Below are 70,382 nucleotides of genomic sequence, written 5' to 3' on the forward strand. Positions count from 1 at the left end.
AGACTTTGCTGGTGTCCAGCCTCACACGTTTTTAAAAAAGAACTGTACATCTTCTGGTCTACACTGAAATCTTCCAACGGGCCTAGGGATTTTCTTATTTGTATTCAACTGACTCTAGTGCTCACCGAAGAGTTTTTGCACAAAATCATATTTTGGTGAACAGTCTCAATCAGAATCATATTTTTGTCAGGAATTGAACTAGAAAAAAAAGAAAAAGAAAAAGAAAAGAATTGATTTTTTAGTAATGATGGATTAAGTGCATTTGAATACAAATATAGTCCAAAATCCTTATGATAATTCAAAATACATATTTTGTCTTTGTTCCTAACACTGCTAAAACCTTAGAATTTCCTGAATATTGGGGGTGTCTTTTGTTGTTCAAAACAAACCCTTTCAACCATCCTGAGTTTATGCCAGTGAGGTGACTTTGGGTGGGCCATCCAAAGGGTAATAAAGCAATTAAGGGGGCAGGAAAACTGAGGTGAGAACAGTGGGACTCAATTTCCTTAACAGCTGCAACTCCATGGGCACCACACCATCCTCTCTTGGAGGTGGTCCATGCAGTTGCTGTGCTGTACGTTACCCTCACTTCTAGCTCTCCCTGTTAAACTTTTGCTAGCTACTCAGAGTTTTGCTTGAATTCTTCCTGGGAGAATCACAAGGACTGGTACCTACAGACCTCTGTGGCTGCCCTGGCTGTTCAATGGACCCTCGACCAGTAACATTTTCAACAAAGGGTGCTGGGACAACTCAATAGTCACATGTGAAAGAATGAGGTTGGCTCCTTTCCTTATGTCATATGAAAAAATTAACTCAAAGTGGGTCACAGACCTAGATATGAGAGCTAAAGTTATAAATCCCTTAGGAGAAAATATAGAAGTAAATCTTCAAGACTGAGGTCTTGAGTATACTTTTTTAAGTTATAGAAGCTTTATTACTTTACATTTTTACATTTGGACCCTATAATATACTTCTAATAAATTTATATCTGCTTACTGAGGTCGTTTCATTTCTGTTTCCTGTGAATTAATATCCAAATGATCCAGTAAAAAGTAAGCAGTGTAATTTTTGTCATAGAATAAATAAAGTGGATACTTATGTCTTTTTCTCAGTTTTCCACTTAGTTCCATTGGTCTATCTGACCATCCTTGAGCTAGTCCCTCAGTGTTTTAGTCACCATAGCTAGTATCAGAAATCTTAACATTCAGTTCTGTGAATCCTCTAGTCTCTTGTTTTTCAGGATTGTCTTGGCTCTTCCTAACTCCTGCATTCCCATATACTTTTTAAAATTGGCTTTTAATTTCTACAAAAATCCAAGCTAGGATTTTGGGTTTGGAATGACACTGAATCTGTAGAGTACTTTTAGGAGAATTTGCAGTTCTCCATTAGCAGAGCCTTCCAGTTCATGAAATGGCATCTCTCTTATTGAAAATTGTTTAGTGACTTTCCATCCCACTCAGAATAAATTCCAAATTTGCAAAGTGCTCAGATCTCTCAGACCTCACCTCCTGTCTCTCTGCTCTTCATATATGTCCTTCCAGCCCTTCTTTCTATCTTTTGAACACATCAGTGTGACTCCAACTGAATGCCTTTGTTCCCATTCTTTCTCTAGCTGCAGGGCTCTTCCCCTGGCCTTCCCATAGCTGCATCCTCCATTATTCAGAGGCAACATAAAGTAGTGGTTAAGAGCAGGCACCTCTGCGTTTACTAGCTGTGTCACTTAGAGCATGTTGCTTTACTTAAAGTAAACAAAGTGACATGCTCAGAGCATGTCACTCCTTGGTTCCTTGTCAGCAATTGTTAGGAAGATGAAATGAATGGACGGATGTAAAGGCCACAGCAGTGCTCAGTGGGCTGAAGGGTATAGCTCCGTGGGTGAGCACTTGCCTGGCATGTGTGGGGCCCGGAGATCTATCACCAGCACCAGACATGAAAGCAAAACAAAAAAGAGAACAACAACAACAACAAAACAGTGCTTAGCACAGGAGAACTCAGTACTCTGCTGTGTTCTCAGTCTCCAGGAGCCTCCCCAACTCTCTCTCATCCCAAACATTTTCCCTGAGGATTCTAAAGCATCTAGTAGCCTTCTGCCTTCTTCAAGCAAAGACCCATCCCTCAACCAGTTTAGATAGTTTTGAGGCCATTGAGTAGAATATCAGTTTGCTCTATCTCCACAAATAAACTAGGCCTGTAAAGTAGAAAGTAGACATACACTGATGAGAATTGGTAAAAATCCCAAATAAGCCTCAATATTTCACAGTGTAACTTGACTCATCTTGGGTGCAAAGATAACCAGGTTTCTTTAGTTTTCAAAGTACCTGCTTGATCCTTCTACCTGATGCTACCCTCTTAACCACAACTCTTATTATCTTCTTGAGGTCTTTACCTATCCTGGACTTGTCTGAAACCCCGGGGGGCTTCAGGGCCATCTAGGTGGATCTCTTTTCTCCAGCTAACCAGAAAGCCTATCTCCTTGGCTGCTGGGCTTCTGGACAGCACAAAGTGTTGCTTCCAGTGACTGGCCTCCATAATCAGCAAGATGGGAAGACTGTGAGGCTGGTATGTCAAAAACTTATCCTGGCCACAGGGGTGGATGTGGGGTGAGAGTATGGGGGAAGTGGGGGACACATGGTTGACACCAAGCTTGTGGTTCATTCATAAGCACACTACCTTGAAGTTTTGTCTGGATGTCTCACTCCACCTTCAGACTGTGGACTTCTGGAAGGCAGAATATTATTCAAATCATTTCTGATCCTCTTTCTCCCCAGTGCCCAGCCCAGGTATAACTAGAACCTTATCACATGGCAAAATTCTGAAGAAATATCACTGTGAAGGAAGAGCTGATATTAAAATGTATAAACTAAAGGTAACCCAAGTGTCTGACCAATAATGGATTAATAAGACATTTTGATATATGCAAATGATCACTATATGGTCATTAAAAATCAGGCTAGCTTTGGTTAAGCATGTGAGAAGATGGCTACAACAACATGAAGAGGGTAGTTAGAGAAGTGCTGTGGAAGGAATTATCCCTGTGAATTGGCAGGCTACGTGAGGATATTTTGTCTCAGACTGAACAAAAAGCAGGGTGGAACTGTTGATGGGATTGTAAATTAGTGAAAATTAATATGGAGGTTCCTCAAAAAACTAGACATGAAACCACCATATGACCCAGGTCTACCACTCCTTGGTATTTATCCCAAAGAATTAAAGCCATCATAATACAGCAATACATGCATATCTATGTTTATAGCAGCACAATTCACAATAGCCAAACCATGGAACCAGCCTAGGTATCTGTCAGCAAGTGAGTGGATAAAGAAAACGTGGTACATACACACAGTGGAGATTTATTTAACCATAAGGAAGAATGAAGTCGTGTCATTTGCAGGAAAATGGATGGAACTTGAGAGCATTATGTTAAGTGAAATAAGCCTGACTCCAAGTCAAAGGTCATATGTTTTCTCTCATATGTGTAAGCAAGAGAGAAAAGGGGGGAGGGAAGTGAGGAGGATCTCAGGAAAATAGAAGGGAGACTGGAAGAGTAGAGGAAGGGAATGGGGGAGGGAGGAGGGGAGGGAAAAGGAAGGTACTGGGGATGAAATTGACCCAATTATATTATGTTCATGCACGAATATGTCACAATGAAGCCCACTATTATATACAATTATAACACACCAATAAGAAGAGAATGATCTTAAAAAAAAAAAAAAAAAGCAGGCAGGGTAAGAGGAGTACAATCTGACTCCCCAGAGAGTCATAGGTTAGAAATGGAATTTCTTTTGAGAGACAAATTATTATCCAGCAATTGTCCAAGGATGAATCATAATGGTATACTAAAGCTGTTAATTACCTGATGGCAAGGTTTTAATGTTATTTTTGTTTCTTGATTACAGACACTGCAGTAGTGAACATTTTCCTTGATTACTGCTTTTAACACCTGTTTAATGAAGTCCTTGGGATAAATTCCCAGGGAAGAGATGGCTGAATCAAAGGTATTCAATAAAATTCTTTGTGCTCTAGCTTAATATTGCCAGATTGTTTTACTTTTTAGAAATTTGAGTCATATTTTTAGTTTAGAAATACAAAAGCGTAAACCAGTTATGGTGTCATATGCCTGTAATCCCAGCTACTTGAGAGGTTGAGGTATACATCAAAAGTTTGAGGCCAGCCTGGGCAACTTAGTGAGACCCTGACTCAAAAATAAATAAATAAATAAATAAATAAATAAATAAATAAATAAATAAATAAGAATTAAAAGGGTCAGGGATGTCTCTCAGTGGCAGAGTACCTCTGGGTTCAATTCCCAGTACAGAAAAAAAGAATTTTGTGTGTGTGTGTGTGTGTGTGTGTGTGTGTGTATGGATGAACCACTTGTTTGTTGAGGGAATTGTTATATTGGTAGATGAAGTCAAAGTTGAAAAGGCATTGGCTTAAGTATCTGCCTATAACGATGATGACAGTTTTGGTGCTGGGGATTGAACCCAAGGTGCATGCAGGACTGCTGTGACTGAGCTCCAGCATCTGTGATTTGCCGTCAAACCTTCAGGGATGCCTGGGCTCAGTCCCTGGTTCAGTTACTTATCCTTTGGTGCCCTCTTCTGGGGAATTCACTCATCAGCCTGTGTGGTGTCTCCCAGGGTTGCTGTGTTTAGAGGGGGGGAAAGGGGCCACTGAGCGAAGGCTTGTGTGGGGTGAGATGAGAGGAGTTCACCTGTCACTCAAAGGACCAGGTGGCATCTGGGTGGAGGCCAAGCTTATGGGACTGGCCCCCTTCAGAGCAGAAGCACTTCCACACTGCAGTCGGTTATTTCCTAACGAACAAAATTGGTTTTACCACTTCGTCTCTCACCCATCATCCACAACTCATTAAAAACCCTCTCTCCATAAAGAAGAATGAAATTATGGCACTCTTGGTAAGTGGATGGAACTGGAGACTACCATGCTAAGTGAATAAACCAATTCCCCAAACCCAAATATTCTCTCTGATACATGGATGCTAACACATGCTTCTTTCCAAGCACAGGTTAAAGTTGCAGCTCTGGCTTGGTGTCCAGGCCCCTTCACCTTTTCTCTCCACCTGCCTCTCCAGCCTTGTGTCTTCTTACTGCTTGTGTTGTGCCTTGCTCTATCCCCTGAGCAGGCCCTTCTCTAGGCCTTTCCCATGCAGTTTCCTCTGCCTGAAGCCCTTTGTCCTTCATTTCTTATTGCAACTCACAACTTCTTTTCAAGTCACAACTCAAATATCACCTCCCTAAGGAAGTCTTTCTACTCTGCAGGCAGAAGGTGCTCCCTGTCAGGTGCCTGGAATGCTCCATTCATGTCACTGAGAGCATCATGACAGTGTGTGATTGTCCCTTCACTCATCACCATCCTCTGGGCTGACCCCATGTCTTCTTTATAATGCCTAGCAGAGGCCTGGCACACTGTAGGTACTCAAGAAATATTTGTTGAATGAATGAATGAATGTGCTCATGACTGTGGAGTTTGGAGGTCACTAATTGAAGGAGGACATCTGACAATGGTGTGTGTAAGTGTGTGCCTGACCCCACCTAAACCCTGGTGCTGGGAGGATGAGTTCTGAGGCAGGAGATAGATAATGAGACCTTTTGTGATTCTTAGATGCTACAGATCCTGCTTCGGGGGCAGGTGGGTCCCTGAAACTGGATGAGTTCATCTTAGCAATAAGTGTTGTGATGTCATCTCAGGAATGCTGTTGAGGCTCCATCCAGTTGCTGAGGAACCTGGGGAGAAGCACACACTGGCATAACTGGAGGCACCAGCTACGCGCAGGATGTGGGGCCTGGTCAGGGGTCCTCTGCTCACACAACTACCTCCTGCTTGAGCTTGGGACTCTCCAGGATCAACAAAGGCTGTACTGGGAATCTGGAGCAGCCCGGCTCCAACAGCAACAGGTCAACATCTCTTCCAAGAAAACCACAGGAGAAGGGTGGGCTGTGCTGGGTGAGTAGGTTCTGGAGAGCAGAGATGGCAGCCTACTGTTTTGGAGAATATGCAGTGTGGATGGGCGTCCCAACAGCGTAACTGTGAGGCCCTAAGCAAAGCAGCATTTGGGTTTGTTCCCAAGGACATAGGTTTGGGTCTGACTCCAGGTGGATCAGTTGTGTGATCTTGAGAAACTTCTTAACCCTTTTGGGTTTCATCTCCCTTCCCCCGCAGGAAAATAGGGGTAATGGGTCCCACCTTCTAGGGTCATTGTGAGGATTAAATGGGATAATGTGTAGAACGGGCTTTGTTGCCTGGCGGGTTCCATAAGTGTAGAAGCAGCACCCGAGACAAGGTACAGAAATGTGGTCATGATTCTCACCTGCACAGGATTCAGGGAGGACGGCTGGATTCCCCAAACTGGGGTCTCATCTCCATCTCCATAGGAAGTGGGGTGCAGCAGGTCATAGGTGTCAGAGTGCCAGGTGGGCTCTGCATAGAGGTGGTGGGACGGCCATCGGATTAGAGGGTGGAAGGCACGTTCTGTTGGCACATCAGCTCCTAGAGAGGTCCATGCAGCAAGGGGATGGTAGGGCAAAGATGTCAGTGCATGTGTTGTCTGTATATTTAAGCAGGAAAGAAAACAGCAGAAATGCAAGAACAGGACTGGGTTTCGCGAGTACTACGATTTTTTTACTATTGTGCTTGTGGTACAAAACTGTTAATGGCAGGTAAGGGGATACTGTCTTTTCAAGGATTTAAAAATTTTCATTGTAAGCAACATAAACACTGTCTTGTTTCAAAAAGTCTTTAGTATCTCCTCATTCTTTGACTGCAGGTGACTCTTAAACCCAGGTGGTTTGGCGGGGAGGAGGACACAGCTCCTGCACCCAGGATGCCTGTCCTCTTTAGTCCAAGTGAGGGGACACTGTTATGTCCTGAAATTTTGCTGGAAATCTTCTTGCAGGGCAGTGACTTTGAGTCAAGTTTGCAAGGGGCCAGGTGGATTGCAGGAAAGATGCCTGAGACTAGGTGCTGAGTGTGGGCAGGAGGAGGAGGGCAGAGGCTCTGGGAGGAAGCATCCATTCTGCTGTAGATTGACCCAGACCAGATCTTCCACTCTCCCCAGCTGCTCTACCCCTGCATCCCCAGATCTGAACCCTGTCCCAGTTTGGGACCTAGAAGTCATGCCAGACACACCAGTGGAGGAATCCCTCTTCCAAATCATCCACTGCTACCACCAGTATGCAGCCCGTGAAGGGGACGTGGAGACCCTGTCCCTGGAGGAGCTGAAGGCCCTGCTCATGGACAATGTACCCCGCTTCATGGAGACCTTGGTGTGTAGGGTCTGGGATCAGGGTGGGGGATGAAGAGGGGATGGCCGTAGGGTTGGTTATGGGGTTTGAGGGGAGTGTTGGAAGTGAGTGGCGAGGGTGTTGGGAAGGGAGCTGACGTCCCTGAGAATCTCCAAAGGGAAGTGAGGGAGTACAGGAGGGCAGGACCTGCCCAGACTTACTTCTTGTCCTTCCCTCTCTCTGCCTGGCTCACTCCAGTCCAAGAAACTCAGACCTAGCCCTCAAACTGTCCGTCCCTCTGTCCATCTTGCTTGCTGAGTACAGGCCCTAAATTCTTCCCTCTGTTCACAGGCCCATTCTGTCAGTGACTGCCCCAAGCCCTGGACCACCTCACCAAGCCCTTCGAGCCCCAGCTCCTTTTCCTTTCATTCTGCTCCCCGGGCCTGGAGGGGAGCATAGTTTAGGCTGTCAGGGCCATCTGAGGACAGGTAGGGGTAGGAAAAGGTAACTTTCCCTTTCACCTCCTCTCCCCCGAGTTTCTCAGATATGGTTGAGCCCAACCCACCCCTTAGGGCCTGCCCACCTTTTGTTACCAGGCCCAAGAGATCCTTGGGGACTGTAAGGCCCACTGGAGTGTTTGTGGGTGCTACCCTCTGCCCTCTCTCCCAATTCTGAACAGTCATCTCATCTGAGATATCAGATTCAACCACCGACTCAAGGTCATCTCTGCTACTAACTGGGAAAGAGCAGAGGAGACAGTCTTGCTCTCTGTTGACTGGAGCGTACCTCTGAGAGCTTTGAGTAGGGGAGCTGGGGTGATTAGTCATTTCTTTCCAGGGAAAACTGTGGGGCTGTGCCTAGACCACTCCCCCCAGGCCCTCCATACATAGGGCTCACAGTTGCACTTAGGTATAAGTACAGGGCCCTTGAGGACAAACACTTGGGCCCAGGTAGCAGGCTTGATGAAAGTGGCACAGGTGAAGGAAGCTGGGGAGAGCCTGCTCAAGGCAGGAAACCTCCAGCTCTTCTCTGGTGAATCGGCTGAGTGGAGGCAATAGGGTTATAGGAATAGCAGATGGTGGTGGGCGGTGAGGGGAGAGAGACCACGAATCTGCCTGCAGGGATGGAGGGTTGCCCTCCAGGCCCACAGCTGCCCCGTGCAACTGCCTCCTTCCCCTAAATGCTTCCCAAATACTCCACACTGTGTTGGAGCACCCATTCCTGCCAGACAAATCTTACTGAAACCTGCTTCACCTGCCACTGCCTGCTGTCTCGCCATGCCCACCTTGCCTGACCCATCTCCTTGCTGTGCTTGGACCGCTGACTTACTCATGTTGTCCCTTCTTCCTCAAATGCTGCTTTCCTCTCCCCGATCAATGCCAAACCTCAGTCTCAGAGCCACATCAGGAATGTGGGACACATCCTAGACAGCTCTGAGGCTCATGGCTTTGTCCTTTCCCTCTGTTCTCTGTGTAGGTGACATGACAAAGTGTCATTAACAATTCCTAGGCAGATACTGAAGTGTGCAAACATCTGATCTCATTTGGTGCTGGCTGTACAGTTCTGCTGGGGATGCAGATATGAGTGACAGGTAGACCCTGCTCTGGGGGAGCTCCCAGTGTGGAAGAAGAAGACACACCCTTGCCTTCAGGAAGCCTGCTGGGTGTCCCTCCAGGGAAGCTTGCAGTGCAGCTGGGAAACCAGGTTTCCACAGCCACTGATAGTGGACACAGAGTGTGTCTGGAGGCACCATGCTGCTCAGCACAGCCAGGCCTGTACTCAGTCTGCGAACAGTGCTGTTTACTTCCTCCTTTTGTGTCCATGCTGCTCCAGTGACACGAGGCACCCATCTTCAACCCGATTTTGCAGCATGTGGGTGTCCTAGTCACTATTTAAGTGAAGTGTTTCCTGCAAGGCCCTTGTGGACAGGGCACACTGCTGTTACCCTGCAGGTGGTGGGGGGCCTGGTGGTTGGGCTGCATGCTTGGTGGGTGGTTGACCCTCTGCCCACTCTTCAGGGTCGGAAGGAGCCGTACTATATCACAGAGTTGTTCCGGGCAGCAGACAAGAACAAGGACAACCAGGTCTGCTTTGAAGAATTCCTCTACATCTTGGGCAAGCTGGTGAAAGATTACCACCTGCAGTACCACCGACAGCTGTGTGCCCATTACTGCACCCAGCATAGTCTCTACTAGAAGGAGTACAGGCAGTCTCCTGCCCAGTGGAGCCTGCTTCCAGGAGGAAGTGTGACCTGACTCCAGGCTGCCGATGGAGAGCTCTGCTGTGTGTGTGAGCACACACATGTACAATCTCATACACATTTCTGGGCAACTTATGGTTCTGGGCATCCCCAAAAGGTCCAAAAGAGAAGATTTGGTTGCTGGGGAGCACTCATTTTGGATGGGAGATACAACTTCCGCCTTCAGAGTGCCCCTGTCTGATGAGGGAGTCACAGTCCCTGAACCCATGTATTCTAGTTTAAGCGGGGAGACAGCCCCTGCCCTCAGCTATCAGCTGGTGAGAAGGAGGCTCTTCTTTTTGGCAGGTGACCCTCTAATAAAGAAGCCATGCCTCACCAATCATGTTACTGACTCTCTCTGTGCACATATGGGACAGAAGGGGAGCCATGTGGGCAGGACTACACTGAACATGGACCCCATTTTTGAAGGTGTCCCTACTCAGAATGAGAGCTTCAATGACCCTGTATATCAAGGGACTGGCCTGGGCTTGGGAAGGGACCAGGGTGGGGAGAGGAGCGCATTTTAAAAGAGGGAACAGCAGTGGAGACATGTGTGGTATGTCCAGGACAACAGAAAGCTTGCCTGGAAATGAATATCCAAGGAGAATAAACTCAACTCTGTTTGAATAGGCGAGTCAGGACAAGACTCTCTCTCTTCCTCCTTTCCTTATTTCTTTCTTTCCTTCTTCCTTTCTCCCTTTCTTTCTTCCTTCCTTCCCTCCCTTCCTCTCTCCCTTCTTTCTTCCTTCCTTCCTTTCTCTTTCTTTTTTTAAAAAACTATTTATTTATTTTATTTTTTACAGACTGCATTTTGATTCATTGTACACACAAATGGAGTACATCATTTTGTTTCCATGGCTGTACGTGATGTAGAGTCATACCATTTGTGTAATCATACGTGTACATAGGGTAATGATGTCTGTCTCATTCCACCATTTTTCATACCTCCCTCCCTCACATTTCCTTCTACATAATCTAAAGTTCCTCTATTCTTCTCTCACTCCCATTCACCCCCATTATATATCATCATCCACTGCTCAGGGAAAACATTTGACCTTTGGTTTTTTGGGATTTCACTTAGCATGATATCCTCCAATTCCATCCATTTATCTGCAAATGCCATAATATTATTATTCTTTATGACTGAATAATATTCCATTGTGTATATATACCACCATTTCTTTATCCATTCATCTGTTGAAGGGCATCTAGGTTGCTTCCACAATCTAGCTATTGTGAATTGAGCTGCTATAAACATTGATGTGGTTGCGTGACTGTAAAATGCTGATTTTAAGTCCTTTGGGTACTCTTTCTTTCTTTCTTTTTTTTTTATTGTAAACAAATGGGATACATGTTGTTTCATGTTTGTACATGGCGTAAAGGCATACCATTTGTGTAATCATAAATTTACATAGGGTAATGTTGTTTGATTCATTCTGTTATTTTTTCTCTTTCTTTCTTTCTTTCTTTCTTTCTTTCTTTCTTTCTTTCTTTCTTTCTTTCTTTTTCTTTCTTTCTTTCTCCCCTCCCTCTTTCTTTCTTTCATGTGGTACTGGGGAATTGAACCCAGGGCTTGGTTGTGTATGCTAGCCAAGCACTCTAACACTGAGATACAATTCCCAGACCCAGGACAAAATTCTGGGTGTCATGGAAAGTTGAGCATTGGGGTTTGGACTCTCTCTATTAGGTAATGGAACCCTGAGTGGCTCATTAAGGTGGGGGAGCACGTGACCATCCCTGTACTTTCAGAAGCTACTTGGGGACCACAGGGATAGATCAGACAGGGGAGAGGCTAGGGACCCATTAGGAGACTCTTTTTTTTTTTTAATATTTTCTTTGATTGTTGATTGACCTTTATTCATTTATTTTTATGTGGTGCTGAAGATGGAACCCAGTGCCTTACACATGCTAGGCAAGTGCTCTACCACTGAGCCACAACCCCAGCCCCTCCATTAGGAGACTCTTGCATAGCCTGGGCACAGGGCAATGAGGACAAGGTCAAAGTCTGTATGCAGGGTTACAAAGGAGGGAGTAGACACAAGAGAAGTGGGAACATAAAGCCCCAGACCTTGGTGACAAACTGAGGGAGCCGAGGGATCCAGAACGAGGCCAATGTTTCAGGCATTGATGATAGGGGAAGATGATGATGGTAATTGGCACTGGCATTTTGGGTGTTGGGGTGGGGAGCCAGTGTGCCAGGGAGGATTGTGCATTAGGCTTTGTACATGCTGAGTCAGAGGTGGAGACAGGGGCAAAGTTGATGGTCAAGCCTGGCAGAATGGTAGACACCTGTCATAGGAAGAGCAATGAGCAGAATCTGGGAGACTGTCAAGCAGTGAAGACTTCCTGGAGGAGGAAAGGTTAGGTCTGGTTTTTACTAATAAAACATAATGATGGATGTGGGTGTTACTCCTGTCTCTGAGTTGTTCATGACTCAAGGGTCCAAGCCCTCTTGTGGTCCCTGAACCCTCCCAACAGAGACCTGTCCCTGCCCCATCTGTGTTGTATCCGTATCCCTCTCCCCTGGAGCCTAGGAATTGGAGGCAGAATTCCACAGGGAGGATTTCATCTGCCTTCAGGCCCTGCTGGAACCCATCTTGGTGGATTTTCTTTTCTGAGGATGAGTCTGGGAGCTGGTGTCCTGAGCTTATTGTGATCAAAAGGATGGATTTTAGAAGAATGACAGGACATCATTGCATTGTACACCTCTGGGAAGAATTTTGCATCCCATTTCTCTCTTGGTCTTTCCCTATCCAGGGGCATTCTTTTTTTCAGTACTGAGGATTGTGCCCAGGGGCACTTTACCACTGAGCTACATCCCCAGTACTGTTTATTGTGAGACCCGGCCTTGCTAAGTTGCACAGGCTGGCTTTGAATTTGTGATCCTCTTACTCAAGGGGCATGTTCTGTTACACTGTAGTTCTATTTCACTCTCCCAGTCCTGAACATGCCCTTAAACCAGCATCAGCACAGGTTTGGCTCAGCAAGTGTCAACAGGAAGGGGTCTGCTGGACTGGAGACCCAAGACTCTCCCTCCCGCAGGACCCCTTGGTCAAGTCTTAGTCCTGTCATGGAGACTGAGTTATTCAGACCACTCTTCCTCAAGATCCAGGGGAGAGGCCTTGCTGCCTGTCTCACCTGAGATGTGTTGGGCTCCACTGGCCTCTGAGGACTTAACAAGGGTACTCAGGATGAGTCCCTTTTGCCTCCCTCCATCCCCTTCCTGGGGATTTCTCCACCACTTCTGCAGGTTCTGTCTTCACTTCCTCAGCCTGGGGGAATGGGCTGAGTCAGGTCTGTTAGGACACATACTGGGGATTGGTCTCTTTCCTGTAAACACGGCCAGGTTCCGCATCCCCTAAGTTGCCCCATTTCCTTCAGGCTGTTTACAGGTTCTACCTTTTCCCCAACATGTTTACCCAATTCTTGGTACCCATATTCTGTGGGTTCAGCTCAGTCTTCTACACTCTGAAGCTCCCAAGTCTAACTATTCAGAGGGTTATATGTATGTTTAGTGGGTGACAGTTCATAGTCTCATTGGCCAGTCTGAACAGGATGCTAGAAGGAAACCAGCACTCAAGACTGCCTTTAGTTTCCTGGAGGAGGACCTTAAACAACACCTCATGTCTCAGTTTCTCCATCTGTCAAACAGGGATAATTATACCAGTAACACCCACTTTTTTAAGGTTGCTGGGAGTACCAAATGAGTCAGTCAGTGGATGTAAACACATTTTGAAAATATGTGACACTTTGGGATAAGGTGGTGTATGGCAGGTCATATAGGATAGTCCCTGAAGAATAATATATGCAATTTATGGGCTGATCACTGGTTGAAAACTTGTCATGACATATGGCAGAAAGGGCACTATTTTCTTACCTAGAGGTTGATTCACCTCTTGTCAAGGAAGTTAGAATGCATTTGGTTGATGGATTTATATACCCTGCCTTCTTCCCCAAATGGCTAAGTATAATAAAGGGAATTTTTGCATTGGGTAAAGAAAACACCAAGATTCAATTTTGCAATCATTTATTTTCTCACTAAATATTAATATTCCACATCTAGAGATGTGGAAATTAATGTGGTTTCTCTTCTAGAGGGGTTCCTAGAATCAAAGAAAAGATAGACAACAAACAGGTGAATCCTAATAAGGCAGGGTCAATGTCGTGATGGAGAAGGGCACAGAGGAGAGAGCTGGCCGGGCTATGTGGGGTGTAGGGGATCAGGTGGACTCAGAACTGGGCTGGGAAAGATGAGAAGGATGTCACAAGGATGAAGAAGCATTCCAGGCAGCAACAGGAAGTGGATGCTGTCACATCATATCCTGAATCTCATCGTTGTGTCTCTCTGTGGGCCTCAGTTTCCTCATCTGTACAATAGAAAATGCAATAGTACATAACTCAGGATTATTGTGAGAGTTAGATGAATTGATATAAGACAATTCCTGACATGTGATACAGACCAAGCAAATGTTAGCTGTGATTTTGCAATTATTTGTTTTTATTATCAATTATGGTTACTCCTATCGTGTGAGCTAGGCACTGTGCTGGGTCCTGTTGAGGCAAGGATGCATAGTCTGGCTCTGGAGTGTCCACTATACAGTTAGAGAATCAGGCACAGGCCTGGGGCAGGAATCATGGCCCATGCTCCCACACTGTCCTTCAGCACTGAACACTTCAGATCTCAGCACTAAACATTTGTGTGTGTGTGTGTGTGTGTGTGAGTGTGTGTAAATCTTTTATTAAAATATAATGCACAATAGTAAGTCCCAAATTTTCAACTCAGCAAATATTTCAGTGAAATTGACACAGGTGTATTAAAATGGGTTGGATATCATGATCTAGAACTTATATATCCTTTATTATCATTAAGAACAAAAATTTGGGTGGGTATGGTGACTCATGCCTGTAATCCCAGTGACACAGGAGGTTAAGGCAGGAGGATCACAAGTTTGAGGCCAGCCTGGGCAACTTAGTGAGACTGTTACTCAAAATAAAAAGGGCTGGGGATGTGGCTCCATGGTAGAGCACCCAGAACCAAATAAAGGAAGGATGGGGAGGAGGAGGAGAAGGAGGAAGAGAAGGAAATGAAAACACAGATTGGCCTATACATCTATAAAAGGGACATTGGGACAACATAGTTTTATAAATAGAAAATTGGGCAAATATGACTTTTGGAATGATGGGACAAAATGAGCCAAGAAAAGTGAATAAGTCATAAGCTTTTTGCACCTATTATTAATCCTCACAAGGTAAAAATTTTTTTGTAGGTGGAAGCATTTAAAAATTACAAAAATAATTATGGTACAACATACATAACACTAACTTATTGTCCCCACCATTTTTAAGTGCACCTTTCAGCAGTATTAACTACACTCACATTGTTGAACAACCAATCTCCAGAACTCTTTTCATCTTGCAAAACTGACACACTGGACCGATTGAAGAGCAACCCTCTCTTTGCCTATTCCCAGTCTCTGGAATTGGGCATTCTACTTTCTGTCTCTATGAATCTGACTCCTCTAGTTACCTCAGATAAGTGGAGTCATAGGGCATCTGTCTTTTTGTGATAGGCTTATTTCACTTAGCATGATGTCCTCAAGTTTCATCCATATAGTACCATACGTCAAGATTTCCTTCCTTTTGAAGGTACACTCATACATTGCTGGTGGGGCTGCAAATTAGTGCAGCCACTCTGGAAAGCAGTATGGAGTTTCCTCAGAAAGCTTGAAATGGAACCACCATTTGACCCAGCTATCCCACTCCTCGGCCTATACCCAAAGGACTTAAAATCAGCATATTACAGAGATACAGCCACATCAATGTTCATAGCTGCTCAATGCACAATAGCCAGATTGTGGAACCAACCTAGATGTCCTTCAATTGATGAATGGATAAAGAAACTGTGGCATATATACACAATGGAATATTACTCTGCCATAAAGAATGATAAAATCATGGCATTTGCAGGCAAATGGATGAAATTGGAGAATATCATGCTAAGTGAGATAAGCCAATCTCAAAAAACCAAAGGACAAATGATCTCGCTGATAAGCGGATGATGACATATAATGGGGGGTGGGAGGGGTTAGCGTTAGGGTTAGGATTAGGTTTAGGGTTAGGGTTAAGGAGGGGGGCAAGAATGGAGGAAGGAAGGACTATAGAGAGGGAAAAGAGGGGTGGGAGGGGTGGGGGGGAAGGAAAAAAAATCACAGAATGAATCAAACAACATTACCCTATGTAAATTTATGATTACACAAATGGTATGCCTTGACTCCATGTACAAACAGAGAAACAACATGTATCCCGTTTGTTTACAATTAAAAAAAAAGATTTCCTTCCTTTTGAAATAATATTCCATTGTATAGGCATATGTGTTTATCTGCTTATCTGTTGATGTCCTCTTTCATTCCTTCCCTCTTGGCTGTTGTGAATACTGTTGCTATGAACATGGGTGTACAAATATTTTTTCAAGATTTTACTTCTTTTTTTGCGGTGTTGGGGATTGAACCCAGGGCCTTGTGCTTGTGAGGCAAGCACTCTACCAATTGAGCTATATCCCCAGCCCAAAATTTTACATTTTTTTTTTTTGGCTATATGCCTGGTAGTGGAATTGCTGGATCATATGGTAATTATATGTTTATTTTTTTGAGAAGCCATCATACCATTTTTCATAGCAGCCACACCATTTTACATTTTCATCAACAGCACACAAGCTTTCCAATTTCTCTACATCTTTGCCAACAGTTGTTACTTTGTTTTTCTTTCTTTTTTATTTATTTATTTATTTTAATTTTTACAGACTACATTTAGATTCATTGTACACAAATGGGGTACATCATTTTGTTTCTATGGTTGTACATGATGTAGATTCATACCATTCGTGTAATCATATATGTACATAGGGTAATGATATCTGTCTCATCTCACCATCTTTCATACCCGCCCCATTTCTCTCTACGTAATATAAAGTTCTTCCATTCTTCTTTCGCCCCCACCACCCCTGCATTATATATCATCATCCACTTATCAGGGAAAACATTTGACTTTTGTTCTTTTGGAATTGGCTTATGAGAATTGAACCCACAGCATTTTACCCCTGAAATATACTTCCAAGATCTTTTTATTTTTATTTTTGAGACAGGGTGTCTCATTAAGTTGCCCGGGGTGGCCTTGAACTTGCCTCCTCCTGCCTCAGCCTCCTGAGTAGCTTTCAGTCATGTGCTACTGCTCCTGGCTCATTTTTTTTTTTTTTTTTTTTTTTTTTTTTGATAGTAGCCGTCTTAACAGGTATGAGGTGGTATCTCATTCTGGTTTTGATTTGCATTTTCCTAATCATAAGTGATTTTGAACATATTTTTCATGTGCTTCTTGGCCATTTGTATACATTTTTTTGAGAAATATCTTAAAAGTCCTTAACCCACTTTTTTATGGGTCTTTTTTTCTGTTTTTGCTGAGTTGTCAAGAGTTTTATTATATTCTGGATATTAACCCTTTATCAGGTACACAATTTACAAATGTATTCTCTCATTCTTTGGGCTGAAGGTCTCTTCTATTTTATATTTCTACTTATGAATTGATTTAACTAGGGCACAGAGCAGGTAAGTAAGTGGCCCAAAGTCACACTGTTATAAAATAAGTGGCATAATGAAGCCCAGAGGGCTGTGGAAATCCAAGGGAGAGAGGACAATGCCATCTTTTTCCCCAAGGTGGTGCTGATGGCCTATGTACTGGTGAAGCACTGGTCAATATTTAATGACTAAAGGAAGCAAGGAGAGAGGAATTTTCAGTCAGTCATGTTCTCATCAGAACAAGTTCTAGAACTGGATCCTCTGGGGTTCGGTCCAGACTCTGACACACCTGCCCTGGAAAACTCAGGGTAAATCCCTTCACCTTTCTGGGCCTCAGCTTCCTCATCTGTCCACTGGGTAGGGTCCACTCCTATCTTCCTAATAGGCATCGTTTGAGGGTTTGTTTTTTTTTAAACTTTTTAAAAAATTTATGGATTCCGGGACTGAGGTTGTGGCTCAGTGGCAGAGCACTTGCCTAGCATGTGTGAGGCACTGGGTTTGATCCTCAGCACCACATAAAAATAAATAAATAAATAAAATAAAGGAAGTGTGTCCATCTGCAAATGAAAATATATTTTTAAAAAATTCTTTTTAGTAATGCATGACAGTAGAATCCATTTCCATATAATTAGTCAAGCATGAATATATCTTATTCTAATTCTGACACCAGTGCCTCTCCTTCCCACTCTCTCCCCAGCCCCTGCTCCCTTCCCTCTCTTCATCTTTCTGCCATTTGCCCAGAGTTTTTTTGTTTGTTTGTTTTGTTTTTTAATTAGTGTTGTGTGGATGTACGCGGTGGCCAGTTTCATTCATAGAGTCGTATTCATAGATGTGCACAGGAAAGTTGTGTCAGATTCCTTCCACTGTCTCCCTTTCTCTGAGGTTCTTGTGAGGCAGGATGGATGTGAAGTGTGTTGTGATAGGAGACATAGGCCACAAATCCTCAGCAGTGGAAGCCAGGGAATCCGAGTGGCATGTTGTTGGTGGTGGTGGGGAGGGTTTGCCCTCCTGACATCCTGGGACCTTGGCTCCCTCCTCTCCTCCCCTTCAGCATGAAGCACATCTGGCTCCTCCAAAGAGCTCTCCCTCTCTCCAGCCCAGAGTTGCCTGTCTTTCTCTGGCCCAGACTTCTGGGGTCTAAGTCATAAACATCACCCCAGAGAGGGTCGAAGGCCCCTGCCGTGTTCATGCAGTGACCCAGGGCCTTGCATAGTGCAGGAGGACCTCAAGCCAGCCTTCCTCTCCCAGGGCACAGGCACCTCGGCTCCCAGAGCAGGATGGTCGTGCAGGGGTGCAGGCAACAGGAGAGGAACGGATCCAGCTGAGACACCACCTGTCCCCTCAGAGTCCCACCACCCACCCAAAACACACCATAGAAATACCTGACCTTTCATGACTAAAAATCAGCAGTCAGGCCCTGTGTTCTTGCCTTTCTGGGGTCTTTGGACCCTTTTGAGAGTCTGATGAAAGCCACGGAGGAATGTTCTTCTGCACAACCCTCAGAATGCTGCTTCCAACTTCAATTCTAATTCAGAGGTGCAAAGATTGGCTGCAAGGCATGGAATTAGCAACAGCAACATTGGAGAGGGCTTAGGAGTGAGTGTGGCTGGAGTAAGGGAGGGGGTCCCAGGGACCCAGAAAAGCAGTGCTTGCCATGGCCTCGTCTTTGTTTCTCCCCCGAGCCCTGCAGCCCAGCAAAAGTCTTCCGTCTTCCACTTCCCGGTCTCCCCGCCCCTCAGAAATTTTCACTGTGCACAATGATTGTCACACCCACCTGGTTGGGAAACAAGAGACTGGAGCAATTTTGCAAGAAAGCAGCCTCTCTGAATGGCCTGAGGCTGCAGGCAGCTGGCCAAGCCTCCCGCTATAAAAGGGAGCAGATACTCAGTCCTGAAGGTCCTTTGTCAACCGGTTTCAGGGACATCTGGTAAGTGGTACTGCTTGGCTCTGCCCTACTCTGTAGGTTTCCCTTTGAGGAAGGTTGGGGAAGCGAAGTAACTTTTGGTGAGAGAGGAGAGAGGAAGCTTGGGAGATCTCAGCAAAGAACCAGTGCTCTTGGAGAAGAGTGAGAGAAAGATAAGTGGAGGCTTCTAGCTTTGTCCAGTGGGTGAGGGCACATTCATTTCCTAAGCAGGGACTTCTTTGGCAGAGTATGGTGCCATAGGGAGGGAGGGAGACGAGAGAGAGAGAGAGAGAGAGAGAGAGAGAGAGAGAGAGAGAGAGAGAGAGAGAGAGAGAGAGAGACTCACTTCTGTACCCACATCCCACCCTTTCCCATCAGAGCCACAGCCATCTGCTGGTTTAATTATTTGGATGGTAGAGAACAGGTCAAGCCATTACTTGGGGATAGAGTCCTTTGAGTGTCTCTCTGGTCTTCACTATTTCATGGGGAAGTGCACCATCTCCGCCTCAGGATTCCCCATGTGGCTCCTTCCCTCAGGTGAACAGATCCTTGGGCACCATGCTGACTGATCTGGAGAACGCCATGAACTCGTTCATTAATGTCTTCCACGAGTACTCCCTGGAGAAGGGGAATTACCATGCCCTCTACAGGGATGACCTGAAGAAATTGCTGACTACGGAGTGTCCTCACTACATGAAGGTGAGGAGGGGCTGAGTATGGTTGGGGGTCTCTGCTTGGCTCTGATAATGCCCCCAGGGGTCACTAGTCTTCCATACTGCCCTCTGTAGACAGTCACGCTTTAGCTTTCTCTGAGATCTTTATACTCTGGCTTCTTCCCCTTCCATCCTCACAGAAAAAGAATGCAGATACCTGGTTCAAAGAGCTGGATATCAATTCAGATAATGCGGTTAACTTCGAGGAGTTCCTTGCACTGGTGATAAAGGTGGGTGTGGCAGCCCATGAAGATTCACACAGAGAGTAGCAGAGCTGTCAGGCCCTGGGCCTGGGCCCCTGGATATGTACCTGCAGAATAATAAAGTTACCAATACCTCAGACCTCTCTTTGTCTCTTGCTTTTCTCTTGTGGAATGAGCTTCCTGGGGTGAAGGAAGAAGAAGACACTCAGCTTGTTGCCACCCTCACCACCTTCCCACTCACAAGCCTTCAGTGCTTCGCCACTCCTCTGGCTTCCTCCTCACTCGCTCCCCAAGTTATTCTGAGTCTCTTCAAGCTGTGTGGTCTCCAGTAATTCATCTTAGGACTTAAGGATTTAAAAAGTCCATAACACTATAGATGATAATTTTATTAGTTCCTCTCAAATGAGTGATTTGGGAAAAGGGTGGTGTTAGAAAAACTAATACTGTTCTTCAAGTTAAATTTTAGTTTCCAGCTAAATGTTTTAGATGTGGCTCTAGGGAAATTAGGGAGATAGCTACATAGGAGTGTGTGTGGATAGGTGTGTGTGTGTGTGTGTGTGTGTGTGTGTGAGAGAGAGAGAGAGAGAGAGAGAGAGAGAGAGAGAGAGAGAGAGAGAGAGAGAGGGAGGGGGGTGCTGATTCTGTGACTGCTGGTGGATAATGTTCAGATTCTTGCCTTAATGACACAGGGAGAGATCCCTGGTTCCACATTAAATGTTATAGGAATGAGCAGATAGGCTAATCTATTAATAAAATTCAACTCAAAGAATAGGTTATTCAAATGCTGCCCTGAGGGATTTTACTCTCTGGCAATCTGTGAATTATCTAAAATAATTTCCCAATCATTAATCTGTGGATTTTTTCAAGGCCTGGTAAAATGGGAAGGCCAGAGATGAAGGGGTACCTTTTACCAGAGCTTAACTCTTGGGCTGGATTTCCAAGTTGTGGCTTGGGAAATTTGTTGTTGTCCTCACCTGGGTGCTGCGGCAGAGGTGTCAGTGAGGGGGAAGAGGGTAGGGAGCTGCCACAAGAAGCACTAAACCAAGGTCCTTAACTTGACCAGTCTATACATCTCTGAATCAGAATTGAAGTTGGAAGCAGCATTCTGAGGGTTGTGCAGAAGAACATTCCTCCGTGGCTTTCATCAGACTCTCAAAAGGGTCCAAAGACCCCCAGAAAGGCAAGAACACAGGGCCTGACTGCTGATTTTTAGTCATGAAAGGTCAGGTATTTCTATGGTGTGTTTTGGGTGGGTGGTGGGACTCTGAGGGGACAGGTGGTGTCTCAGCTGGATCTGTTCCTCTCCTGTTGCCTGCACCCCTGCACGACCATCCTGCTCTGGGAGCCGAGGTGCCTGTGCCCTGGGAGAGGAAGGCTGGCTTGAGGTCCTCCTGCACTATGCAAGGCCCTGGGCCACTGCATGAACACGGCAGGGGCCTTCGACCCTCTCTGGGGTGATGTTTATGACTTAGACCCCAGAAGTCTGGGCCAGAGAAAGACAGGCAACTCTGGGCTGGAGAGAGGGAGAGCTCTTTGGAGGAGCCAGATGTGCTTCATGCTGAAGGGGAGGAGAGGAGGGAGCCAAGGTCCCAGGATGTCAGGAGGGGCAAACCCTCCCCACCACCACCACCAACATGCCACTCGGATTCCCTGGCTTCCACTGCTGAGGATTTGTGGCCTATGTCTCCTATCACAACACACTTCACATCCATCCTGCCTCACAAGAACCTCAGAGAAAGGGAGACAGTGGAAGGAATCTGACACAACTTTCCTGTGCACATCTATGAATACGACTCTATGAATGAAACTGGCCACCGCGTACATCCACACAACACTAATTAAAAAACAAAACAAACAAACAAAAAAACTCTGGGCAAATGGCAGAAAGATGAAGAGAGGGAAGGGAGCAGGGGCTGGGGAGAGAGTGGGAAGGAGAGGCACTAGTGTCAGAATTAGAATAAGATATATTCATGCTTGACTAATTATATGGAAATGGATTCTACTGTCATGCATTACTAAAAAGAATTTTTTAAAAATATATTTTCATTTGCAGATGGACACACTTCCTTTATTTTATTTATTTATTTATTTTTATGTGGTGCTGAGGATCAAACCCAGTGCCTCACACATGCTAGGCAAGTGCTCTGCCACTGAGCCACAACCTCAGTCCCGGAATCCATAAATTTTTAAAAAAGATTAAAAGAAAGAACAAACCCTCAAACTATGCGTATTAGGAAGATAGGAGTGGACACTGCCCAGTGGACAGATGAGGAAGCTGAGGCCCAGAAAGGTGAAGGGATTTACCCTGAGTTTTCCAGGGCAGGTGTGTCAGAGTCTGGCTGGAACCCCAGAGGAAACAACAAGATGACTTGAGATCTCTAGGTTTTTTGTTTGTGGTAAACTCAGTCATATTAAAATGCAAATGAGCAGGAAAAGGTAGTAGGTTAAACTCTTATTTACTAATGCTTTCATTATCAGCCCATTTTATTATCAGTGGTGTAGTGAGAATGGTTGGAACCAGCTGAGAGTTAAGATTGGGACCTAAAGATAGGCTCCTGCTGGGGTAAGTGGGAGGCCCAGGGAATGAACTGTTTTCTTCTTGGTTTTGTTGAAGAATATCTTTGTTCATTCTCAAAGCTAGTGCTTCTACCTGAGTCAGAAGCCTGGAACACACTCTGCAATGTGGAAACAAGGATTATGCAGTTCTGAGAGGCACCACAGGGATCTTGCTATAATTTTCTCCTACACATAGTTCAAAGGCAAGCAGCTGGCCCAAATGAGGCCCAGTCAAAAAAAGATGAGAAGGGTTCCAGGTGCACTGAACCACATCCCAGGCCTTGTTTGACATTGAGGAGTTATAATGGGTGGAAAGATAATTCAGGAATACACAAAAGGAGAGAGTACCCTGATTCTGCCTTTTAGTTACCTACATTAATGGTGATGGTGATGAGTTGTGCGTGTGTGTGTGTGTGTGTGTGTGTGTGTGTGTATCAGGGTTGAAGTGGGGGGTAACATATCCCAGTGTTTTTGATTGCTCTTGAAAATGCATAGTTAGACTTGCTATTAACCCATTTTGTCACATTGTTCCAGATGTGGAACACCGAAAACTTACATATAGTACATAACATATTATATAATTATATAAAAATATCAATAAGAATATTAGTACATTGTAAAATGATAATATTACTACAGTAATATGCATAAACTCTAGATTGTTATTTCCAACTTATTTTAATGCACCTGTGTGTCTATTTCATTGAAATATTCACAGAATTGAAAATGTGGGACTTAATGGGTTAATGGAATCTTTGTTAGAATTTACTACTATTAATAATGTTTGCCTTTAGTTGAAGTTCCTGTGAGTCTGCTTTTTCCGAGCCCATCCAGGGGGACCGTGGGGTGGCCCATGTGCTCTGTGGAGTTTTACCACAAGTGATGGGGCCCTGATTGTAAAGAACTGGATTTACACAATCTACCAATAATTGATTCCCGAGCTTATGGTTGGGCAGGGGAGGCGGCCCAAGTGGCTCTGGCAGCCTGGAGAAAGAGGAGGTAAGGAAGGCTGTCCTTAGAATCCTCATGGAGGAGTCAGGTCTGGAGATTATCACTTGCAAACAAGACTGTGCCCATTACAGGAACCGCTGGGCAGAGTCAGACAGGGCTTATGGGCCAAAGCAAGGTGATTTGGTTTCCTCTTCCCCCAGCTACCAAAGAAGAACAAGGCAGAGGGAAGTTGCAAAACAAGTAGTTTGACAGGAAACCTCATGCAACGTTTTAGCCCACAAAAGAGACCTTGGTTCACCAACTGAGGCAGATCCGGCCACTGAGATTTCCGGAGATTGAAAAGATGACATTGCCTGAAATCTTGTTTCTCCATCCAGGTTCTCCACCTAAGGCTCTTAATTTCAGGCTAGTGATTGAGACAAAAAGTCCAAAATGGCTTGGAGAGGATCTGGAAATGGGCAATTGGTCACCAGTAATGGAACAAAAGAGCTTATTCCAATGGAAAAGACTTCTCTGAACATCCTCGACTTGGAAATCAAGCCCATTTTGGTTGGGGCCAGATCCTAGCCCACTTTCTGGTGTCCTGACTGGGGGATTTCATTGTGAATTCAAACAGGCTGAAGAGGGGAAGTCTTCAGCTGTATGTCTGTTCAAACAACAAACACAATTTCCGAACCTGGAAAAAGACAAAATGACGATTGCTTACATTTTTAATCTCATGTCAGGTTTATCTGGATGAAAGTAGGTCTTGTTACTTATCATCATGATCTGACATTTGAGAATAGTGGTCAGCAAAAGTATGTTTGAGTAGCCATTCACACAGAGAAAAGGAGGGGATTGTTTTTATTTGCTAGACAGGGTAATAGGGTTTTGCAGACTGGTCAAGATGCTAAACCCCAAACTGTCATGGTTTCTATCAACTCATTAAAAGTTAAAAGAGTCTCACATGTAACTTAAGAATCTTACTTAGGCATTCCTTTTCTGTCTTTGTATATTCCCAAATATTATTCGAATCAGCTTTTAAAAGAAATCTTTCTTGTCAGTTCTTTCATGAACAAATCAAATTTTGGTTTGGCTCAAAATTGTTGATAATTTTACTTTAAGCACGAGATGCTGTGGTAGTTGATCTCATTTCTTTCTTGTAACAACCCTATGAGAGAGGTAATTACTATTTCCATTTTGCATATGAGAAAGCTTGGAGAGGTTAAGAAACTCAACAGTTTCCTAATCTGGCAAGTGAGATCCTTGGAGTTGTCACAAGTAAGAGAATCTCTCTAGTCCACATTTGTTTTCTAGTTGGCTTTCCATCTTGTGTGTGGACAGGACCAGCCCTTGCTCTCTGCCGGCCTTTCCAGTCTTTTTCTCTTTGCCCCCTGAACCACCTTTGTTGCCCAGAGTGACAAGTAGAGAGAACAGATGCCAAGATGAACTTCTTTCTTGGGTCCTCTCCTCTGTCTCAGACACATCTCAGTGCCTGAGGCACTGTGAGTCTTTCCTGGTGTGAGTAATATTTCAGACAAGGATAATTTTCCTGCACATAGAGCAAGAGGATTGACATTTTCATCTCCCTAAGCTCTTAGGGCTTGACCCAGAAATAATTTCCTCTTTCTTCTGGGGTGGAGGAGGCTTCCTTCCAGTCTCAGGAGCTTTGGAAGTTCCCATGAACTTTGAAGTGTGGTTGGATCTGCCATTTTTGGAGCACTTCCCCCACCAGACTTGAATGGTATACGTGTGGCTCGTTGCCAGTCTGATGGGGGTCCCAAAAGCCATCTACAATTCTGATTGGAGAGTGACACTCTCAGTGTGGGTGGTATACCTAGAACATAGATATAAAATCAGACAGATATTCAACATTGCCAGTGGTGTGTGAGGGTATGTATGTCCTGCAAATTAATTCTGTCACTTATTCATGGCTAAACAAGACACAGGCTTTGTATTATTGTACTACACTCTTATAATGACCACTCTCTAACCAGAGTTACATGCGCTCCCTCAGTTCATATATTCCTTTGTGGGGTGTCTATCACCCTCAGATGGGGCATGATGTTTGGCAATTTTGGATCCTTGGTATATTTGTGCAAAGTGATGCTCTAAGCTAGAAATGCTCATACTCTGACATCAGAGGGTTACCTGACACACCCGGCCAACAACACAGACTCCATTCTGCTATCTGTGTCCTTGTACCTGGAGAGGCATACATGTCCTGGAGAAGTGGTCCCCAACTTGTCATTGACTCTGGTGGAGATGTCCAACTCTGCTACCAAGGCTATTTAGGATCAACAAGACTTGCTGAACTCACTGGCTAGGGTGATGATGGGTAACTGAACAGTCTCTGATTATCTGCTGGAAGAACAGGGTGGTGTATGGTTATTGCCAACACTTCCTGCTGTACCTGGGTAAACACTTCAGGTATTGTAGAGGCATCCTGGGAGAGACTCAGAAATCTCCCACCACCAATTGGTTGCAAACAGTGGAGCCATTTGAAGGATCCTTCTTTGGCCTCTTCAGCACCTTCTTCCCTAGATGGCTGGCATCCTGGAAGGTGTCACTGCTCAAGATAGTCCTGCTTGTGGTAGGGTCTTCCTGGTAGGGTCTTCTGTGGTAGGGTCTAGTGAGATGTCTTCTGGCTGTGGCTCAACAATTTTTGCACTGAGATTGGGTCAAAGTATCACATGGATGTGGTAAGATCTAGGGAGATATGGAGGCATATGAGATGAATTATCTTTGCAGGAGGATACCTGGCTTGAGGGGTGGACTGCAGGACAGGTTCCCACATGACCTTGGCTGACCCAGCTATTCCAGTTGCCCCTGGTGTATAAAACCCAGGGAAGAGTGCTTCAGCAGCATGGGTTGTAGATGAGACTCCATCCGGCCTGGGTGATTTTCCTGAACCTTGGGGGACCAGCTTGCCATGAATTCTAGGCATCTATTGTCTATGGTTGCCAATCTGTGAGCCGTAATGATGCAGCTGGGTGCAGACCTGTAATCTCAGGAACTCAGGAAGCTGGGGTAGGAGGATTACAAGTTTAAAGTCAACCTGAGTAACTTAGTAAGACCCTGTTTCAACAATAAAAAATAATGACTGGGGATGTAGTTCAGTGTAAAGCACCCCTGGGTTCAATCCTCATACCCTACCCCCAATAAAGTTGCTTTGCTTAAACTTATGTGAATGTTCTGTCTCATTAGACTTGTACAAGTGGTAAAGTACCCAGTATGTGGTGCATGTACTTCACAGGTAGTGGTCACCCTAGTCCAAATTCCTCACTCTTTATAACTGCCAAGTTCAGGCAGCATGATGGGAAAGTGGTATTGTTCTTTTCCTTCCTGAAAACTCTGGGCTCTGTTTTAAAAATTGAGCTGTTACTCCAGTGACTAGCTTTGCATCCCAAAACAACTCAGAGAGAGTTCTTTCTTGTCTCATTGGCTTCATTCATTTCCTCCACAGACAAAACAACAACAAAAACAAAAACCAAAAAAACTTTAAGGTGACATTTAGTTGGCCAAAACCAAGGCTTGTAACCTATTCTGTTAAAACAACAAGAAGGAATGCTTCCTCTGGCCCTCTTCACCTTCATCCCCACCTGTTATAATTTGGATCAGGACTGTTCCCCAAACACTCATGTGTTAAGAGGCTTGGTCATCAGAACTGATCTGAGGCTGCCCATCTCTTTAGACTCAGTCACACACCCTTTAAAGGGACTCTGTCATCTTTTTCTCTCTCCTTGCATATCTGGGAGTTTATGTCCTCTTTGGACATGGTAACTTTAGAGAAGCTGTCTTGGTGAGAGAAAAGCATTTGTAGTTATTGAGTGACTACCCAAAGCCAGGCTCTGGGCTAACTTGAAGTAAAACTGAACTTGTGGGGGTATAGTGGGGGGAGGAGGACTGCTATTCTGTCCTACTGTAAGCTGCTGGCATGTCCCTCCCTACTTCTTGGGTAACTAGAAAAGTCCTTTTGGTTGTTGCTATAACTTTTTTGTATTGATGACTTAATTTTTATATTATTTTAATTTGAAATAATTTAGTTTGATATAAGTTAAAACTTTGAAAAAATTCATAAGGTAGAAGAAAAAGTAGGTCCAAATCTTCAACATGTCAGCTTAGGATCAGACTTCCTTAACAGGACTCCCATAGCACAAGAAATAAAAGCAAGAATCAACAACTGGAATAGATTCAAACTAAAAACCTTTCTCTCAGCAAAGGAGACTATCAGTAATGCGAAGAGAGAGCCTACAGAGTGGGAGAAAATCTTTGCCACTCATACTTCAGATAGAGCACTAATTTCCAGAATATATAAAGAACTCAAAAAACTCTACACCAAGAATACAAATAACCCAATCAACAAATGGGCTAAGGAAATGAACAGACACTTCACAGAAGAAGATGTACAAGCAATCAACAGATAAATGAAAAAATGTTCAACATCTCTAGTAATAAGAGAAATGCAAATCAAAACTACCCTAAGATTCCATCTCACCCCAATTAGATGGTGATTATCAAGAACACAAGCAACAATAGGTGTTGGCGAGGATGTGGTGAAAAAGGAACACTCATACATTGCTGGTGGGGTTGCAAATTAGTGCAGCCACTCTGGAAAGCAGTGTGGAGATTCCTCAGAAAGCTTGGAATGGAAACACCATTTGACCCAGCTATCCCACTCCTTGGTCTATACCCAAAGGACTTAAAATCAGCATATTACAGAGATACAGCCACATCAATGTTCATTGCTGCTCAATTCACCATAGCCAGATTGTGGAACCAACCTAGATGCCCTTCAGTTGATGAATGGATAAAGAAACTGTGGCATATTTATACAATGGAATATTACTCCGCAATGAAGAATGATAAAATTATGGCATTTGTAGGCAAATGGTCAAAATTGGAGAATATCATGCTAAGTGAGATAAGCCAATCTCAAAAAACTAAAGGACAAATGATCTCGCTGATAAGCGGATGAGGACATATAATGGGGGTGGGAGGGGTTAGCATTAGGTTTAGGGTTAGGTTTAGAGTTAGGCTAAGGAGAGCGGTAAGAATGAAGGAAAGAAGGACTGTATAAAGGGAAAAGGGTGGGAGGGGTGGGGGGGAAGGGAAAAAAATAAACATCATTACCCTATGTAAACGTAAAAAAAAAAAAAAAAAAAAAAAAAAAAGAACACAAGCAACAACAGGTGTTGGAGAGGATGTGGGGAAAAAGGTACACTCATACATTGCTGGTGGGGTTGCAAATTAGTGCAGCCACTCTGGAAAGCAGTATGGAGATTTCTCAGAAAGCTTGGAATGGACCCACCATTTGACCCAGCTATCCCACTCCTTGGCCTATACCCAAAGGACTTAAAATCAGCATACTACAGAGATACAGCCACATCAATGTTCATAGCTGCTCAATTCACAATAGCCAGATTGTGGAACCAACCTAGATGTCCTTCAATTGATGAGCGGATAAAGAAACTGTGGTATATATATATACAATGGAATATTACTCAGCCATAAAGAATGATAAAATCATGGCATTTGCAGGCAAATGGATGAAACTGGAGAATATCATGCTAAGTGAGATAAGCCAATCTCAAAAAACCAAAGGATGAATGATCTTGCTGATAAGTGGATGATGACACATAATGGGGGGTGGGAGGGGTTAGTGTTAGGGTTAGGGTTAGGGTTAGGGTTAGGGAGGCGGGCAAGAATGGAGGAAGGAAGGACGACTGTATAGAGGGAAAAAGAGGGGTGGGAGGGGTGGGGGGAAGGGAAAAAATAACAGAATGAATCAAACAACATTACCCTGTGTAAATTTATGATTACACAAATGGTATGCCTTTACGCCATGTACAGAGAAACAACATGTATCCCATTTGTTTACAATTAAAAAAAAAAAAGAGGGAGAAGTGAAAGTGAACTTGACTATTTGAAAAGTTGATTCTTGTGTTGTATTCCACTACTTTTTGTACACAGTGACTTTAGATGTGGCAATACTTTTTTAAATTAATAAACTATTTGGTGTTGGGGGGGTTAGTTTTGAGTGTGCAAAAAACCTGAACAGAAAGTGCAGAGAGTTCCAAAATATGCCCCATTGATTGACTTTCTTTGAGTTCCCCTATTGACATTTGACATTAGTGTGTACATATGTTAATTGATGTGCCAGTATTGATCATTGTTATCATTAAAGTCCATGGTTTGCACTATGGTTCAGCCCTGGTGCTGTACATTCTATGGGTTTTGACCTCTGTCTGATGATTCATGTCCTGCATTGTGGTATCGTACACAGTAGTTTCACAAACTTTGGCTCCCCTGCACGCCAGTCTTTCTGCATAGCCCAGACCCCAAGGATTTCCTGTTGGGTGGAGAAGACAGGGCCAGCCCCTGACAGCCAGGAACTGTGCCAGGTGCTTATTCGATGACAAAACCCTTGATCCCCTACAGCTTCCTTGGCTGGGCACCAAACATGAGATTGGTGCCCAGGTGGGGTGAGAGGAACTTCCTGAAGAGGCAAGGTGGAGAGCAGCCACACTGTCTGGTTCACTGGTGTTACTCCGTTCCTGAGCCCAGCACAGGGCTTTTCCCACAGTGATTCTGGGAGCCTGGGTTGCACTGAGGAAAGAATTTTTGAAAGGAAATTGAGAACTGACTGTATTAGGAAAAAATTTGGAAAAAAAGACAGGGGTCTGATATAAGATTGTCTATGTCTACCAAAAATCATATACATTTTTTAAAAGAATGAACAGGTACTGTTTTTTATTCTCATTTTAGGGAATTTCTTCATCCGAAAAATAGTGTTGCTTTGAAGACTAAGCAAGGTGTGTTGAGTGCTCAATGCCTCTTTGCTTCTTGGCAGACTCTTCTTTTAGAATAGTTTTAGGTTTATGGGAAAATTGAGAAGATAGTACAGACAGTTTCTATGCATTGGCATACAGTTTCCTCTATTATTAACATTTCACATTGGTATGCTACGTTTGTTAATACGAATGTATCACTATTGATAATAGCAAAATTCCATTTATTTAGATTTCTTTAACTTTAAACTAATCTCTTTTTCATCTTTCAGAATTACATATACTTTGATTATTTTGTCATTATCGCTTTTGTTGTAATAGATTGTCAACGAATACTCCTCCTTCCCTTTCCAGACAGTGAAATTCGCTCTTAGCCTTTTTGTAGGAAGTAGGGTGTGAAGCTGAACTTGAAGCCTGGGCCCTGGCCCAGGGTTGAGAATATGCAAGGCTCCTGAGTATGGGTGGGTGGCCAGTGCTGTGACTTTGAGGATGAGGAGGAGTGTGAGAGTCAAGGTGGGGGGGGGGCATCTGAGCTGCTCCTGTTGCAGTCAAAACCACAGGATCAAAACTGTTGAGCAACAGCATCGTTCAGCAATTGCCTCAATATGAATCAGAGAGATTTCTCATCTCCACGTTGAAGGTGAAGCTTAGACTGCATTATAAAAGCCTCCTTGGTCTGTGGTCTTTACCAGTGCTGGCTTTCTGCTACTGCTCCACACTTTCGTGCAGTGAGGGGTAAGTGTCTTTTCCTTCGCTGGGTCCTCAGGTGTTCCACAGGAGTGTGATTGCAGGTGGTCACTTTGTAATCACAGAAGCTTCTGCTTGCCTGGGCATCTCTGGGCTGACACTACATTTTGAGTTCAAGCTCTTGCTGTGCTAGGGGGATCAAGCCTCAGGCATGTCTTATCCTGGCTGGGGTGGTGACATCTGTAGAGCTTGTGTGGCCAAAGTTTTGTTATCTGGGGAAAGTGAAGAGCATCATCAGCTTTAGAACCCTTCTTGTGAGCTTTTAAGTGAGCAATACCCTCTAAACGATCTTCCTTGGTGAATGGTGTGGTATGTGACACCATGGGCAACTGAGGCTGATTCTTTTAGACTTTACAAAATATTATGTGTCCTTCTCCTTCTCATCCTACCCACAAATGAAAAATCATCATGGTTCAAACTTGGAGCAGAGAGACCCCAAGTAGATCTGGAAGATTTCTGTTATGCTTTCTCTGCATCTCTAGATACAGAAAGAGGGGAGAGTGGATGTTAAGGGGTGTGAGGAGGAACTGATGCTAGACCTCTTTTGTCTTCTAGAAGGTGAACCTGAGGTTGGGAAAATGCCCACACTGGAAGACCACCTGGAGGGAATTGTCAACATCTTCCACCAGTACTCAGTTCGTTTGGGGGATTTTGACACCCTCTGTAAGAGTGAGCTGAAGAAGCTGATTACAAGGGACCTTGCAAACACCATCAAGGTAGGTGATGCCCCTCTCGTCACCAATGTGTCCTCTCCCGGTGCTGAAGGAGTGGTGAATTCTGAGGGAGGCTGGTGGGACAAGGACTGGGGTGGGGTCAGCCCCAGTTTGAGCTCCCAAGGTAAATCTCCCCCGCTATGAGATAGGGCCTCTGCTGTCCTCTCTCATACTCTCTATCCTGTTGGGTTTTACTCAGTTCCTCTTTCTGGGATTTGTTTCCTCATGTAAAGTATGAAGATGCAGGGGAGGGGAGGCTGGTTAGGTGAACTGCAGAGCACCTTCCAGGTCAAGCCTTGCATGATTCCTGGATGGCTCATCCTGCAATGACAGTTAATCTTCTGTCTTGTCATGTTGGATTTCCCAGTGCTGTCTCAATGACTTAATGTCTTAGACTTCACTAAACTGAGTCCTGAGAGATGAGTGGCCTAGGAAGGTTGGGGTGGGGAATTTTATATGAAGGATCTGAACTCAAGTTCTCTGTTCTCTCTCCTAGAATACCAAAGACCAATCTACCATTGACAAAATATTCCAGGATCTGGATGATAATGCAGATGGACAGGTCGACTTCAAGGAATTCCTATTACTGGTGGCCTCTGTGCTTGAGACAACCCATAAGAACCTCCACCATGAGTAGGAAGCTCTCTGAGAGCCTTTCACCCAGCAATGTCCTTAGGAGGGTGCTTTCTTCCCCTCACAGTCCTGTTTTGCCTGCGGAGAGCCAGAATTAATAAATGTACTCATGAAAAATTCTCAATGGCATCTGTCCACTTTTATTTCTTTCTGTGCATGGTCCCTCAACTTAGTTATACATCACCCTGCTATTTGCACAGCCTCATTTAGACCCTTTAAACCCCTTGCTCCATTTGTCCATCCAATATTTATTGAAAGTCCACTATTTGTTTAACAAATGTTCATTGAATATCTATGAAAGTTAGAGACCAAAATAATAAGTTCTTGTCCCCTCAAAGTTTATATTCAATTGGGAAATAAATGAATAGACAAGTACATAATATATGACATTGAGCTGGGTGTTGGATATATATATATATATATATATATATATGATAAATATATATATATATATATATAGATAGATATATAGATATAGATACAGATAACATTGGAAGGTTATGATAAGTGATATGAATAAAGCTAAAGCAGGGAAGTAGGACTGGGATGGAAGGAAAAAGAAGAGTGGGATGTTAGTTTAGATGGGATGTTTAGGGTATGCATTTGAGTAGAAATCTGAAAGAAAGGAAGGAGAGTGACTTGCAGACATCTGACAGCCAGGAATTCCTGACAGGCAGAGATCAAGGTCCTGAGGTGGCATAGGCTCTAAGAATAGCACAAAAGCCAGTGTACCTGAAGTATAATAACTGAGATGGGGAGTGAGGGTAGGTGGGCTATGGGTCTACAGGTGACAGGACTATGCTCACAACAACAAATATAAAATTATTATTTAGATGTTTTACATTCTTATCTTTTTTCTAAAGCCTTTGAAATCCAATGTGTATTTTATATGTTCAGTATATCTTATAGCTGCAGCTACATTTTAAGGGCTCAATAGTCACATCTAGTTCATGGCCACCATATTGCGTGTTGCGGCTCAAGGTCATTGGAGAGAAGCAGAACTGGGCTAGGAGGGTGGTGATAAAATTGATCAGATTCTGAAGATATTTTGAAGGTGGAAAGTGAGAAATCACAGTTTACTCCAAAGATTTTTTTCTCTATGACTTTGAGCTGGATGTTGGGGATATAGAAATCAAAGACTAAGTCTTTGTCTTAAGGAGCTCAATTCTGGTGAGGACAACTGAGAGTCAGCAGAAATTTCTATGCCATGTCATATGTATTTTAACAGAAGTAAGCACAGGAAATTGTGGAAGAATATGAAAGTGGCCCAGCTTGGGGGAAGAGGTTGTTGGGCTTCCTGAAGGAGTGGATACTTGGCCATTATATTTGGGGTAAAACTTTGAAAGGCAGAAAATAATCCAGTATTTGCATGTTTATGAGCACGGGATAGTGAAGAACATTTTTTGGTTTTCTCAAAAGGGACAGAAGTTGGGAAGAACAAAAGTAGAGACCAGGTAGTAGAATATTATGCTTTGTCCAACATGAGTAAAGGACAGGAAGACTTCTCTGTGTAGATGCATGATGGTCCAGGCCGAGTTCTTTGCTAAACACTACCTGAGGAGTGTGCCGTCTTCTTTGTGCTTTTCTCTTCTCTGTGACTCCACATGCAGCGACGTGATTTTGTTTCATGCCCATACTCTCCAGTGGACTTGATTGTTTGAGAGCAGGTGCTGTGTTATCACAAGCACTAATGTTGCCGAAAGCTCAGTCCTTGTCCCCAGTGCCAATTCAATAACGAGGACACGGTTTTGAGAACAAGGGAGAAAAAGAAAAGGTTTATTGCTTTGCTAGTAAAGGAGAAACACAGGGGACTCCTGTCCCAAAGGATGTGATTCTGCTCACCAGGAAGTATAGGGGCGGGTATGGGGGGCAGTTTAAAGGAACTCTTCAAGGGTTACATTGCAGACGTGTTCTGGTTGGGGGTTCTCCCAGATCCTCAGCAGGCATCTCCTTCCTGTGGAGCATGGAAAACTCAGGGTAATCTTGTTCCCTGCCCCCAGGTTAGGGAGGGGGAGAGGGAGAAGAGAAAAAGGAAAACTTGTCCCTTTTAAACATAAGCCTCAGAGCTATATTCAAAGGGTGAAGTGAAGCACGGTTACAGTAGCACAGAACCTGGCAGTGGGGTTTGCTTGCTGTGGTTTGAATGTTTGTGTCCTTCCAAAATACCTGTTGAATCTCCAATGTAACAGTATGGAAAGGCGGTAGCTTTAGGAGGCCAAATATCGAGAAAGCTCCACCCTCATGGATGGGTCAGTGCCTTATTAAAAAGGCTTAATGGGGTGTGTCGCTTTCACCACTGGAAGACACAGCGTTCATTCCCTAAGGAGGATGCAGAAATAAGGCCCCATCTTGGAAGCAGAAAGCTGCTCTCGCCAGACATGGAACCTACCAGAGTCCTGATCTTGGGTTGTAGAGCTTCCCTGAATGGGAGAAATAAAGTTCTATTCTTTATAAATGCCTTAGCCTGTGGTTTTTTTTTATAGTGGTACAAATGGACTCTGACAGTGTTAGATAAGTATTTTTTTAAATGAATAAATGTGTGGAAATCAATAAGGCTATTGTTTTGGCTTTCTTTTAATTTTTTTTTTTTTTAATACCAGGGATTGAACCTTGGGGCACCTAACCACTGAGCCACATCTCCAACCCTTTTATTTTTTTGTTTTGAGATAAGAGTTTCCTCCAAGTTGCTTAGGATCTTACTACATTTCTGAGGCTGGTTTTGAATTTGCCACCCTCACAGCAGTGCACCACCATACCTGGTTGTTTGATTTCCCACAAGTGGTTCCAAAGGGAAACAGGTGCCATGACCCCAGGGTGCAGGAATAATCTCTCAAAGGGACAGGTGGATTGGTATTCCCTGGAGATAAGGGTAATTCAGTCTGATAACAGGAGTCATGGGGTGGGGGTTGGGGAGGGCTCCCTGCCCTCCAGTCCTGCCTCCCTCCAAAAAATGCTAATGCTCAGATGGGATGGATGGGAAACTTGGAATCAGAAGTAAGTCCTGCCCCTTGGATTCTGATCAATTTATCAGAGTGTTAAGATACCCAAGGGAGAAGCCTCCAGGACAGAGCCAAGGGCTCTTGCAGACCCCTCAATGGCTGCCACCCTGCCTCTTCTTTAGCAGTAGAAATAGCTCAGAAGGGCAGAATCTGAGGAATATTTGAAGGAAGATGAAATAACTTGCTGGAACTCCAGTGTGTAGATGTGAAGAAAAGCAAGACGAGGGATTTCTTATTATGGGGACATGGGTTTGGCTTCTGGTTTATTTAATGAGAAGCCACATAGAAATGATGTATAGGGAGCTGGGATTCAGCACTGGGGCCCACTACCCAGCCCAGCAATCCTCCTCCCCACAGAGGAACCCCCTACCTGTGAGATCTGTGTCTGAGCTGAGCAGAGATGTGGCAGGGGAAGTGTTGAAAGTGTGTGAGGAAGTTGAAGCCTGAGTGTGGGGCCAGGTGGAGAGGCTAAAGATGGGGTGAAGCAGGATTGGCAGAGGAGGAAGGGGTTTGGAACCCAGAGAAGAGGGTCCTGGAATGGCCGAAGCCTGGAAGGCTTCCATCACCAAGTGTGTTCGCTGTTTTCCTCACTTTTGAGGAATTCAAAGGAATTTTAAAAATTCATTTTTGAAGAGTTTTACACTAGCAAACACTAAGTTGTCATCTAGTTTTAATGTCCTGAGATATGTTGACTGGGTGGAGGGGAACTTTGAATAGGGCCTAGAAGGTGAGCACCACTTAGTGTGAGGGTACCAAGGGTGACATTCCCAGGCACTAAAGGGTAGCAGCCAAGGGGATGAAGATTGAAGTTATATTTCTGGTTTCTACTCCTAGTTTTGCCACTTACTAATAGTGAAACTGTGAACAATTAACTAAATCTTTCAACTTTAGTTTCGCCATCCATAAAATGGGGATAACAATAGAACCTTTTTCCCAGAGTTGGAGTGAGGATCAGCTAATCTCAAAGCACATGTAAAGCACTTGGCCTAGCTCCCAATGCAGAGTAAGTACTTAACAGAAATTAGTAAGAATGGAGTTATGCTTTGCATATGAGGTATCTCCCCAAAGCTCTTGTGATAATGCAGGAATGCTCGGAGATGAAATGATTGGATTGTGAGAGTGGTAACCTATCAGTCCATCCTAGTTTGAATGGACTGGGTGGTAACCAGAGGCAGGTGGGGCCTGACTGGAGGTGGTGAGTCACTGGGGGCATGCCCTGGAAGTGTGCATCTTCCTCGTGGCCTTTTCTGTCTTTCCCCCTTGCTTTGCCTTCTTGCTGCCATGAGCTGAGCAGTGCTCCTCCACCACACTCTTCTACCATGATGTTCTGCCTTACCTTGGACCCAGAACAATGGGGTCAGTCGACCATGAACTAAACCTCTGAAATGGTGAGCCAAAATAAACTTTCCCTCCTCTAAGTTGTTCTTGTCAGACATTTTGATCACAGTGATATGAAGTCGACTAACACAAACAATAAGACAGTTTATACAAGTGATAATTGCTGCTCACCTATTCTCTGCAATAGGTCAATAGGTAAAGATTATTTTAAACTGAAGCAAAGACTAAGGTTAAAATTAGGGGCAGCTTAGGTAGTCAAGTAACCAAGAGTGATTATGCAATATCTTTTTTTTAAAGGCCTTTGAACTAAACCCAGTTGCTGTGTCATTTAATGCACTCACATGCATTTCTGATCATTTCTGATATAAATAGTAGTAAAAACCAACAACCATCAAGAAGAACAAAACCCAGTGTATTTGCTATTGTGAGCACATTCACCAGTTGTGCTTTTTTTCCCCTCACAGCAACCAACTGAACCACAAATTGAACTGAAGTCATAGGAAGAATTCATGAACTGATAAATTTGGTCAAGAATCCATCAATCAGAGGCATGCAAGGGTGAAAAGAGCCTTGGAATTGCAATCACATGAACTGGTTAGACTCCTGGTTCAACTGTTTGTAGGCCTTGTGAGCTTGGGCTAGTGGTTCCTTTTCCCTGAGCTCAGTTTTTCTATCTGTAAAGTGTTGTTTGAACTAGTTACAACCAATCCCTTCATGAAAACAAAGACTAGATCCCATGACTTTGGCAGGTGTCACTAAATAAGCAAACAAACACAAGTACTCTTAGGATCACAGAGCCAGAGTCTGGCCCTGTCTTCTCCAGTGTCTCACCGTCAACCTCTGTCCTCCTGCTGAAGCTCTATGTCCAGTAACTCCAGAACATGCTCCAGTTTCCCTATGAACTTTCAAACTTCTTGGGTTTTGCTCTCGCTGTCCGGATTTAGTCAGTCTTTTCACTTCTGTGACTAAAATATCTGACAAGAACAATCAAAGGAGAAAAAGTTTATCTGGAGGCTCCTAGTTTCAGAGGTCTCAGTGCATGGATGGCCACCTCCATTCTTGGGGTCCTGAGTAAGGCAGACCATCATGGCTGAAGAATGTGGCAGGGGAAAGCAGCTCAGAACATGGCACCAGGAAGCAGAGAGACCTCTGCTCACCAAGAACAAAATACATGCCCCAACGATACAACCCCCAGTGACCGCCTTCTTCAACCACACCCTACCTGCTTACAGTTACTACCCAGTTAATCTCTGCGAGGGGATTAATGTGCTGATTAGGTTAAGACTTTCATAACCTAAACATTTCACCTCTGAACTTCCTTGCATCATCACACATGAGCTTTTGGGGGACACCTCACATCTAAACTATAACATGTCCTGTGATCTCATTTTCTGCAGTACCTTTGCTTCCCTTCATTCACAACACTGTCCATGTCTCCTCTGTTGTAGGCACCAGGCTGTGTGGTTCTTCTCTGGTTCTGTCATGCCTACGAATACCCCAAGGTCCAAATCAATTATCCTCCAGGGTGTTCACCTGCCTGTATCCCCCTTGCACATCTCTATGGAGAGTAGATTTTAGGTCCTTCCAACTTGAATCTTACCTACCTATTCCATTCTTAGGGTTCTGCTGGGATGATTAGTCTGACAGAACCATCAGGGCTATAGCATTATTGTGTGGTAAAGGACAATAAGGTTATTCTTTGGGGTGCTGTATGTACAATCCCTTACCCTTTGTGAAGACATTTTCGAAGACTGCTGGCATTCCAAAACCAAGCCAACCTGTGTACCAGGACCTTGGAGGTCAGCAGAAGGACCTGGAGTCAACAGAATGACTGTAGAAACCCCTGATGTGAGAATGGTTAGGACCCACGTCACTTTGACTTGGCCAACCCAAGAAGCCTTCCAGATTGAATGAAAGCAATTAAACTGTAGAAATCTGGAGGGCAAGGACCCTATTTCCTATGCTTCTTTGATTTCTCTCATTGCCTAACATAGTGCTGGGCATTTGAAGTGCAACTCTTGCTCTTTCAAAACTCCGCTCAGGAAACTTTCCTTCTCTCTAACCCTGCCTCCACCCTAGTCAAGAAGACAAAAAAATGCCTTTTCTATTCTCCCAATGTGTCTTGTGCTTACCACCCACTTTTGCTCATCTTTTGCTCACAATCCAGTGTTAAAAATATCTATTTGGTGTCTGTTGCCCCCAGTAGACCCAGGGCTTCTTAAGTGTGGGGACCTACCTAGCACAGTGTTTGACACAGTTCAGGCTCGGTGGCTCCTGAAACAGCTGTCTCAGTGGATCCCACACCTCTACCCCAGATTCCCCAACTCTGCTCTCCATGGGGCAGCCAGAATGATCTTCAAACATAAATCACATCACATCACATCACCTGCCTGAGGAACCCCTCCAAAGATTCTCCAGTGTGTTTGGAATAATGTCTTTGTGGAGATGGCCACTTGTGACTTTGGCCTCTTGTTCTTGTTCCCTCCTTAGTAAGGCCTGGCCTGGTCACCTACCTCACCCAGCAGTCAGTCATTCAGTCACATCTTCATCTAGTTTCTCTGTGGAACCCATCACTTTCTGAAATGGCCTAGGCAGATTCTTCCTCGAAACTCCTCTAGATACAGACTCCAAGAGAACAGGGACCTCACATGCTTTGTTGACCCAGCACCTGGAATGGAGTACTGCATTTGGTGGATACTTAGCGAATAATTGCAGAATGAGCCAACAACTGGTGAGCAGTGGTTTCCTTGAGTGGAGTCACTGTGCTCTGGCCAAGGGAAAGACCGGCTGACTCTGAATGCCAGGAAGATGCTTGTGGTGGTGCTGAGGGCATGGGAGGGGTTGACAGCACATGAGTCACAGCATGAAGGGTTTTCAGGACTCATCATGGAGTGGGTGCCTCTCCCAAGGCCTTGACAGTATTTGAAGGGAGGTGTCATGACCTCCCTGCTCCTTTTCTCCAGGCTCAATACCCCAAGCCCTTCAATGACAGTCATAATGACATCTTGGTCAATGGACAATGGTCCCTTAGGATTATGATGGAACTGAAAAATTTCTATCACCTGATGGCTTCAATGTACTATGCAGTGTAAGACTTTTCTCACATGATTGTGGTGACACTGGTATAAACGAACTTGGTCAGTTTTATAAAAGAATGGCACACACAATTATGTACAGTACAGCATAATTGATAAGGATAATAATGACTTTCTGATTTATTTATTTACTATACTATAATTTTTATTGTTATTTTGTGGTGTGCTCCTCCTAGTTAAATTTAAAAATGTTTACTGTACAATCAATAGTGTAAAGAGAGCCTATGGAATGGGAGAAAATCTTTACCACATGCACCTCAGATAAAGTATTAGTCTCCAGAATACATAAAGAACTAAGAAAACTCAACACCAAAAATACCAAATAACCCAATCAATAGATGGGTTAAGGAACTGAACAGACACTTCAAAGAAGAAGAAATACAATCAGTCAACAAACATATGAAAAAATGTTCATGTGTCTTGTAATTAGAGAAATGCAAATCAAAACTGCTCTAAGATTTCATCTCACTCTAGTCAGAATGGCAATTATCAGGAATACAAGCAAGAATAAATGTTAGTGAGGATGTGGTGGAAAAAGTTCACTCATACATTGCTGGTGGGACTGCAAATTGGTGCAACCACTCTGAAAGCAGTATGGAGATTACTCAGAAAACTTGGAATGGAACCACCATTTGACCCAACTTTCCCACTTCTAGGTTTATACCCAAAGGATTTAAAATCAGCAAACTACAGTGACGCAGACATCGACATTTATCGCAGCTCAATTCACAATAGCTAAACTCTGGAACCAACCTAGATGCCCTTCAACAGATGAATGGATAAAGAAAATGTGGTATATATACACAATGGAATATTACTCAGTCTTAAAGAAGAATGAAATTATAGCATTTGCTGGTGAATGGATGGCACTGGAGAATATCATGCTAAGTGAAATAAGCCATTCCCAAACAACCAAAGGTTGAATATTTTCTCTAATATGCAGATGTTAATTCAAAATAAGGGGGGGGCTCTAGGGGTTAATAGAGGTACTTTGGATTAGACAGAGGGGAGTGAAGGGAGAGGAGGGAATATGGAGGTAGAAAGAATAATAGAATGAATTGGACATTATGACCCTATGTGCATACATGATAACACATGGGTGTAATCCTACATCATGTACAACCATAAGAATGAGAAGTTATACACTATTTATGTATTATGTGTCAAAATGCATTCTATTGTTATGTATAACTAGAACAAATAAAAAATGTTTACTGTAAAAACAGTATGCTGTATTTGATGGCTACTGCCTCACACATCTTGTGTTTACTGAGCCTCCCTACTGCATCAAAAGACCACCCTGATTGATCGACCTGTATCCGCCAGCTTCATGGAAGCATACTTTAGGATGTTTGTACAACAGCAAATTGCCTGATTCCTGTTAAAGGACACACATCTGGGTTTTCCTCTAGTGATTTTCTTCTTTTGTTCTTAAGAGGTGATTTGGAAGCTAAACATTGTGTGCTTTGAAATGCTTGAGGCTTTGTTTATCCAACAGAGACAAGTAGGGCTGGTCGTGCTCATAGATCTGGGTCTCCATCTCGTAAGGGTCTCTTTCTCTCTCCTGAGAGTTCACCTATCTCTGTCCCTGATTAGATATGACTCCTAGTTCCTTCTCAAAGGCATTGCCTGAAAGTACCCCAGTGACACAGGGCTGCGTCTCACCATGGAGAACTGGAGGTGGTGGTGGGGGTTTGCAGATGGCAGCAAGTGAGGAAGAGCTCAGAGAGAGTACAGAGTAGGTGGAGGGAGAAGGAGAGGGGCAGGTTAGGAAGGAAACGGGGAGAGAGTTAGGGGAGAGAAGGGAGAAAGGAAAGGTGGCACCCAGTTGCCCAGGTCACCTGCCAGGATCCTGTACTCTTGCTGGGCCAGCTGGGTGCCACCCTCCTCTTCTCTCTCATCTTAGTCCTTAGTAACAATCCCCTTCCTCACTGTAAAGTCTGCATGTGACAATTGTGGGTACATGGGCAAAACTGGGGGAAATCATAATGGACAGGCCAGCGACTCCCTGCTGGGGTTCATGTTCCCTGTCTCTTGTGACGGGGAGGGGATCTTGGAAGACAAGGTGGGGGTCCAATCTGGCTAAGGAGCTGACCTTGGGATAGAGGAGTTGGTTCAGGTCTGAGCCCCAAGATGCAATAGGACTTGAGCAACCACTTGTTTCAGTCTTGTTGTCACCTTGGTAATTGGAATGTCAAAACCCATGACACAGGGCTTTCTAATATATAAATTTTAAGCAACTGCTGGGAAGGGGCAGGGTTCTGAGGTTGGATTCTGGAGTTTACTTCAGAGCAGGGCCTGCATCAGGGTTGTGTAAGATTGCTTCACGGGGCTGGTGAAAGTAGGGGCCTTTCTTCTCGGCAAGGTCTTGGCAAACAGCATAAAATTAGAGCATCTTATTTATTCAATAGGGGTTGCAGGTTATGCTTTTCCTGATGGAGCCTGGCATAGTCTGAGATTCTGAAAAATTTGTATTTTCTAAGAAGGACCACTGCAGGTGCTGTTCAGTCTTCACCTGGAATATTGCGGCAGGCCCCCAACAAGCCATGTGCCTGTGGTCTCAATCCCACCCCAAACCCATGACATAAACCATAGTTGGAGAGAATTTTATAAAGTAAAAATATGACTGTGCTCACTTCTTTCCCTGAAGCCATCGTTCCTTCTGCCCTTCGTTCCATGGATCAAAGTATGAGTTCCTTGGCCTCGTGTCTGCCTGTTTCCCTCTGTGACCCTCTCTCCTTCACACCCCTGGTGCTCCTCATTCTTGTTCAACCCCATACCTGTCCCTTCCAGGCCTTTGCCCACCTGACCTCCTCTCTCTGAAGCACCTGCAGGTTTATTCTGGAATGTTCATAGCTACCAGCCTCAATGCTGCTCTGTTTCTCACAGTCCTTGCTGAGGGGCATGGCTCCCATTTCAGCTTCATCTGGCTTTGCACCTCCCCATCTTTTGTTTTCCTTATTAGAATAATTTAAGGACCTGTCTTGTCTCCCCTGCAGGCCTGGGAGCTCCTGGACAAGAGTCAAGTCTCAATTATTGTGGTGACCCCTTGCAGTATTATGCAGTACCCGACATACAGCAAGCATCCAGTGAATCCCCCAGATTCTAGAGCCATTGCATGCCACCCAGACTCTGGAGTACATTCAGAGCACTGTTACAATCTGGGCAGAGTCTAGCAGCTCCAGCCACCACTGCTCCTTCCTCATTCTTCCTAAAAAGACATCCAGAAGTTCAGGTTCCACTGCTAACCAGATTGGAAGGCAACTCCCTCTTGTAGGAACTGGGGACAGTCATCTCTGGTTCTTTTGTTACTACGATGCAGGGGAAAACCCTTAAAGCTCATGTTTCTCCAAAGAACCTGTTAATCTTAGAGGGAGCCTCTAGTTCTTTCTCACGTGGAGTGGCAATCTTAACCTTGACACTTTGGCTCTCTATCTGAGGGAAGAGGCCTTTGTTCCCCTTTGATCAACAGGAAAGGGTTAATGGGAAGGAAGGGGCTAAATCACCTTAACCAGTTCTGTTAAACTATATTTAAAGAAAACCCCATGAGACCCTGTGAAAGTGGCTTGCTGTCAGACTTTCTCCTGGGTTCTAAAACAATATCCTACCCTGAGACAGAGTTTGTGAAGAGGTGAGGCAAGAGGAAGCATTGCTGGCACCTAAAAGGGTCCATCCTCTCTGCTCCTTGTGAAGGACCCAGTTCTGTTCCAACCTCTGCCACCAACTCTCCAGAGCCCTAGACCCATTCTACTTTCATTTGTTCATCCATAATGCTCACAGAGTTTGCACCGTGCTGGGATCTGGGGGTGTGGAGCAGGACAACCATAGTCCCTGGTTTCAGGAGCTCACAATCAACTTGCAAACAAGGAATTACCAGTCATAATTTGAAATGAAGTGTCAGAAATATCAAACTGGTCATGGTGGCACATGCTTTTAATCCCAGAAACTCAGGAGGTAGAGACACAAGGATCACAAGCTTGAGACCAGCCTCAGCAACTTAGCAAGAGACAGTCTCAAAATAAAAAAGGGCTGGGGGTTTAGTTCAGTGGTAGAGTACTCCTAAGTTCACTCTCTCTCTAGTACTGGTGTGGGGAAGGAGAGAAAGAGAGGAAGTGGGGGATCAGAGTTCTGGTCTTGAGAAGGGTGGGTGGTGGGGGGAAGCTTTGTGGAGTCAAACACTGGCTGAGACTTGATGGATTCTAAGGAACTTACTGGACACATCAGCATGGGGAAGAATTCCTGGTGTGCACAAGTAGAGAGGCTGGAGAAAGGCTGGACATAATTTATGGAGAGGGTTTTGAAGAACTGGATGGGTGGAAGGATGATAAGGGATTAGATTTATTCTGGGCCCACAAAAAGTTCTGTTCCCTCAAAGGAAGGAAACTAGGATTAATGTGCACCAAGGATGAGGAGACAGATCTTGGATCAGTTTAATGAAGGATGTTCTGAGTGTCAGAGCCAAAGGAGGAAGCCCACTTTTCTGGAGGAATTTAGGCAGGGTTGGTTCAACCTCTTGGTAGGGATGTTGGGGAGAATTACTCAGGGGTTGGAGCTGGGACAGGTTGGATTCGAGCAATAGTTTTACATTTTTTTTTTCACAGCAAATCTCTCTCTCTTTTTCTTTTTATTTCAAATCCAAAGTTCCAGTGTGTGTGTGACATAAAAGCAGAACTGATTTGACTCAACACAGTGGGGAAGGGGGCCTTCGATTCCCATAAGCCTCTGCTCCCTACCGTCAGGTTCCTATGTCTATGATATTAACCCAGAAGCCTTTCATTTACATGTTTTAATTACACTTTTCTCCTTCTTCTCCCTGCTGCACCTTCCCTGAGAAGAGAGTCCCTAAGAAATTTTAGAATATTTAAACAGTCGGTATTTGTTGAGGTCCTAGTATGTTCTGCCCGACCCTCTAGGTGCTGGGGATAAAACTGAGAATAAGACAAAGGCATGGACTTTGCTGTCACAGAGTTCATGGTCTTGTGTGGGAGAAAGAGTCACAGATATATTTGGGGGACATTGTGTTCAGTAATGTTAGCAGAGGGTGGTGGCGGTGGGGGGGAAGCACCTACCTGTCTTACCCTAAGCATGGAGTCCAGTACTAGAACTCAGGCCTCATATCCCAGGTTGCTTTTCTTTCCTCTGTGCCAAACAGCATTCAGAAGAGGATAAAGGTGGTGAGGCCTCCCTGGATGTGAGTGAGGGGCAGTAGCCTGTCAGAAGATGCATGTCGGGTTTCCAAGTCAGGCACTGAAGGGTTGGTAAAGGCCTCCCAACTCTGCTACCCAAGCTCACAGCCAGGAGACATTTGTAGGCCCTTAAATCCTCACACCCACAGGGGAGCACTGGGAGCCTTTAGGGTAGTAGTATGCTACAAGCAGGTGGGGACTCAGTGACAGTTGGCAGTAAGCGGAGTCTGCTCCCTTCATGCTGAGCTCTGGGGAAGGAATGGGGAGACTCAGGCAGTGAAGCAGATGGGATTCAAGCCCTCTTTCTCTTCACATTATTTTGATCAACTCTGCTCCTGTATGACCTTGCACTAGTCTCTGCTCTTTGCCTCAGTATCTTCATTTATTTAAAAAAAATAAAGGAATAGATGACTGCTAGTCTTTCTCCAACTCCTCCCAATTCTAATTCTGTGTCTTTTCCCTGCTGTGAGGATAGGGGTATATGTCACTGGAGAAGACACATCTCTGGAGCAGTGTTTTTGGAGTTCCCAGAGAGAAGGGGGAGCTCCACTCAGGACCAGTAGTGTTCTTGGTATATGTGATGGAAAAGAATTCAGCATGAGCCAATTAAAGGCATAGACAGATGTTTGTTTAGGAAAGTAGATATGTAGTCAAGGGAGAAGGGGGCAATCTCAAGAGAGCTGCCTTTGCAAGGAATATGAATTCAAGGAAGAATGTGTGACTTAGCTCCAGAGGGAGAGACAGCAGCAACCCCTTGGTGTAGGGTGGTAATATTTATAGAGAGTGGAGCCAGGGTGGATTTACATAATTTCTTGCCAGTTTTCCCTGAGCTTGCACATTTTGTTAATTTTACATGTGCTTGAGTTAAGGGCGTGTCCCTCAGGAGTTACAACTGTTCCTGAGAATTTTCTGCATCTCAATGGCGTATGAGTATTTTTTTAAAAAAATACAGTCTCTCTCTTTTTATCCTAAATCTCAAGAGAACCCTGAACTGGGCTGTGTTTTTTTGCAAGGCCCACACAAGCTGGTTGTAACCTGTATGGTCAGAGGGCAGGGAGATAAAGAGGAGTCACTTGGATGTCTCTGAGGTGGGCACTTGGGTCTGGAGGATGCAGTTTTTGCAGAGAGGAGCAAATTCCATTGGCCCTAGCTCTCAGCTACTGACCAGGGACTGGAGAAAATCTCCACTGCACCAGGGAGATCAGCTGGCTCTTGAGGCTTAAAATATGGCTCTTCAGTCCCCAAATGCTCTCTGGACTCAGAGTCCAAGTTCTTCCTGGTACTCATGAAGATTTTTATTGCAGAACCCAGATTGAAGCTCATTTCTTCTGCTGGGCAGGTGGGTGCTCTTGTCACTTCACCATCCTGCTGGGGCTGGGGTGGACTAACTCCAATGCCCACCCATATGAGCATCCCACCATGCCCTAACAGCTACATTTAGAATACTAGGTCTGTTAGAGAAATCCAGCTACTCTCTTGGATCCAGAAATGAGTTGGTACATAATGCATCTGTCCTTATTCCCACTGCCCAAGCTCCAATATTCTTCCCCAGATGTGGCATGGTCTAAGTCCATTTCTGGAAGACTTCAGGGGGATAGAGGTCTAATGGGCAAAGAGGGGCTGGGCAGGACTGGGCAGGGCTAAGGAAGTGTGTGGTAGATAGAGGGACAGTGATAGCCTGCTTTTGCTTTCTACAGTGACAAGGTGTGTTGACAGGCTGGACAGGGTGATGGGACCTGAGCAGTAGGGTCCAATGTCAGAGGTGAGGACATGGTCAGGTAGGTGAACCCAAGAGGGTCAGGAACAGACCCATATGTTGCCGGTTCTCATTTTGTTATGACCAAATGGAGGGCTGAGTTGCAGACAAGGGCAGGGCTGTCTAGTGCTCAGACTCCTGGGAAGGACAAGTTGTGAAGTGGCAGAAGAAACACACAAGCGCTGGCATGGAGGAAGACTTTATTTCCCCTCAACCTCCAGGCTCACAGCCAAGGCAGTGTGACACACCATTCCCTGTGGACCTGGCTGGGCAGATGCAGGGTGATCTGACCTCCTAATTGTGGAGCTCCCCAAGGCCTGGCCCATGGCTATGACCTTCCTTGTTGTGGGCATTCTTGTGCATCTCCTCGTGGGAGGCATGGGTCAGCTTTGCTATCAGAATGACAAACTCCTCAAAGCTCAGCTGCTTGTCCACGTTGGTGTCCAGGTCCTCTAAGATGTGATTTATGCTCTGGGTATCCTTCTTCTCCATCTGTGGGTGTGAGAGAGAGAACTGTAAGGGCTGGGTATGGCCAGGGGTGGGGACCCGGGAGCACAGTGAATGCCCAGATGGCAAGTGCATGGGGAAAGCTGGCCCCTATTAAAGACACTTGAAGATGACCATTGGCTGAGTGCCCCCAGTGGAGCAGGTTCTAAGCATGTTCTGAACATTTTCTAATTTGTTCCCCAGATGGCCCTACAAATTGGGTACCATGGCTTTCTATTTTACAGAAGAAGGTCACACAATTTGCAAGTCTAGAAATATCTCCTCGTTTGATCTTTTTAACAACTTTACTAGGTGGAAATCGCATCTTCCTTAGAAGACTTAAGGAAATTGAGTCGTAGAAAGGCTCGACAGTTTTCCCCAGGTTGAGCATGCTTGGAAACAGGAGTAGAGAAAGCAAATTCAGATCTGACTTAGGGTCCAGTCTTGTCCTATTCCCTTTACTTTCCTCCCTTCCTTTCCCCTAGAGGTTACTAGTTGGTGAAGCTCATTCCAGCCTAACATACTTGTTTAGAAAAGCAAGATGATATGAAATCTTGGGTGGGGACAGAGAACAGTGTAGGGGCTCTGCTGACCCCAAAGGGTATGATGGAGTATGCCAGGGAAGATGGCGGGTGAGGTGAAGAGGTCCAGGTGGAACCAAGAGAGAAACGGCAGCCAGTTCTGCCACTCACTGGCTGAGACACCTTTGCTAAGCCTTCTCTTGGGCTTGGAGTCTGAGTTACCCATCCTGTAGGTCCCAGCTCCCCTTCTTGGCCTGTCACTTTGCTTCTGGCAGGGGACATTGGGGAGGGGGATGGAGAGTAGGTGGGGATCCCACAGAGGAGACCCTCATCTGCACAACCTCTTGGTCCACCCTCATCCAGCAAGCTGCTTTGCAGAGACTTTCAACTGTAGGGAAGTGTCATTGTCCCTCAGACATCCCATGGTGACATTTCTCCACCTTACCAGGAAGGGAGGAGCACCAGAGCAGAATGGGGACCACCCCAGGACGGCTAGCCCTGGAAATAGGATTGAGACTGGTACCCATGTGTTCTACCTTTCTTAGTCCAGGCCTCTGTTTTTCCAATTTCCCCAAATTTATAAAGAAAGCAAAAAAAGTGTTGGAATGAATCCTTGTTTCCTCAAACTCAGTTTTTAGAACAGGGGAAACACTAACATTTTACTGAGTGCTCTGTACGTGCCAGTGCTGTGCTGGGCGTTCCCCACATGCTCCTTATTTCCCCATTTTCTTCCCTAGACAGGCAGGATTGGAAAAGCCCTCCAGATCTACCCCGCATTCCCAGCTCAGTCTTAGAGTTCCTTAGCGTCCTGCCAAGTGCCAAGTTTAGGTGCTCCCCTTCCCAACCCCAGGTCTCAGCTCAAGTGTCAAAGAGGTTCTTCTTGTCCACACTACCTAGTCCCCTCTGCCCTACCAGCCCAGACCCACCACTCTACCTTGTTTTCTTTCTTTCTTTTTTTTCTTTTTTGTGCAAGGCAAGCTCTCTACCAACTGAGCTATAACCCTCGTCCCTCTAACTTGTTTTCTTCCAGGCACTTACTGGCATTGGCTCTACCTGTGTTCATTTGTTATGTGTCTTCCTGATTGGGATGGGGGTTCCCTGTTCACTGCTACCTCCCTGCGTCCACAACAGGGCTTCACACACAGTGGATGTCTAATCAGACAATTTCTTTCTTTTTGGTGGTGCTGGGATTGAACCCAGGGCCTCGTGCATGTGAGGCAAGCACTCTACCAACTGAGCTATATCCCCAGCCCCCAGACAATTTCTTGACTCTTATTAGTGCTGCCTAGATTTGAGCACCTCTAGTGTCTCTGAGTAGAAGCCACTAGTTTTCTTTTTTTCTCTCTCTCTCTTTGGTACTGTAAATTGAACACAGAGGTGCTCTACCACTGAGTTATACCTCAACTCTTTGTATTTTTAATTTTGAGACAGGGTCTTGCCGAGTTACACAAGTTGGCTCAAATTTGAGATCCTCCTGCCTCAGCCTCCTGAGTAGCTGGGATTACAGGCATGTGCCCGGCTACAACTTTCTCCTTGATTGCTGCAGACAGCACCCACTCCTCTCTCTTTAACCAAGCTCTACCTTGAGGAAGTTTTGCAGCTCTTTCTGCACCAGCTGTTGGAATTCCTTCTGGCTCAGGGTGTCTGGATTCTCTGTCCTTGCTGAGTACTGGTGGAAGACGTTGATCACGGTCTCTATGCTGCGTTCCATCTCTGACATGTTCAATGCCATCTTCTTGCACTCTGTCTGAATAATGGAGAAGCAAGGGTTGGGGTGATTAGAAGAAAGAACAAACTGCCAAGCTTCCCTGACATGTTCTCTGGCCACTGACAGAAAGGAAGGGGAGGGGGGGAAAGCATTTGAGCACAGGAGACTCTAAGAAAATGTGAAGAATGCTATAAAGTGTGCAGGGCCAAACTCCAGGAGGAGAGTTTGGAAGAAGGTTGGGTGGAAAGAGAAGAGAAAGAACTGAAGGGCAGGCTTCTGCCAATGGGTAGTGAGCAGCTCTCTCACCAAAGTCGAGACGAGACACACAGCTTTTGACAGAGAGGTGGTGGCTTGGCATTTATAGGCAGCTCCTGGCCGGCACTCTCGGGGGAAGATTGCTTCACAGATGATCGGTTTGGTAAGCTTCCAGGAAGGGGGCTGGGGCAGGACAGGAAATGTTCACATAGTTCCTTTTGCCTTTTTGTGAAATTGCCAGCCCTGGGCCTGGAACTGGTTTGGGAGGAGGCTGGTTAGTTCAGTCTCCTCAACCCCCACCCCCTTCTCTCCCTGAGCAAGCCACCAGCCTGCCGCTCCTCTGGCACCTCTCATGCTCCATCTCCACCCTGTGATAGCTAGAGGTTGTCTGAGGACCCATGGGTGCCTGAGACCCTCTGTCTTCCCTCTCTTTAGTCCCCTGGACTGGCTCTGTGAGGGGGAGGGTTTGGCATGGGGTTTGGTATGAGTTCTTAAATTTGGAGGGTGGCAGTTAGGGTTAGAAAGATTCTTAGAGATGATTGACTGTCTTGAATTGCAGATGAAGAATCTGATGCCCAAGAGAGGGACCCCAGTAAGGTCACAGAGCTGGTTGGTGACCTAGCAGGACTTGGACTCAGATATCCTGGTTCCTGGTTAAGGGCAACTGCGAGTTTACCTCCTTCTTACAGTCTGAGTGACCAATGTGTTACTAGCATCTCTCAGCATCTACCTCTTCTAAGTCCTGCTCCTCATAGGGGTCCACGCCCTCCAGGAACTTATGCCCTAGATGATGTCTATTTTTATGTAACTTTCTTGTGGGCAAGATGGATACCTCTCCTGTAACAACCTTCCGTGGCTCCCTGCTGCCCACAGAGAAAACCAATATGGCTTAGCCCTGCACCCAAGACCCTATGGGGGCATGGGCTCTGTCTCTCTGGTCAATTTCCCCTTCACTCCTCATCCACTGTGGGCACGCACCTCCCACCTTGCCACAGCTTTACCTGGTGAAATCCTACCCACCCCTCATGGCTCAGCTCAAATGCTGCCTCATCCTGGAACCTGCACTATTCTTCCCATCAGGAAACAATCCCCTTGGCCAGGACAGTTTCCTCCACACCACTTCTGCCTCCTAATGCCTGCTTTCCTGGAGTTGAGTTATTTGCATACTTTGCTTCTGTCTAATGATTACCTGTAGATCCTGAAAGAGAGGTTCTTTTACATATTCATCTCCTTCCTGCATACAGTCGGGGCTGTGCATGAGGGACACCCTTGCTTTTGCTGAATCATCGCGTTTCCTTATCGGCATCCTGACCCCTCGCCCTGGGAAGTGTGCCTGGAGGACCTACTTCAGATATTTCCCTGCCTTCTTGCTCACCCCAGTCTCTCTCCCTCCTTCAGGGAAGACATTTCTCCTTTTCCACCTTGCCCAGTTCTTTTCTCCAGTGTTCACCAAATCTTCCCTCATTGCCTAGGCATCCTGCCCACTGCCCCTTGACAGCCCTGGGTGGCCCCAGTGTGTGCTAAGCCTTGGTCCTGAGCACATCCTGCCTTGCGCTGCTGAGGTGGCACAGAGAATTAGGAGTTCAGACTTGTTGTGAGACCTTAGGAAGTTTATTGAACTTCTCTGTGTTTCACTTTCCTTAATCAGTAAAATAGGATAATAACAGCGCTTACCTTGAGGATTGTGACAATATATGTAGAATTAGGAAGAGCTCAGGAAATAAGAAGCATTATTATCAGTTACCTTTTCACTCATTTGTGCAACAAGTATTGCTACCAACATGAGATGCTGGGGGATCTTGGTGAGTGAGTCACAAAACACAGGGGAGACATGATTTTATATCATGTCTTCCTAATCACATTTTAAACTCTTGGTAGTTAGGGATGGGGCCTGGCACTGTGTTAAGCACACAGCAATTATTTAATAAATACACATTGAATACACACTTGAATGAATGGTGTGGACATGGCTGTGAAATTATTATTATTATTTTTGTGATACCGGGGTACCAAGGGGTGCTGTACCACTGAGTTATACCACCTTCAACGCTTTCTTGTGTTCTTGAGAAAGGATCTCACTAAGTTGTCCAGGCAGGTCTCAAACTTGTGATCCTCCTGCCTCAGTCTCCAGAATAGCTGGGATTACAGGTGTGTGCCATTGTGCTCAGTCAGCCAAGGAATACTTAAATGGGAAGCTCAGGTGCATTCCCCAGATGATGCTGCCCCTACTGTTTAGAGGAAACACTGAATGGAGGAAATAGCAAGAGCCAGCTTGGACCCTGTGTGCCCACCTCCTGAGGCAGGTAAAGAATCTAGACCTAGTTTTAGGCATTGTAGGCAGCTGCCAGGGGTGCCTTCCCCTGTGCTCCCATAGCACCCTCTGCTGGCTCTGTTGGAGCCATTTCACCGGCACCAAAGAGTCACATACTCCTGCAGAACAGGGCATATGGTGAAGTTGGCCTGGTGTGAGAACATCAACAGCACCAGTAGGGTGACTTTGGCAATTGACATGGGAACTCTGGGTCAAGGACACTAGGTAGTGGTGGAGACTGGCTGGTGAGAGCATTCTTAACTTGGAGTGACAGCCAGTATTTAGCCTCGGGGGAGGGCTGCCATGTGGACCAGGTGTTGCTAGATCTTCCAAAGACCTGTGGAATCTGCATTTTTATTGCAAACTTCCATTTATAAAATTTGTCAACTAATTTTAAAGCAAAGCAAAAGAACTAACAATGAAGCAGGGTGTGTGTGTCTGTAGGCGGACAGGGGGTGACCTGCTTGCTGTGGAGTTCTTGACTCTCAGTACTGTCTCCTTCACTTGACGGTGGCTCCTCTAGGCAGGGATATTGCTCCGCTCACCTCTGGGATCCTGGCATCCAGCAAGGGCCTGGGTTGCTGGGTGCTGGATGAACAGTTGTCGAATGAATCAATGCAGGCATGCGGGAATTAATGAAGTGAGTGAATGTCGAATGGACACTGATCTCTTGCCCTTTGCCCTCTAACTTTCTGCACAGCTGCTGATTGTCATCATACCATGTTTCAGGATGAAAATGGGGAGGGGAGAGGAGAGATGAGCCTTGGCAGCTGGCAGAAGCAAGTCTAACCACGTTTCAAAGTGGACATGGAATTGCACTTGGGGAATCCCAAGTTGACAGTAAGTTCTCATCTCAGGAGGCCATGGTGGGCCCCAGATCCCAGCCTAGTTCAGGCCCAGGTGAAGTCAGGTCTCAGCCATTCCTGGCTTGATCAGTTGATGCTCCCAGCCCCATCCTCATCCTCACTACCAGCCAAGGTCCAGGTTGGATTGAGGGATACTGGGAGGTAGATCTTCTCAGGGTACTAATTTCCAGGGAAACTAAGAACTTCCTGCTAGGACATGAATTGGGCCAATTTTTTCTGGCTCTGGACAGTGACTATGGATGTTGTTTTTGGGAGAAAAAGATGTGGTTTCTGGATTAAAAATGCATAAGCAAACAACTAACTGGCAGAGAATCCTGTAGCCACAATCAGGTCACCAGCCCCTTTCCCATGCACAGGACCAACAGCAGGCCTGAGTCTTTCTACTTCTCCTAACTCTCCTGCTGTGGCCCTTCAGGCCACTTGGTCTGTCTGTGTTGTACTGGGTATCACACTGGGCACATGTGGGACTCCCCCTACCCCAAGCTCTGCATCTTCAGCATGTGGAACCCTGGTGGAAAGTGTACAGTGACCTGGAGGCTGAGAGCTGAGTTCTAGTCCTAACCTTGCCAGCCTCACTTGGGGGGGGGGGGATGGTCATCAGAAGTCTTTTGCTCCTTAGTGCCTCCACTTTTGTATCCATTAAACAGAGAGTTTAGGTCAGCTCAAGTCATTTTTTGTGTGGCACCAGGTTTTGATGGCATCTTGGTGGGCTCTATGAACACCCAGCCTTGATGCTCCAGGGCCCTGTGTGATTCCTGGCTTATGTGTGGCTCCCCCAGCAGAGGAAGGCAAGGCCCCTCCTCAAAGCTGCCACCTGGGGCTCACCCCCTCCCAGGCGAAGCCCAATCTGCTGCCTCTTCCTCCATTCCCTCCCTTCTCGCTTGCTGGGAACCTTCTGGATCTGGACTTTCTGACTTCTCCATTCACCATTACTCAGTTTGGGTCTCTGGTGCATTAGGATAGCTCAGAGGAGTTATCCACATGAGACTTCAGACTGTTTTCCTGCCATCTTTGGGCTCCCATCTCACTAAGCCTTCACCGATGGGCCATTCTGAGGTCTCTGCTGAGGACAGACCCCATCTCCTGCCCCATACTGGGCTGCTCTAGCATCCACAGCGAGGCCTTTCTTGTAACCTGACTTCATAGATCCTTACCCTGGAGTTTCCCCAGGTCTGAACACCTCCCCTAACTCCACCTCAACTATTCATGCTCAGAATCTTCTTAATTTCTGTGAAACTTTGTCTTGCAAACCAAGAAAACTGATGTTCTGTTTTTTGTCCCCTGAATGCTGTTTCTCCAGTCCTTCCTCTTCTCCCATTTTCTGATGGTCGTCCTTACTTTATCCCACACTGAAGTTTCAGATCTCCCCAAGACTTCTGAGGGGTTTCTCAGTATCTCTCCATTGGCTTCTTCTGCCTCTCAGAAATCCCCTTTGTAGAAAATAAGGGCTTTCACAAACATCGCCAAGTTGGCATTATAATTACTGGCCTTTGGTCCTGTTTCCCTCACTAGGTGATTAAATCCTGGAGAGCCAGCTTCTCCTCTTACTCATTCTTGAATGATAAACTCTGCATGTGAGAGATATCTGATAAGCATTTGCAGGATAAAATGAATGACTGACTTGGCTTTCGTAGAACTTATGCTTAGAAGATCATTTCCGGTAATTAAGAAGTTGTGTAACACAGAGAAGGCAGAGGAAAAGAAGGAAGTGGAGAGGAGTGATAAGGACGTGGGCAGGTGGGGAAGACACCTGAGAGTGGGGGTGTGTGAAAGGCTGCACCAGGATTCAAGGAACGCGTGCTGCCACCTGGTGGCCAACCTGCACCAGCGCTTGTGGCATTCATGTGGCCTCAGACTTTTTGTTCTTGGGATACCTTTGCACTGGTAAAAAGTACAGACTACCTCAGAGAGTTTTTGTGGGTTATGTCTAATCAATATCTGCCATATTGGAATTTGAAAAGTTTGAGATATTCATTTAAATTAGCATTAGTAAACCCATTACACATTAACATACGTTTCAAAAATTAAAAATAATTATATATATGTTTTACAAAGTTAGTGAGAAGAGTGTCACTTTTTAAAACATTTTCTCCTATTACTTCCTGTATGGATGAAAAGATGATAGCTGTGTTTTCATAACTGCTTCTGCATTCGACATGTTGCAATATATTGTTTTGGTTGACGATGAGAAGAAAACTCTAGCCACTCACAGACAGGTACTTGGAATGGGGAGGAATATATTAGTGGTCTTTAAAAATAATTATTCTTTGATATACATCCAAACCCAATAATTGGTAATTTGTTAAAAGTTATTTGTAATGTAGATTCTGAAACCATATGAATGAATTCTTTGTATTTGGTTTCATTAGAATCAATTGGTCTATCTTAAAACTTGAATGGATATTTTATTCAAACATGATTTTGCAACATTATATATTAGTGATTCAGAAAATACTGGTTTACTGAAGTATGCACTTCTAAATGCTGACAAATTTCATTACTTGACATATATTTATATGTAAATATTTATGTTTGTGTATATCTGTATGCAAATTACATATGGCAATATCATCACTGATCTCAGTAAAGTCTTTCAGTATTGGGAAGTTGTCAAATCATGGTGGCAGACAATTTTTTTCAAAAATTCTAATTTTTGCTTGAAAGTCCTAATTTTACTAAAGTAACAAATTCCATTAGTTGTTTTCCTTGAAATGGAAGGCACACTTTGTACATCTTCAAGAGGATATCTACCATGTGCCCAAGTATAAATATGTAGTTTGTTATCTGTTCTTTCAGATAAAAATGGTGTTCCATGAAAAAGTGACTGGTTTGGTCACAGCTCAGTCACACAAATGCTTTTCCACAAGAGAACCAGGATTAAGATTTAATAAAATGAATAATTTTCTCTGCTTCATTAAAAATGTTCTTAGGTAGGGCCTGATGTGGTGGTGATGACTATAATCCCAGATACTTGGGAGACTGAGGCAGGAGGATCAAAATTTGGAGACCAACCTGGGCAACCTAAAGAGATCCTGTTTGAAAATAAAAAATAAAAGGGGTTGGGAATGAAGCTCATGGTTGAACACCCCTGGGTTCAATCTCCAGTACTGAAAAAACAAAACAAAACAAAACAAAAAAATCAAAAATGAACCAATAACAAAACAAAACAAATCAATCTTTGGTGAAAAACAAATTTTTTTGGTACTAGGGATTAAATCTAGAGGTGCTTTACTGTAGATGTTCAGAGACAGGTTTGCTGATGGGTAAGGACGAACATTGCCTACCTTACCTAGCCTTACCCAGCGCGCTTACTCAGGCATCAGAGATTGAGCTCTGAAGGCACGGATCTAATTTTATTTAGGGTTGTACAGGACATATATAGGCACATTATCCAATCAGGTTAACACGATTGTTGAAGTATAACAGAGTCAGCCTGTAGGTGAACTATATGTTGAGGTCGAGGTAGTACAAACAAACCAAGTATGCCTAAGTAATTCTGCCCAGCAACAGGTCTGAGACAAAGGACTGGGGGAATGGCAAACTCCAGCCCACAGCATGAGGCAAGGCAGTGCGGGCGAGCTCACATCACAGCTTTCTGGGATGCATGTCAGAACAAGGACTCCCCTCAGTTCAAACTCAGCCTCAGCAACTGCAAAGACCTTCATTCCATGTCGAGTCTTTACCATTGCCTCAGTTTCTCTGTTCAGACTGTTTGGCTTACTTAGACCATGGTGTCAGCGACTGGTGTCAGATAAGCTTGAGGAATGTTCCCTACACTTTACCACTGAGTCACATCCCCAGCCCTTTTAAAATTTTGAGACAGGTTCTCACTAAGTTGCTTAGGGCCTTGCTAAATTGCTAAGGCTGGCCTCAAAATTAAGGTCCTCCTGCCTCAGCACTGGGATTACAGGTATGTGCCACCACACCGGGCTTGAACCTCTTTTTGAAGGAATGCATTGTGAAGAATGCAAGACTACAGCTGAGCTTGGTGCCACTGCCTTGGTTTGTGCTACGTTGCTGGCAATTCTACATCCCATGGTATTGTTTCTGTGTTACCAGTGCCAATATCAGTGTAGTACAGAAGGCGAGGAACTGAGGGTTTTTGGTTTGTGACTTCCTGTCGCAGGTGGCTCATGTACATTTTTCTGGAGAGTTTTGACCCCTTAGAACTCTGAAGGGGATCCTTGGAGCACCTGGAGGCCTACAGGTTTCTCTGGCACCTGTCTGAGAACCACTGTCTGAGGCATGCATTACCTGAAGCCCTCCAGGGAACTTTCCTTTTCCCTTCCTTCTTTTCATATCTTTAAAAATCGTGTGCTGCTACCTTAGGCACTGGTGAAGAGACAGACTCAGGGGCTGCCCTCATGGAGATCATCATCACAATTTAGGACAGGAGGGGACTCTTGAGGCTCTACCAGTCTAAACTAGGCACAGAGGCATCTTGGAAGAAGCCAGGTTGAGTGGAGCCTCCCCCAGGTGAGAGGTGAGGCGGGAATACACAGGAAGGGCCCGGCTCTTGCAGAGTGAGCTGAGATGGGGCTGGCGGGTGATTGACAAGAACTGGGTCATTCAGGACTCAGGAGATCCTCTTAGGATTTTAGTCCTAAGTTCCCAGAACCAGAGAAGGATGATCCACACTCTTCTCTTCCCCCCTCTTGATACCCTTGTCCAGGACAGATGTTTGTCACAGGAATGTGTTGGTGTCTGGACATGGCAGAGCATTTATGGGTGCTCTTGGGCAGCTACTACCCAGGTTTTCCTTGGGTCTCCCATCCCCAAGCCCCTCTGGGGAGGTAAAAGGAGTGTCTGCACCTCCCTCCCCTGATGTCCCTGGATGCAAGACTTCAGACTTTATCCCTCACTCTAAGGGCTGTGCTGCTGCTTAAGATGGGCAGAGAACTGGGGTGTGGAAAAACAACACACCCCAAAGGGTCAGGAAACCTCTAGGTTCCTTTGGTCCTGATCTTGGGCTCCAGTTCTGGATCTCCTTCATCTTGGTCTCTGGCTCTGCACACCTGCACCTTCACCCAGGCTTAGTAGCCCCTGCTTCTTCTCATGCTTTGGCCTGGACCTGGGCGCAGGACTGGGAAGGAAGTGGGTGAACCTAGTGTGCATTCAAGGAACCCTTTTTTTTTTTTTATTTTTTTATTTATTTATTTTTTTTACGTTTACATAGGGTAATGATGTTTATTATATTTTTCCCCTCCCCCCCACCCCTCCCACCCCTCTTTTCCCTCTACACAGTCCTTCTTTCCTTCATTCTTACTGCTCTCCTTAGCCTAACTCTAAACCTAACCCTAAACCTAATGCTAGCCCGTCCCACCCCCCATTATATGTCCTCATCCGCTTATCAGCGAGATCATTCGTCCTTTAGTTTTTTGAGATTGGCTTATCTCACTTAGCATGATATTCTCCAATTTCGACCATTTGCCTACAAATGCCATAATTTTATCATTCTTCATTGCGGAGTAATATTCCATTGTATAAATATGCCACAGTTTCTTTATCCATTCATCAACTGAAGGGCATCTAGGTTGGTTCCACAATCTGGCTATGGTGAATTGAGCAGCAATGAACATTGATGTGGCTGTATCTCTGTAGTATGCTGATTTTAAGTCCTTTGGGTATAGGCCAAGGAGTGGGATAGCTGGGTCAAATGGTGTTTCCATTCCAAGCTTTCTGAGGAATCTCCACACTGCTTTCCAGAGTGGTTGCACTAATTTGCAACCCCACCAGCAATGTATGAGTGTTCCTTTTTCACCACATCCTCGCCAACACCTATTGTTGCTTGTATTCTTGATAATCGCCATTCTAATTGGGGTGAGATGAAATCTTAGGGTAGTTTTGATTTGTATTTCCCTTATTACTAGGGATGTTGAACATTTTTTCATATATCTGGTGATTACTTGTACATCTTCTTCTGTGAAGTGTCTGTTCATTTCCTTAGCCCATTTGTTGATTGGATTATTTGTATTCTTCGTGTAGAGTTTTTTGAGTTCTTTATAGATTCTGGAAATTAGCGCTCTATCTGAGGTATGGTTGGCAAAGATATTCTCCCACTCTGTAGGCTCTCTCTTCACATTTCTGATAGTTTCCTTTGCTGAGAGAAAGCTTTTTAGTTTGAATCTATCCCAGTTGTTTATTCTTGCTTTTATTTCTTGTGCTATGGGAGTCCTGTTAAGGAAATCTGATCCTGAGCCAACAAGTTGAAGATTTGGACCTACTTTTTCTTCTATAAGATGCAGGGTCTCTGGTCTGATTCCGAGGTCCTTGATCCATTTTGAGTTGAGTTTTGTGTAGGGTGAGAGATAGGGGTTTAGTTTCATTCTATTGCATATAGTTTTCCAGTTTTCCCAGCACCATTTGTTGAAGAGGCTATCTTTTCTCCATTGCATATTGTTGGAACCTTTGTCTAGTATGAGAAAATTGTATTTATTTGGGTTGTGTCCATGTCCTCTATTCTGTACCATTGATCTACCTGTCTATTTTGGTACCAATACCATGCTGTTTTTGTTACTATTGCTTTGTAGTAGAGTTGAAGATCTGGTATTGCAATACCCCCTGCTTCGCTCTTGCTACTGAGGATTGCTTTAGCTATTCTAGGTTTTTTATTCTTCCAGATGAATTTCATAATTGCTTGCTCTATTTCTGCGAGGTACATCATTGGGATTTTAATTGGAATTGCATTGAATCTGTATAGAACTTTAGGTAGTATAGCCATTTTGACGATATTAATTCTGCTTATCCAGGAACATGGGAGATCTTTCCATCTTCTAAGGTTTTCTTGAATTTCTTTCTTTAGTGTTCTGTAGTTCTCATTGTAGAGGTCTTTCACCTCTTTGTGAGATTGATTCCCAAGTATTTTATTTTTTTCAATGCTATTGTGAATGGGGTAGTTTTCCTAATTTCTCTTTCTGAAGATTCATCACTTATGTATAAAAATGCATTGGATTTATGAGCATTGATCTTGTAACCTGCTACTTTACTGAATCACTTATGAGTTCTAAAAGTTTTCTGGTGGAATTTCCAGGTTCCTCTAAATATATAATCATGTCATCAGCGAACAGGGATAGTTTGAGTTCTTCTTTTCCTATTCGTATCCCTTTAATTTCTTTGGTTTGTCTGATTGCTCTGGCTAGAGTCTCAAGGACGATGTTGAATAGAAGCGGTGAAAGAGGGCATCCCTGCCTTGTTCCAGTTTTTAGGGGGAACGCTTTCAGTTTTTCACCATTTAGAATGATATTAGCCATGGGCTTAGCGTAGATGGCCTTTATAATGTTTAGGAATGTTCCCATTACCCCAATTTTTTCTAGTGTTTTGAGCATGAAGGGATGCTGTATTTTATCAAATGCTTTTTCTGCATCTATTGAAATAATCATGTGATTCTTAACTTTAAGTCTGTTGATATGGTGAATGACATTTATTGATTTCCGAATGCTGAACTAACCTTGTATCGCTGGGATAAAACCCACTTGATCGTGGTGCACTATCTTTTTAATATATATTTGTATGCGATTTGCTAAAATTTTGTTGAGAATTTTTGCATCGATGTTCATTAAGGATATTGGTCTGAAATTTTCTTTCCTTGATGTGTCTCTGTCTGGTTTAGGTATCAGGGTGATATTGGCTTCATAGAACGAGTTTGGTAGGGTTCCCTCCTCTTCTATTTCATGGAATAGTTTGAGGAGTATTGGAATGAGCTCTTCTTTAAAGGTTTTGTAGAACTCGGCTGAGAACCCATCTGGTCCTGGACTTTCTTTGTTGGTAGGCTTTTGATGACCTCTTCTATTTCATTGCTTGAAATTGGTTTATTTAAGTTGTGTATGTCCTCCTCGTTCAGTTTAGGTAGTTCATATGTCTCTAGAAATTTGTTGATGTCTTCAAGGTTTTCTGTTTTGTTGGAGTATAGATTTTCGAAATAGCTTCTAATTATGTTTTGTATTTCACTCATGTCTGTTGTGATGTTTCCTTGTTCATTCCGAATTTTAGTAATTTGAGTTTTCTCCCTCTTTCTCTTTGTTAGTGTGGCTAAGGGTTTATCAATTTTATTTATTTTTTCAAAGAACCAACTATTTATTTTATTAATTTTTCCGATTGTTTCTTTTGTTTCGATTTCGTTGATTTCGGCTCTGATTTTAACTATTTCCTGTCTTCTACTACTTTTGGTATTGGTCTGCTCTTCTTTTTCTAGTGCTTTGAGCTGTAGTGTTAACTCGTTTATTTGTTGATTTCTACTTCTTTTTTGAATGCACCCCATGAAATAAATCTTCCTCTAAGTACTGCTTTCATAGTGTCCCAGAGATTTTGATATGATGTGTCTTTGTTCTCGTTTACTTCTAAGAATTTTTTTATTTCCCTCCTGATGTCTTCTGTTATCCATTCATCATATAATAGTGTATTATTTAGTCTCCAGGTATTGGAGAAGTTTCTGTTTTTTATTCTGTCATTTATTTCTAATTTCAATCCATTATGATCTGATAGAGTACAAGGTAGTATCTCTATCTTCTTGTATTTACTAACAGTAGCTTTGTGGCATAAAATATGGTCTATTTTAGAGAAGGATCCATGTGCTGCTGAGAAGAAAGTGTATTCATTCTTTGTTGGATGGTATATTCTATATATGTCCGTTAAGTCTAAATTGCTGATTGTGTTGTTGAGATCTATAGTTTCTTTATTCAATTTTTGTTTGGACGATCTATCCAGTGGTGAGAGAGGTGTGTTAATCAAGGAACCCTTTTTAGGGAGCTTTTCTTGAGTCCTGAGACCTGAGAATGAGACTGTGACTCACTAAGGGCAAACTTTCTGGATTTGGGCCTTTCCTCAGTGTCTCTAGAGGTTGCCCCACCCACTAGGAGCTGAGAGGTCTCCATGGAGATGTGCACCTTGCTTTATTCTTGGAAAGTGTCACATGGAACTTCCCCTGCAAAGACTCACAGCTCAGGAAAAGCAGAGTTGCACAGCATGAACCTGATGAGGAGATGACCCAGTAATATAGTCCTGATCCAGGAGTGGGTGAGGAACTGGAGATGCTTGGCTTGTGGGAGGCTTCCTGTAGTGGGGGACAGCTTGAGGCCAAAGATGTGGCGTGGCAGAACAGTGTGATGCATGTATGGGTTACAGGGTCAGAATTAGGCATAGTGAACCATCTCCTGGGAATATAGCTTTTTATTTCTCTCCCTCCAAGCAGGGGAACCTAGTGGAAGAGGACAGGATGGCATGTTGGTGAAATGACCTCAATCCACAGCTTTCAGACTTCTGAAGCAGATCCCTTTCCATGGACAGGAAGTTTCTAGATGTCAGGGGGACACAGCCCCTGGTTCCCACAGGTTGACTGGGCTTATTAAGGACTGGGGATGAGGAAAGAGCTCGGGTAAGGTTGGGCAATCTTGATTTTTCCCAGGGAGGAGATTCCTGGATTTATTCACAGGGCGGGTCCCCAGGTGCTCCCAGCCCAGTCTGGTTCCACCTCAGTTTCTTTCAGTGCTATTGTGGAAGAGCCAGCTCTGAGCCTCAGACCTCTGTCCTGTCTTTTGTTAGGGATCCCAGGCTTTCCTCTTCTCTCTGGGAAGTCAGAGCCTGAGTGGGTCACTTCCAGGGAAGGAGCGCCCTCTAGTGCTGGGGAGAGCGAAGGCTGGAGGAGGCGGCACCAGTTGGAAGAGAGGACAGCGTCTGAGGCCGAGTCTGAAGGAGAGGGAGCTGCCAGCCAATGAGGAGCGAGTGGACTGCACCCTGACCTGCTGGGCCAGGACAGCACCGGTCCACAGGTATTTCTGAGTGTTTCTTCTCCAGAGTCCCTCCCAGGAGAAGGGACTGGACCTCACCAAATGGAGAGTAAGATCAGATTTCCTCTGCCCTGGAACTGGGATGCTCCTTTCCCTCAATTCCTGAATCTCCCTCACTTGGTTCTGTCCCCAGCTAGAAAGTAATTCTCAGCAGTGGACTCGTCTAGGAGAGTTTGGATTTCTTGGTTGAACTGTTTTTGGATCTTACTTCCCTTGTTTGTAGAAATGGGGGTTAACAATCCTACCTTACAGAAATGGTGAGCATTAAAAAAGATTGCATGTGCAGGTGCCTAAACAGGCCCTGCACACAGTAGGTATTTGATGAAATTGAGTCGCTGGGGTAAAAAGACAAGGATGTTGGCTGTGGGCAGGGGCACCCTAGAAAGCATGAGCCTCAGGAGGCCCGCAGTGTGACAGGGAGACAGACAGGGGTACTGCATAATCTGGGTGGGGGGGTGTGCTCCATTTGCAGAGTCAGCATAATAATCATGTTAACTGTCAGTGTCTCTCCCAGGGCCACTGCTTTCCTTAAGGGCTGCTAAACCCAGTGTCCCAATTAGTGTCCTGGCACATGTAAGGATGCTGCTCTGGCTTCACATCTTCTCTGTTTTGGGTCTCCAATCCTGTGGTAAGTTTTCTTTCTCTGGACCAAATACTGAAATAGAAATTCCTAAAATGCTTGCTCTTCCCTAAGTTGAAAAAATAGCTTTATACTTAGAGCATAGAACTTGAACTCTCTAGACCTGGATTCGACTCCTTACCCTGCTTCCAATAATGATTTCAAATAAGTTATTCAGTTAAGTCTTAATTTTCCAACCTGAACATTGACATAAGGTTACCAATCTCTTAAACTTATTGTGAGAATCAAATGAGATAATGCACGCAGAGGACTTAGAACTTGGAGAGTAAAAGCAAATAAACTGGAACAATATATTACTAGTACATCATTCAGAGTCTGACTTGACTTAGGTTTTTGCTTGTCAAAAAAAAAAAAAGTTCCTTGGAAAGAACACATTTTTAAAAAGAGGAAAAAAAAAAAAACCCAATTAACCATATCAAGATCCTAAAACTAGAAAAAAAAAAGGAATAAAAAAGTTCCTTGGGGGTAAGAATATCAATCACTGGATGCAAGTCAGTGCCCTGTCCCCAGATCTCACTGCTGTCCATCATGGACCATGGAGCATGGGTTAGCAGACGCCCTCCAAATCAATCAGGCACGGGCTTGCTTCATGCAGATGAACCTAATTGCTTCCCCACACACTCTTTCTCAATGTTCCATTAGCTAAAATTCACACAGAAGAGGATTTTGTGGTTTGGAGGTGCCCAAATGCACTTCCAAGTTGTTTTTGCGAATCGTGTGTGTAGATGCCCCTCAATGAGAATAGGCTATTTCTGACTCCCTGTCTGTAACTATTAAGTAACACCTGGGGGCTCACCTGGAGTTGATGTTGGAGAAAGCCATGCCTTCTTCTGCTATTGGAGGTGGTCCTCTGGTTAGTTCAGAGAGATTTCTTGGAGGTGGCTTGGATATCTGGGGAGGCCAAGGGGCAGTGGAGAGGGGGTGGCTCTTTCTGGTCAGAGCCTGTGCCACTGGGATACCTGGTATTGGAATTCTTTGAAGTTTGATGCACAATGGAATATTCTTTTGCAGCTGTTTCCTCCTGGGACAAAACACAAACAAAACAGGTGTCAGAGGGTCTGCAGTATTTGTTTGGCAACATCTCTCAGTTCATTGAAAAAGGCAAACTAGGTTTTGATGGTGAGGAATCTTGGGGATTGACTGGGGTTTCTTATGTGGCTGGAAACGTGTCTCAGGTCTGCACAGCCATGTGACACTGGGACAGGGGCAAATGGGGTTAAGTAGAGAGTAACCCTGGCCAACCACAGCCTGGATTTCCCTAAGTCCTTGGGACATAGGGTTGGTGTCAGGGGGAGATAGAAACCCTGACCTCAGGGAGGAGATTGGGGTGGGGAAACTCAGCCCCTGCCTGGAGGGAGTCTCCAGGCCAAGGAGGAGGTACAGCCCTCCCAGGTTCAGTCCTGAGGTGCAGCCCTGCTCAGGACTTTCTTCAGGAAAGTGGGTGAGATAGAAATAGAGATGCTCCGTGAAGTAGGGGCCTGGGCAGAGCAGGGGAGGAGCTGGAAGGTAGTGTCTTATTGGACTGGGGTTGTGTGGGGATCAGGCAGTGAAGCATCGAGGCTCCCTGACTGGATCAGACTCTGCCTCAGGGGTGAGATGCAGCTATGGGGAAGAGCAGGGGTGGGTGTGCCTGCCTGCTGAGGGCTTCCTCCTAATACTCTTCCACCACCATGGGGCAGATGCAGCCCAGACACATATGTGCAGCCCAGGTAGCTAATGGGCAACCACAGGGCAGGACACACCCAGTGACGTCCCATGGTTTCCTCCACAGATGTCTTCACCATGGTGTCTCGCAAGGAATGGGGGGTAGAAGCTGTTGGCTGCAGCTCTCAACTGACCATGCCCGTGGATGTCCTTGTCACACATCATGTCCCTGGGCTAGAGTGCCATGACCAGGCCGTTTGCAGTCAGAGGCTGCGGGAATTGCAGGCCCATCATGTCCACAACAACAGTTGGTGTGACGTGGCCTACAAGTAAGCGCTGGAGTGTGGGTCTCAAGGCACATGGCCAAAACTGCTCTCCCAGGATTCTTCTCCCATTCCTTCTGTTTTAGTCAGCTCTTTGTTCCTGTGACTGAAATACCTGACAAGAGCAACTTAGAGGAGGGAAAGTTTTTTTTTTCTTAGTCCTTAGGTGGTAGACTCCATGGCTCTGGGCCCAAGTGAAGCAGCACATCATGGGGGAAGGGCCCAGCAGAGGAAAACTACCCAGCTCGTGACAGGGTCAGAAGACAGAGAGAGGAGGAGAGAGCCACAGGGGAGATGAACCCTTCCAGGACATTCCTCCAGTGACCTGCTCCTCCAGCCACCTCCCACCTGCCTATATTTACCACCCAGTCATCAGTCTGTTGAATCTAGGATGGGCTGATTAGGTTATAGCATGTGCAATTCAATTTTGTTACCTCTGAATATTCCTGGTTTAACAGGAGCTTTTGGGGAAAACCTTATGTCTAAACCATAACACCTTCTCATTCATTTCCCTCATTTCTGGGTTGTAGTTATGTAGGTCTTATAATGAATAAACTGTTTAAAACCCTTATAAAATCCTAGATCCTTTGGAATTTTCCAAGAGGTCCCTGCCTTTCTGAGAACTCCCAAAAGAAAATAAGGACAGTCAAATGATAACTAATTTTCCTACCCACTCCAACTCTGGTTTGCCCAGCACATCACAGGTTACAGATGACTTCCTTGTCCCTGAGTGCCTTTACTCCTCAACAGCTCTGAGTTTGACAGAACAGTTGTCTCCACCTCTCTAGGTAGGAAGATAGGGAGGCTGTTTGATTTTCTCAAAGCCCCACAGCTGTGGAGTCACAGAGACAGAATTGGTTCAAAATCATGTCTTTGCCCCTGGCACGCTCCACCCCACCACATATACCTTGATGGGGCCGTCGTCCCATCTGTTGCTCTAAGAGCCATCTAGGAGACTCACATCTGACTTTGGCCAGATATGAACAGTTCCTATGCATGATGATGGCTTCTGCCTCAGTGTCCACCATACTTCAGGCTTTCCCAAAGTCCTCGATGGTGAGGGGAGGCAAGAACTGATAGAATTCTCCCTTGGCCCCTAGCCCTTCTGAAGGACAGTTCTAAAATATGCATACACAGTTCCTCAGAAGGACTTGGGTGGGGTGGGTGATGGCAAGGGGTGGTCACTGCAAAGCCAGCCCAGTGTGCACACTTTCTTTGGTTTATCCCTGCTCTCTTACTCTCTCTACTCCCTCACTTTGGCTTCTGGGATCACTTCTCTCACTTTGGCTTCTGCTTCTGTGTCCTTGTCTCAGGTGCCAGGTATTTGCAGGACAGTTACCCTGCAGGGAGAAATCAGATAAATATCTGGTATGATGATTACCTGGGCACTGTGCATTTTGGAGGAGGGAGAAGAGCCACAAGAAAGTGTGGAATCTGAGAACTCTAGCATTGTAGAGTCCGTGGCCAACCACTTCCCAGATTTCCCTAAGTCCTTGGGACATAGGGTTGGTGTCAGGAGGGGATTGGGATTGGGTCGGTGTTAATTACTGTGAAGGTCCCAGGACCTCTCCTTCCTCTGGGATGAAGGAAGGAAGTTGTTTATATACAACTCCAGTCTCTGAGCAAGGGATGGGGGAGGTAGGGAGGCTGGAGCAGGTCCTTTAGAATGTTAAGGACTAGAATAAATGACTTGGTCTTTCCATTGTTTGGAAAGAATCCATGTGGATCCTTTTAGTGAACACGGCTCAAAAACACTTCTCCATTTTGAGCCTGGGTAAGTGGTTTGCTCTCTCAGGGGTGGGCTACAATGTCAGTCACTAAACATATGTTTCCTTGCTGCACAGCTTCCTGATTGGGGATGACGGCAGGGTGTATGAAGGTGTTGGTTGGAAAGTCCAAGGCTCGCACACCCAAGGCTACAACAACATTTCCCTGGGCGTCGCCTTCTTTGGCACCAAGGAAGGTAATGACCACCCCAGCTGAACCTTTTCCAGATTCCTTAACACTCAACACTGCAGCTTCTTAAACTTCTCTGAAGATCAACTCTTGGAATCCTCTTCTCCCTGACCTCCATACATGGCTTGGTGAGGATCCTTCTCCAACTGCTCTGACTTCTTTCTCTGTCTCCAAGTAGCTCCTCTTCTTCTAGGCATCTCATAGGTAGAGTTGCTCACTGATCTTCTCTCTGCAAGCATGTTCCCCTGCTCTCCTACTGGAAAGATTAGGAATTCATCTGTCACCTCTGTGTGAATGACTATCCTGTCTTCCTCTAATGTCAACTTTCTGTAGCTGCAGACTGTACCCCCCAGATTCCTGCCTGACACTTTCTCCTTCCATCTCTCACTCCCAGATTTTCCCTATTCTCTGACTCCACTTTCTTCTAGTCTCTTGCTCCAAATACCTTACTATCTGCCTTGGAACATACATTGTCTGTCCAGGACCATTTCATTGAATTTGTGCAGCCCTTACCAGTAACAAGATCTTGAAATCCTAGTTGTTCATTTTCCTTCCCTACTCTTTGAGATTGTCCAGGTGAACTTCACAATTTCTATTACCACAGAGTGCAGCCTGAGTTTCAGAGAAGTAAATAACTCAAAGAGACACAGCCATAATACAGAAATCAGAACATGAGTCTATTTCCTCTGCTGCCAACTCTAGGGTGATTTCCAGCATGATAGAGAACTCACCGTGTTCAGCCTTTTGTTTATTAATTGATGAGTGAATGTATTTGTTTATAGATTTTGGACTACTTATTGCTTTTTGTTGGCTTGGGATTTTGAATGTGTTGCTTTTTACGGCCTCAAGTTCCTTCACATGAATAATGGGCTTAATAGTAGCTTCTACCTTAGAGGTTTGTGATAAGGAATAATAGGAGTAGGTGGGTGAAGAGCCTGGCTCGTGCCTGTGGGGCCCTACTGACGGGAAACCCTGGCCTGAGCAGGCCAGTGCTGTTGGGTGGTTACTGCCTCTGAGCTCTCTCATGAACGGAGGGGGTGGACAAATGAAGTCCTGGCAGGTCATTGGGAAAGGACTTCATCCTGGGCCAGGGAGAACTCTGTCGTGCAGACCCTTGACTTTGCCTCTCAGACCTGGGGGATGAGCTGACTCCTGCTTCATTTCCTCCAACACCCATGCAGGAACTGGCAGGGTGTCCCATCTCCATACAGTTCCCCTAAAGCTCAGATCAGACTGAGATTACCCACAATTGCTCTCTTCCAGGCCACAGCCCCAGCCCTGCTGCCCTGTCAGCCATGAAAGACCTAATCTCCTATGCTGTGCAGAGGGGACACCTGTCATCTGGATACATCCAGCCACTTCTTGTGAAAGGCGAGAACTGCTTGGCTCCTCTGCCAAAGGCAAGTCTGAAGGAAGGTGAGACCTCCAACCTTTCTGGGTTCCATCCAGAATCGCTCCTCACTAAATTCAAACACCACTGGGGTGGGGGTGACCTCTCCACTAGGCTCTCCTCCCATTTCTCTTGTTAGACAACTGGTCACCCAACTCTCTGACATTTTGGGGCTGGCAAACCTAGAGAGGGACCCTCCAGGGCACCTGTTTACCCCTCAGATTTCTAGAGTGGTAGAGCCTTTGCATCAGGGTGGTGTTATATATGTGCACTCGTTTCTTCATTTGATAAACATTTACTCAGCACCTACTAGACCCTCAGGATATACCAAGGATCAGGAACATTGAAATCCCTGACCTCGTGAAGTTTCAACCTACAGGGCAGAGAAAGACAACAAACAAACCAGTAAAATACTTGGTGTGTTATATGGTGAAAAATGCTAGGGAGGGAAAAAAGCACAGAAAGGGATAGGATGTTTAGACACCTATTTATATATTCCCATGCTTATATACAAACACATTTCTGAATGCAAAAAGTAGAACAAGAAGCTGGGCATGGTGGTGCACACCTGTAATTTCAGCGATTTGAGAGGCTGAGGCAGGAGGATTGCAAGTGTGAGGCCAGCCTCAGCAACTTAGTGAAACCCTGTCTGCAAATAAAAACTAGAAAGGACTGGGGATGTAGCTCAGTGGTAAAGCACACCTGGGTTCCATCCCCAGTACCAGCCCCCTCCCCACAAAAGTAGAACAACACAACTTCGGAGGAAACTTATGTAGATTTTAAAGAAGAGTCTAGTGTAATTGAGGTGATAAGGTAGACACTATTTTGGCTTTAACAAGCAGCACATCATGTCTACATTCATGTCCTGCTGCTGAGACACAGCTCCTGAGTCCCACCGTCAGGGTCGGGTTGGAGGCCTGAGGATGGCGGGATGTTTCAACATCCTGAGGATTATGGTGGCATTTGGTAGTCAAGTGGTTGACCTGGATTGGCTAAATAAATTCTCCATTACTATTATTATTTTTTTGCCCTGCCATAGCTTGCCCCAGCATTGTCCCTCGGTCTGCTTGGGAGGCCAGGGAGACCTACTGTCCCAAGATGACCCTTCCTGCAAAGTACGTCGTCATCCTCCACACTGCTGGGAGGACCTGCAGTGTGTCTGATGAGTGCCGCCTGCTAGTCCGAGACCTCCAGTCCCTCTTCATGGACAGACACCATGCATGTGACATTGGGTATAAGTAAGTGGACCCCAGGACAGAGGTTTCTTTTCCAGTTTCTGGGGGCAGAAACTGAACCTGTGAAAGGAGGGGAAAAAGAAATAATATCTACTGAGTTCTCACCATCTGAGAGACCCTTTAGGTAAGGCCCCATTGATTTCCCACCCAATCCTCGGAGGGTCTTATTTAGGAGTTATCTAAGGGAGTGGTCATGGCCCTAGGCATGTTCTCAGATTATGTACCTCTTTCAAAGGTAGTGTATTGATGTGACCGATGCCAAGATTGTTGAAAAGACATCAGAGGAAGTCACATGTGTGCAAATGGAATCTTTAGAAAAGACAATCTCAGGGTTGTGTGTGTGTGTGTGTGTGTGTGTGTGTGTGTGTGTTTCATGTAATTGCTTCCCTCTACTCAGTGACTTAGGCTTTGCCTTCAGTGTAGCCACATCCAGAAGCTTGCTCCCTCTCATGTTATAGTACCATCCTCTGCATCCAGGCTGTAAACCTACCTGGAGAATCTTCCCTGTATGAAGGCAGAGGGAGGGACTGGAGAATATCCTTTGATTTCTCTAGTGCCAAGTCTCATTAAAGAACACACTGACCTAACAGGAGAGGAAACCAATATACTTTCCTTCCTCCCTCCCTCTTCCTTCCTCCCTTCCGTCCCTCCCTT

At 44.9% G+C, this 70,382-nt stretch overlaps 5 protein-coding genes across 5 annotated transcripts in view; 4 read left to right on the plus strand and 1 right to left on the minus strand.

Annotated features, from left to right (window-relative positions):
• Positions 1-5,871: 5,871 nt before the first annotated feature.
• Positions 5,872-9,436, plus strand: LOC124978783 (protein S100-A15A). The gene is made up of 3 exons (XM_047542629.1): positions 5,872-5,964; positions 7,099-7,283; positions 9,260-9,436. The coding sequence occupies exons 2-3, from the start codon at positions 7,134-7,136 to the stop codon at positions 9,434-9,436; spliced, it is 327 nt and encodes a 108-aa protein (XP_047398585.1). The 5' UTR covers positions 5,872-5,964; positions 7,099-7,133.
• Positions 9,437-18,840: 9,404 nt separating this feature from the next.
• Positions 18,841-20,006, plus strand: S100a8 (S100 calcium binding protein A8). The gene is made up of 3 exons (XM_047522028.1): positions 18,841-18,975; positions 19,489-19,650; positions 19,805-20,006. The coding sequence occupies exons 2-3, from the start codon at positions 19,510-19,512 to the stop codon at positions 19,931-19,933; spliced, it is 270 nt and encodes an 89-aa protein (XP_047377984.1). The 5' UTR covers positions 18,841-18,975; positions 19,489-19,509; the 3' UTR covers positions 19,934-20,006.
• A 10,719-nt stretch (positions 20,007-30,725) lies between these two features.
• On the plus strand, positions 30,726-32,357 carry S100a12 (S100 calcium binding protein A12). The gene is made up of 3 exons (XM_047528668.1): positions 30,726-30,879; positions 31,447-31,607; positions 32,101-32,357. Exons 2-3 carry the CDS (start codon positions 31,470-31,472, stop codon positions 32,239-32,241), a joined length of 279 nt encoding a protein of 92 aa, XP_047384624.1. The 5' UTR covers positions 30,726-30,879; positions 31,447-31,469; the 3' UTR covers positions 32,242-32,357.
• Positions 32,358-46,800: 14,443 nt separating this feature from the next.
• S100a9 (S100 calcium binding protein A9) lies at positions 46,801-49,733 on the minus strand. Its single transcript, XM_047518668.1, has 3 exons — positions 49,633-49,733; positions 49,201-49,365; positions 46,801-47,103 (listed from the first exon to the last, which is right to left on the minus strand). The coding sequence occupies exons 2-3, from the start codon at positions 49,348-49,350 to the stop codon at positions 46,906-46,908; spliced, it is 348 nt and encodes a 115-aa protein (XP_047374624.1). The 5' UTR covers positions 49,351-49,365; positions 49,633-49,733; the 3' UTR covers positions 46,801-46,905.
• A 12,521-nt stretch (positions 49,734-62,254) lies between these two features.
• The window catches only part of Pglyrp4 (peptidoglycan recognition protein 4), a 12,452-nt gene continuing 4,324 nt past the window's right edge, over positions 62,255-70,382 (plus strand). The window contains 7 exon segments of the mRNA XM_047567027.1: positions 62,255-62,522; positions 63,055-63,168; positions 64,192-64,299; positions 64,952-65,153; positions 66,992-67,110; positions 68,367-68,519; positions 69,533-69,731. Coding sequence (XP_047422983.1) covers positions 63,120-63,168; positions 64,192-64,299; positions 64,952-65,153; positions 66,992-67,110; positions 68,367-68,519; positions 69,533-69,731 — 830 coding nt within the window. The 5' untranslated portion in view covers positions 62,255-62,522; positions 63,055-63,119.

The sequence above is a fragment of the Sciurus carolinensis genome, chromosome 1 (assembly GCF_902686445.1).
Source record: "Sciurus carolinensis chromosome 1, mSciCar1.2, whole genome shotgun sequence".
Classification (NCBI taxonomy): domain Eukaryota; kingdom Metazoa; phylum Chordata; class Mammalia; order Rodentia; family Sciuridae; genus Sciurus; species Sciurus carolinensis.

Coding starts and splice junctions, on each gene's coding strand:
- LOC124978783 (XM_047542629.1), top strand. CDS start 7,134: ATGCCAGACACACCAGTGGAGGAATCCCTCTTCCAAATCATCCACTGC. Junction 7,284..9,259: donor CCCGCTTCATGGAGACCTTG/GTGTGTAGGGTC, acceptor CCCACTCTTCAG/GGTCGGAAGGAGCCGTACTA.
- S100a8 (XM_047522028.1), top strand. CDS start 19,510: ATGCTGACTGATCTGGAGAACGCCATGAACTCGTTCATTAATGTCTTC. Junction 19,651..19,804: donor AGTGTCCTCACTACATGAAG/GTGAGGAGGGGC, acceptor CCATCCTCACAG/AAAAAGAATGCAGATACCTG.
- S100a12 (XM_047528668.1), top strand. CDS start 31,470: ATGCCCACACTGGAAGACCACCTGGAGGGAATTGTCAACATCTTCCAC. Junction 31,608..32,100: donor ACCTTGCAAACACCATCAAG/GTAGGTGATGCC, acceptor TCTCTCTCCTAG/AATACCAAAGACCAATCTAC.
- S100a9 (XM_047518668.1), bottom strand. CDS start 49,350: ATGGCATTGAACATGTCAGAGATGGAACGCAGCATAGAGACCGTGATC. Junction 47,104..49,200: donor AGCTGCAAAACTTCCTCAAG/GTAGAGCTTGGT, acceptor TCACACCCACAG/ATGGAGAAGAAGGATACCCA.